The 72,089-nt window shown below is 37.4% G+C and overlaps 1 pseudogene; it reads left to right on the top strand.

The window, feature by feature from the left end:
• The first annotated feature begins 36,781 nt into the window (after positions 1–36,781).
• Positions 36,782–40,040, top strand: LOC111887904 (copper-transporting ATPase PAA1, chloroplastic-like; annotated as a pseudogene).
• Positions 40,041–72,089: the final 32,049 nt, after the last annotated feature.

Below are 72,089 nucleotides of genomic sequence, written 5' to 3'. Positions count from 1 at the left end.
ATGAATCTAATCACAAGGAATGGATCTTGATCGCATGGACTTGAAGATTAGATTTTGAGCTTAGATAGTTATGATAGAGTTGTTAGAAATTTTCCTTTTGAAATACATAGTTTTCAATGGATTTTGCAAGGACAAATGTTTTCCGCTGCTTTATAAATAAAATAAATTTTCGTTTGACTTATTTATTTGTTTGTTTACTTCCTTGCAATGAAATCGTTATGAAAATTGGTGTTTGCATTTTTCTACAACAAATGGATTTGATTCTTATATTTTATTATGGAAAGTCGAGAATTTACCAAATAGGAAGAGTTTCTCATCGCCCAAGTTTCAATTGGACAGAAACTTGGAATCATGCAACGTGGATGCACGATGAATGAGAAATTTCGTATTTGGAAATTAGACAAATTCATTGACAAAGTGTCAAGTGAAGGACTAAGAGATCGAGCACACAATGTTGCGTGTTGATCAAAGACCGCCATAAGAGTAACAATGATATTCGTCATGATTTACTAAAGGTTTAGTAAATATGATTATACTTACAAGATTAAGTATAATTATGAATTGATTAAAGGGTTTAGATCAATAGCAGAACGAATAAGAAGAATCAAGTAGGCAGAAAGATAAAAGTTTCTCCATTCTAAGAAGAAGGGAGAGTACCTTTTATGCTTTATGATAGGTCTTAATGATTAAGAACCATATCTCAATTGATCCTCTAAGTGAGTCTTAGTACAATTGTATGTCTAAGAAGAGGAATCAAGAATTGAAGAAATGGTTAAATCAACAAGTCAATCATACTTCGTTCCAATAACAAGTCTTAAAGTTAAGATTGTGACATTGAGTGAAAGGTATTAAGAAGGTTTGTAACTTTCATTAAATGTGGAAAGTTGTGATGTCTTGGATAAGACAAAGACCAACTAGGACCAATTTATGAAGTGTTTTGATAAAAGCTACACTAACTCTTGAATATTTGTTTGTCAAGAAATGGTTATTGACAAGAGAACCTTATATGTCAAGGAGTCAGTGGGAGTCTTAATTGTCTTGAAAGGTTTCAAGAACAAATCAAATAAACCTTATCGATCATCACTAGCACACGAGTTGAGGTTTACAACCTATCGTGTTGACATTATTTTGATTATGTGCCAATCCAATCGAGTTAATTATGCATGAGAGTTCTTTGAGTTCTCATTTTGAACGCATAAAAGGCAAAGCACCTTAATCAATAAAAGGTACATTGATAAGCAAAGGTGAGCCGCTTAACTACTTGAAAGACATGGTGGGCAGTTGTGCTACCATAAGGCAAGAAATCAAGATTAAGAAAGCTCGGTCCATATGAGTTTGAATTTGTCATAAACTTTGGTTTTAACAAATTCACATGGATAGGAACACATACACCGCTCAAATCTAAGTGTCATAAGATTTCCTCCTTCATGAAAATGATTGTGAAGAAATGCTTTCACTAAGAGAGATTTTAAGAAGATAGTAATTGTAAAATTGCATTCTCAAATTCAATCATGGTTACGGCATCCCTTTCCATAATTTGAATTGTGAGGTTTGGCAATTAGTCTTAATTGTTTAGACACACATATGAACTATCGAAGGCAAAGGTGTATAAGTTCAAGAAGCCTTGATAAAAGATCATCAAAGCACTATGTATTAGAAACATGGACTTAAGAAATTCAATAAGTATTGTCTTTCTGGAAGTTGAGATGTTTATGAATACATGTCGAAGCTAGTGGGAGCATAAGTGTTATGTTTTATAATAATCATCATGATAGTGGGACCATAAAAGTTATGATTGTATGATTATTAAGGAAAGTATTGCAAGGTTAGCAATATTAATTATAGAAAACAAGAGTCATACTTTGCAAAGTTGTAAGAGTTGAAAGGTTGTTTTGCTATAATTAAGGGAGAGAATATTATGCTTCATTTCAAATCTAAAGGATTAGGTTGAGAAATGTTAATAAATTTAGTCAAAGGTACATAGTGTGTTCTTAAAATTTCGATTATGATTACGGCATTCCTCTTCACAATTCGAATTTTGAGAACATAGCAAATAAAACATTATGCGTCGTGTCCTATACGCTTCGGGTATAGGATCGATTGCAAATGCTTAATGTTTGACCATTCTAAAATTTTCCAAATGTCGAGCGCATTTAGAGGGAAAAGGGACTAGAATTGGTTTTGACTAAAATAATTAAACAACTATCAAAGGACAATCCAAAGTTCGACAAGGATTGGTCGCTTGTGAGTAGTTGGAAGTATAGTATTGGAAAATATGGAAATGTTTCCATATTGGATGGACCGTATCGACATCATTACGAATAGATAAGATTCTATTAAGAATGAGTTGTCATATGGAACATATGGAAGTGTGTCCATATTGTGAATTGAATATTGAGAAATCTATGACTAGATTAGAAACTTCTATGCAAAAGGATGTTCAAAGAATGTACTTTGAGTGAGAGACATCACGTCTATGGAAATGTCTTGTAACAATCTCCGATAGAGGACTTTGTAATATCATTGGCAATAGTCTTTGTGACTTTGGTGTAGTGACATTACGAAAGGATAAGTTGCATAGAATGTTAGAATCTAGCATATTCTATAAGTAGCAAGAATTTAAAAATTCTTTAACTTATGGAAAAAGGATTTGGAGTTGAGAAATGAGAAGGATTGGAAATGTGTTCAATGTGATCTATTTCACAAAGTAAGAACCATAGGTAAACATTGTGTGCATGCTAGGAGCATGGGACAAGTGTTGGAATTCAAGTAAGAAGTTGATTACCCGAAACTACAAATAATGAGTAATCAATATGGTGATAAATAAAAGGTGTTTTATTTATGCTCAAAGGGTTGAGGCCGTATGGGATTAGTATTATTCTTGTGTTTCACATTTGCATGTTTTGACTTCCAGAATAATTGAGTTTATTAAGAATAATCGAATTATTCAAACGGGCCACAGTCGTTCATATGTTGGAAGTAGATATGAATGAAGACTGTCGTGAATTGGTGTGTGGATTGTCTAGAAATGTATTAGACATAAGCAAATGTTTGCTGCAACGTTCATGAGTGCTTATGAATGTGATTTGAGCATTGGATTAAACCCACGCTCACTTGGATCACTCCGTGGATTGTATCATGAGTGATTGGTGAGACGATAACATCTTATATTCTTGAAACTGAGATGTGTGAGTTGTATCTTGCGAATCGGTTGCATATTGATAATATGTAAACGCACCAGTAACTTGGTGTTATAAAACATATTGTTGTGTGTGATTTGGTGCGTGAATGCAAGCAAGCATTGTATCAAAGTTTATCCGTTCCTTTTATTCAAAGTAGAATAAAAGCGATATCTTTGGGCCCCTCGATGGTTTAGTGATGACAAACGTAAATGCTCGGCCGGGCTAGGGCTAATTTGATTTGTTCAATTAGTCAGTCGTCATAAATCGGAAATTGAGATATAGAACAAAGAGAATGATTTGAAATCATATCTCATATGATATCTAGAATGGAGGAATATTTGATCCCTTATCTAAGGACACGCGTATTTGATATGATCAGAGTTGACAGCGGCTTTGGAAAGCTACGATTGCAGATCGGGATCTGAAGTCATACGCAAAATAGTTGTTAGACTTATCCAAGTGGGAGACTGTTGGATTAGTGTCTAAGTCCATAACTATTTTGGTATGTACTTGACCCGATGGTGCATGGTCCTTTTGGGTTGCCTTCACCAAAGCAACTTGATTGGAGAAATGAATAAAGAGAGAGAGAATAATATGATTTATTAATATGTTATGAGAATAATATATTAAAGGAGAAATCATATTTGTTTAATTAATATTGGTCAATAATTAATTAAGAATTAATTTTGTGATCAAATGTAATTAATTAAACTAGAGGGGCTGATTTGTAATTATGTGATAGTTACAAAATAAGGTAAGAATTATCTTATAAGTATGGTGGACGAATTTAAGGTTGGAAAGCCTTAGAATTCGAGTATGATAAGGATTCAAGGATTATCTTATTGGTTGCTTAATGGATAATCAATTAGATAAGGATAATGACTGAAACCCTATCTCTACACCTATATAAACACCCCCAAGGTCATGAATTCGGGTATCCCTTCCCAAGAAGTCCCAAATACGAATTCTAACCTCCCTCCTCTCTCTATATGCCTTCTCCACTTGCTTATGGTGTTTGTAAGCCATTAGAGGAGTGACACTTGTGACTCTCAGCTTTCCAAGGTTAATTCAAGGAGGAATTGGATTGTTATTGCTATATAACAATCAAGGTATGTTCTTAAACCTAATTGTATGTTAATATCAATTTACATATGCTAGAATTAGGGTTTATAGTCTTGGATTCAAAGTATATACAATAGAGAAACCTAGATCCGAGCTTTAGGGTTTGTATGAGCACATAGGATGTCTTATGACCAAAACCCATCATTGAGTACCATACATCATAGCAGATTGAGGAGTGATGTTATGGTTTGATTACCATACATCGTAGCAAATTGAGGAGTGATGTTATGGTTCGGATACCATGCATCATAGCGGATTGAGAAGTGACGTCATGGGCTGAGTACCATGGTTCGTAGCAAATGATGCTCATGGTTCTCCGACTATCTGGTCATGATTGATTAGGTGGAGATTGGATGCAATAGGGTTTTAGGCCTGAGGGCCATGATTGAGTCCAAAGAGGCATCCCTTGAGAGAAAGGTCGAGAGCATTTCAAAGTGTTTTTGGTAAGATGTCAGATGTAGTCGCAAGACTCAAGGATGAGTAGAGATGGTGGTTATGGAGGATCATGGCATGAGTTGAGCAATCAACCAATGGTGGAGATGTCATTTCTGTGACCTGAGTAGTGTTATTTCTGTTCCTATGGGAAACAGGAGAGGATTGAGATTTTCGGTTTCCAAGGATGGGGGTGAGCCCTGTGGGATGGCTTTGGTTACAATCTTTCATCAGAGTATTTGGGTAGTATGTCTGCTGAGAGGTAATGTTAGAGCCTGAGTAGGTTGTCAGTGGAGACTGAGATGGTTAAGGACAAGGATACACCCTATTTGAGCATATTAGGGCATGTATTAGATGCAGCGGCAGACGATCAAGAAGAGGATATTGGGGCGGTGGCTCTTATGGTATATGATGAGTATCGAGTGTGGTAACGAGGAATCCACTCTTATTACAACCCACGTGATGGAACGTTGGTTGAAGAGTCGAGGATGAGGAATATGTAGTTCGTTATTTTTAGACTGCGAGTCAGGGTTACGAATGGACAGTTGAGATGTCCGGTAGTGGGATGGTACGAGATTCTGAATGACTAGAGGTAGTCATGATGAGAAGTTTTTGAGGATTTCATCAGAGATTCAGAGAATTTGGAATTACTTGACCTCCATCAGGGAGATCATCGAGCATTGTGTATCACCTTCCCAGAGTAGGTGTGATGTTATTGGTAAAAACAGTCTGTGGGTTAGATTGTTGGTGAACCAATTGGTGATGGATCAAACCCTAAGTGGGGGAGAACCAAGTATTTTTGAGGAGATCATATAATTGTTCAAGAGCGACTAGAGAACTGGATAGAGAGGCCTGCGGTGCGAATTCCTGAGACCAGAGTTATTGGTGGTCAAGGAGAGGTGCAGAGCGAGATAGCACATGTGGTACGTGTTTGAGAAAGGATGAGTGTCTCCACGGCAAGTGGCCATTGGTCGGAGACCTTGTGGTGGTTAGGAATCCTTCAAGGTTAAAATGGTGAAATCGAGGTGGTTGGCTTGCGAAGTTAGTTCGGTGGTTGAGAATTTCTGGTTCAGGGTATGGGCTATTATATGCAGTATGGGAAGGAAAGAAGTTGATTGGGCGACCAACCTCAGGGTCGGTCAGTGTATTCATGTATGTGTTTTCAGCAATAAAGGAGGGATTTTCTGATGGTTGTCATCATGTTCCGAGTTTTTGTCAATTCTTCAGTGTTTTGATTGAGAGTTGGGATACTCCGAAGTTGCGCGTTGTGTGAAATGAAGGATAGTTATGATATCCGGAGGGAATGCATGGAGGTATCCGTGTATGATGTTGTAAGTATGGGATTGGTGGTTAAAGCAGGACATTGCGAAGTTCTGCGATGGTGTTCTGGGGTATCCGAGTATGATGTCCTGAATTCCGAATTATATTAGAGTTGTGAATTTGAGGCGTCAAGTGGTGAATTAAGTATCTACGGTTCCAGTGGGAGCCCTTCGAGTATTTCCATCAAGAGGGATTATTTAAGAATATGGATCTCAGCAGGGGAGGGTATTTTGTTATGGCGGTCACCGTCAGAGTCTGTGATGCATATTTGGGTCAAGTATGTGTAGCTATCTATGATAGTCTGCGGAGCATGAGTTAGTGGACGTAGTGTGGTATTGTAGTGAGAATGAGATTATAGGGTGATGAGAGAGGGTGTTGTGATGCTACGGGAAGTCGTAGTACTCATAAGTCAGGGAGAGAGAGTTGTGATACTACGGGGAGCTGTAGTATTCACGAGTCAGAGGGTGTTGTGATGCTATGGGGAGCCGTAGTACTCAAAAGTCAGGGAGAGAGTTGTGATACTACGGGGAGCTGTAGTATTCACTATTCAGAGGGTGTTGTGATGCTACGGGGAGCCATAGTACTCACAAGTCAGAGAGAGGGAGTTGTGATACTACAGGAAGCCGTAGTACTCACTAGTTAGAGGTTGTTGTAATGCTACGAGGAGCCGTAGTACTCACTAGTTGTCGAGAGGTCATCATGATGCTGCAGGGAGCAATAGTACTCACTAGACGATAAGAGAGTGTGATGATGGAGTGATCTCCAATCAGAGTATGCATAAGAGTTTTAGGCTTGAGTAGCCCTAGTATTGAGTTTTTGGAGCCTGGTGGTTGGACCAGGGGCGAGACTGGGGTCTCCGTCTTTGTCAGAAATCGCTATATTGTGAATTGAGTGGTGGTTTGCCCGTAGGTTGCGAGTCATGAGTTATGAGGTGAGTGTTTTGTTGGGATGAGTAGTTCCAACTTTGGGGCAGACCAAACTCTAAAGTTGAGTTTGGCTCTGGTGATGCGTCAGGTAGGCGGGTTGAGTTTCGGATTTAGAGATGGATTCCGTGTTAAGAGGGGGGTTATTGTTGTCACCAATATCTTAGACCCGAGCAGGGTCAGTTCGAGAGCACGGGAAATACCATGGAGGTTCAACTATTGGGTTGAGGTCAAACCTCGTGTGATGTTAAAAGAGATATGGAATTTGGAGCTGAGGTTTATGAATGTGATGTTTGAGGACACTTTTGAGTGAGCATGGTTATGCTTTTGTGTCTAAGGGCAGAGTGTAGGGATTCTTTGTTCGGATGGTTTCTGATAGCAGTCTAGTAGATGTGCCACGGTGGAGTGTGAGCCCTTTATTTCGTGGGGCGTGATTCGTATGATTTAGCATGATCGGCTTGGAGGAGAGATAGCCGGTTGTTGGGCGTGGTCTTGAGAATCAAAGAGCTAGTGAGGAAACTGGGTTGATATTCAAGGAGCAAATAGCATGGTGATCGCTCAAGTAGGCGGTCTGGCGGCGGGTCAGGCCACTAGAGTTTCCGGTTATTAGGAAGGAGTATTTTAGCGGTGAAAGAGTTGGTTTAGACTCTGGTTTGGAGGTTCTATGTGGTTTTGGGTGTCCATAGAGAAGGACATCAGTGTGGTATGAAGATCATTTCGGTAGTGCCTTTCGGGTTATGATTTAATCTATGTGTGGTTAAGGAATGATTTCGAGGGCAAAATCTAATTCAAGTAGGGGAGAATTATAACATCCGGATTTTCAGGGTTATTATTGTGTAGGTTAATCTTTTGATTAAACGAGAGACTCGAAGAGTTGAGGATCCAACTCGCCGAGTCGAGTCGGGTTTCTCAAGCGGATTTAATGAGTGGACTCGACAAGTCAGAGGAGGGACTCGCCGAGTAGGTGCTGGGCAGAGAAACCATAATTTCTTGGGTTTGGGACCTATTTAAAGGTCCTTATGGCCTTCATTTGTGGCTACCACACCCTGAGAAACCATAGAGAGCAGAGAGGAAGCTTATAGTGCAAGAGGAGGGCTAATTCATCATCCTTTGGAGTGTCTTAGCAAAGGGAAGGATGGATTTCGAGTTGGGATGTCTTGTGGGACTCAAATCTTCCATCATTTCGTTCAGAGCTGCTATGAGAGTTAAGGAGTCATGACCATCTGCGTTTGTTTAGTAGATTTCATGAATCTAGGGTTTCTTCATGCTTTATTTAGCTTGAATATAGAGTATGAGAGGTCCCATGGTGAAATGATTCCTAGATCTGGACCTTAAGAGGTCCAGAGAGTCCTTTCCATTCTGCTTTATGCCTTTTCCTTGGGGTTATGAGCTAGGGTTGTATTAATATGAAGGATTTCACCAAAATATGCATAGAGAGCCTTGCTTGTGTACCAAGATTCGACCTTTACATGGTTATTGTTCGTAAGGAAGCCAGATCTATGGATTAGAGGAACAGATCTGACCTCAAAAGGTCAGATGAGTGTTGTCATGGGAGCAACTCGTCGAGTCCATAAGAAGACTCGACGAGTCTATTCAGGTTGCCCCGCGATTCGAATGCAGTGGAAACCCTTCGAGTGAAAGGTTCACTCGACGAGTCGAGTGAGGCCTTAGAGGAGTCGAGTGACATGCATGGACTCGCTGAGCACTCTTGTGTACTCGACGAGTCTGGTCAGAGTTGACCGTTGACTTGAGTTGACTTCTATTGACTTTGGGGTTTTGGTCAACATAAGTAATAGAGGTCATAGAGAGGTAAAATGGTCTTTTACCCACTACCCGATTAGAGAGGGAAAGAGAAATTGTCGGTTTAATTAGAGATATTTGCCTTACGTGTTAGGCGGTGGCGAGTTCGAGATTCAAGTGTAAGGATATCTGCTTTCTGCTTTTAGGTGAGTCTTCTCACTATACTTTACCTAGAGTGGTAAATAGAGTTATATGACAGAGTATCTTGTATGCAGAGTTATGTGCCAGAGTATCTTGTATGCTATTTATGTGATTGTGATGCACTGCATTATTTCTATGTGATCTATGCTGTGTATGTCCCAGAGTTTACAGAGTTAGAACCGGAAGGTTCACCGAGTTAGGACCAGAGGTTCCACAGAGTTAGGACTAGCAAGGTCCACAGAGTTATTGCCTCGAGTGGCTAGTATGTGTTATATGTGATATTTTGGGGAACTCACTAAGCTTCGTGCTTACAGTGTTTTGTGCTATGTGTTTCAGGTTTTCTCATGATCACGGGACGACACCGGCTCGATTGTACACACCAGAGAAAGAGTTATGTTTTGAGGATCCTAGATTATTAATAAGGGTTGTGTTTTGTAATTTGAATAAACGAGATTTCCATATAAAATGTTATGAAAAGTATGCGATTTTAAAATGAAAAAATTGTTTGAAAAATTACGGTGTTACAGTTGGGGGGGGGGGGGGTTGTTTAATGCGGCAGGGATATCTGCAGCCCCCACCCCGATTTTCTTAAAATAAGAATGGGCTTTACTTTTTTGGCCTTTGTAAACTTTTGCAAGACTCGAATCAATGCTCTGCAACAATTGAGCATGCTCCGGATCTATGTTAACCTTATCCAAATCAAATTTATTCTACAAATACAAAAAGTTAGTTAATTAAATAACAATCACAAATAAACTTAAAATTGTATCCAAGTTACCTTTAGATGCATAACTATTGCGTTCCTTAATGCAGGGGAAACATTGTCCCAACCAGATACGTTGAAAGGGTCATTGTTTCACAAATACCTGCAAATTTCATGTGTGAACCAATTACCACGCTTCCTGACAGGGGAATTTGTGATCTCCCTGTCAAAATCCATATCCACGGGCTTTCCCTTGATTGCCCGTATCAACTTTCCTGGCTCGATATTTTTTGACATGCCCCTTCTGTTTTTGGAAGCTCGGCTGAAAAAATAAAATTAAAAAAATTAGTCACGATAACTTATAATAAAATAATAACAATAGCTAATAAATATATCATAATAAAACTTATCATCCTGTTCGTGTTGACCACGATCAAAGCCTATTGGAGGTAGTGGATCCCCGACTCCATCACCTCCATGTCCAAGCCCCATAACATCGACCATCATGGCAAATAGTATCACCCAAGTAAACCTTATCTGTAGCCTGTAAATTACAAGATGTACAATATAGAATACAATATGAATAAAAGTTAGTTACCCTACGAAATTGTAAGATATACAATAAACAAACAACATAAATAAAAGTTAGACAAACAATATGAATTAAAGGTACACTTCAAATAAAGTTTATATTACAAATTTTTTTTTGATTTTTTTAATCAAAATCTTCATCATATACTTCAATGTCTTCTTCATCAGTATCATAATCAGAATCGTCATCATCATAATCATTCTCTTCGTCGGAAACATTATCGATTCTACCCGTTGGCGGAGGTACTTCAGTCTCGTCCTCATCGTCACAATCAACATTATTTTGAGCTACATCAACATTGTTTTGAAAGTATTGTGAGAAGTAGATAAAAAGTCTAGCTCCAGATGAAGAGTTGTTTTGAACTATGTCAACATTTTCGGCCTCCACATTGTCGACATCTTGGACAGAGTCACTGTAACCATTTTAGACACAAGCATTGTCGGATGGTGGATCCCAAATACTTCGATGATTAACATGCTCGACGACACAAGGTGGGTTGCTATTTTGGTTTCTTCGATGATTAATAGGCTTGCGGATGCAAAACACTTGTTTAGCTTGCGAAGCATATATGAGTTGTTCATCTTGGTACACTTCTTTTTCTGTGTCGATACTGATGAAATTATCATTAGGAATCTCTCCTGTATCGAACCACTAGCACCGAAATATTACAGTCGAATAATCATATGGATATTGCACCTCTATAATCTCTTCTAACTGGCCATAATATTTCTCTCCATTCTCACCAACCGCTAGAACCCCAGAGTTTTGCGTTTTGCATTGTGCATCACAACTAAGTACCATAAACCTAACGCCTTTGACTATACACGCGGTGTAAGTATAAACATCCATTTGTGAGCCAATTGAAAGGGTTGACAACTCATTGTGGAATTTTGGAGAGTTTTATTTTTCCATCTGATAAACCTATTAAACATATGTTGATGTGTTATGTATTCTTGATTTGTTATATTTATCAAAGATATTTGTTTGTTAATTATTATTACCTTCAAGAAACCAGTTGGGAAATTCGGTCTTTTCGTCACTTTCAGGATGTTCAGATTTGAATTTTCTATATTGATGAATATATATATATATATATATATATATATATATATATATATATATATATATAATTGATGAATGGAAAAGTAACAATAAATAATGAAAGATAATTAAAAATAAGAACACTTACTCAATATATTGTCTGACTTCTTGACGGCTATTTAATATAAACCATTCTATATTACCTTTCTCCCTTATATCAAGATGTTTGATTTGCATTGCGCTCGTCATTCGACACTTGGACTTAAACATCCAAAACTTTGTTTTTTCAATGACAACGTGTTTGTTTCTTTCAAGGCGATTGAATTGAGTCTACACATCTCGAAGGTACATCGAACAAAATGACAAAGCTTCTTCAGTAACATAACCTTAAGCTATACAACCTTCTGACCTCGTGTTATTTCTGACATAGTTTTTTGGTTTTTTCATATACCTTTCAAACGGATACATCCATCTCATACATACCAGACCTCCGACAATCGCTTCATCAGGTAAATGCAAAACTAAGGGAATCATAATGTTGAAAAACGTTGGAGGATAAATCAACTCTAACTTGCACAAGATTCTAATAATGTCTTCTTTTGCTTTCCTCATATCCTCCACCTTTAGTGTTCTGGATCAAATTTGCTTGAAAAACTTACAAAGATCTACAATTGGTGTAGAAGTTTCTTTGTCGAATAATGCTCTAACTCCAATCGGTATCAAACGTTGCATAAGAATGTGATAGTCATGAGATTTCAACCCAATAATGTTAGTACCATTATCTACAAGTTTCTTACTATTGTTAGATCCAAACCCATCAGGCAATTTAACATCTCTTATAAATTGGCAAAAGATTTTGCGGTCAGGTTTCTTGAATGAGTAGCTTGCATGTGGTCTAGTGAACTTGTTACCATTTTTTTTGCAACCATTGATTATGCCGGATATTAAGATTTTTCAGGTCTTCACATGTATTTGATGTGTCTTTACTCTTATCATTCATCATAGAAGTACCCAATAAACTCTCACCCACATTTTTCTCGACATGTATCACATCTATGTTGTGCTTCAGTTGTAGAGAAGACCAATACTCGAGCTCGAAAAATATGCTACATTTCGACTAGTTCAACTCAAATCCTTTTCGATCCATGTTTGCCTTGAGAGTGTTAGGATGTTTACCCGCTTCACGAAGTAGTAGACGACCTAGTTTCTCTTGAATGTCTTCATTAGTAAAGTGTCTCGGAGCGGGTCTTGTCTTGGGTTGCCCGTTAAATTTCAAACTCATCCTTAATGGATCATCAGCATCTAAGAATTGAAGATGAACAATATAAATGACTTTATTTATTGCACAGTACGAGGGAGTGTCTTCATTGCAAGTCGGGCATGCTCTATACCCTTGTATGCTCCAACCCGATAAACTACTACGAGCTGGAAAGTCGTTTATTGTCCATAACAACATAGCTTTCATCGTGAAGAATGTGTTTGTCGCTGCGTCTTTAATACGTACGCCTGATTACCACAATAACTTAAGATCTTCTACTAACGGCCTAAGGAAAATATCTATGTCCTTTCCAGGCGCTTTAGGGCCGGGAATCAACAAGGCTAACATAAATGATGACTCATTCATACAAAGCCATGGCGGCATATTATATGTGGTGAGTACAACCGACCACGTATTATGCGGATTACACATGTTACCAAATGGATTAAAGCCATCAGCTTCCAACCCTAGGCATACGTTGCGAGCTTCACCTGAGAAGTCATGGTAACCTGCATCAAATTTTTGCCACACATCCGACCGTTTCCGCCGTTCCTTGTTTGGTTGTGGACCCGGGGCAGAGCCGCACTTCCGACCGTCTTAATAATTTTAATTATATATGAATTGTATACACGAGGTAATGATAGATGGACCAAGTATGAACCCTATCATGAGCATCAAGGCAAAGTTGCCCATATCTACGAGTGAGTATTCTACCATTCAGAGGAGCACAACCCTAGTAGTACTGCTAAGAAAGCTAATTTCAGGACGAAATTCCATCTAACGGGGGGATGATGTGACAACCATAATTTTTTTCCTTGTAAAGCCAAGACAATCAACCTTACGTCAGACTTGCTCCTGCTATCTTTTATCAATGTTTAGAGTCTATTTGAGTGTTCTAAGCCTAGTACATTCAAGGAATGAGTGTTAGGAAGTACCTGCTAGAGTCACTGTACAACATTCAAGCCTTAAACACCACCAAAAGGAGTTCACGGCCACAACTCATGAGTTTACGACTGTAAACTCATGGTTGGTCGTAAACTCCCCCTTTAAGTCTCATTTCCTTCACTTTTCTTTTATTCTTACACTTTCAACTCAAGAAACTTCAAATCTCTCTCAAGTATCATCAAGCCTTTCATCCTAGATCTTCAAAAACGTAAGTATTTCTTCCATCTTGGAGTTGTTATTCTTCTTAATCATGTATCATCCTTTGATTTCATCCACAAAAATCAACACTTTTGTCTAGATCTTCATAATCATCATCTTTCACCAAGAACACCAAGAACACACACTTGTTCTTGGTGGCCGAAAACTCCTCAAATGCCCTCAAAAGTGTGAGTATTCCATCTATCACCTAGTTAGACATGTTAAACACTAGATCATAGTCTTGAAACATCATCAATCTCATAAACTTCAAGAGTTTATGGCCATAAACTCTTGGTTATGGCCGTAAACCCTTGTTTTGATCATATTTTCAACCTTAAACACTTCTAGGTTCTTGCCATCCATTAGAACACTTGAACCTTTGAAACCCCTTTGATTTAAGACCCAAAATGACACCATTTGGAGTGTTTACGACCGTACACACTTGGTATGGTTGTACACACCTCAACACCTTCCAAAAAGGTTAGTTTTGCTCATCCTCTTGTTGAGTAATAGTCCCACAAGCTTCCCTATCATTCAATCACCCTCTTATGCACATTTTACCATGAGTTTACGGTCGTACATTCCATGGCTGTAAACACCAATTGATGTCCATAAACATCCCTTTGATCAATCACATGTGATTCATCACTTCACTTCAAGTGTTCCTTAGACCCTCAGGGTGTTTTCTTTCATGATAGTCGCTTTAAACACTAAATTCATGCCATTATATGTCATTAGGACTCGTTTGTGTCTCGGAAGTTCATTCGTGGAACTTCTCATCCTTACACACAAACCTTCGACTGAATCACCCACATAAGGTGAGTTCATACCCCTATAATTAATCTTTTAAATTTTTTAAATGCTTTTTTGGGGGGGGGGGGGGGGGGGGAATACAAGTTGAACACAATGTTAATTGTGAAAATGTTTTGCTATAAACATCATTTTAACAGATTGTTTATGTATTATAAGTGATCAAAACATTTCAAAAACTCTTTTTAAGTTAGCTTACTTTATAGTTTATAAAACTCCATTTTTAAAGTACAATCATAACTTAGTAGATAAATGAGTCTTTTCTTCAAGTCAGAAACAGATCAAGTAAACATACTAGTAAACTATAATATGTATAGTTTAGGGGTTCAGTTCACACTAGAACATAGAGAACATACTATAAAGAGAAATAGGGAGGTAGATACAATACACGATAACAGAGAGAACATGCTAAATACTATAACAGAAGAACAAATCATGATTAACAACATTATACCAATGATCACTAACTCATTGTTCTAAACAAAAGGTGATTATAAATGTGGTATACAAGAACAAGATAACTTTAATGTGAGACTACTTCACGGCTCTGTAATTTGTTTGCTGAAGTCGCGTTTTGTAACCAGAATCTCTTGGAGGGAGAGTGTTTAGTATGGGTACAACCACATCACATAATGACATTAATAAAACGAGCTAGTTTTATGGTATTCAATAATTCAGTGGTGTCAATTTAAAAGACAACTGCAAACTTACATCAATACAAGCGACAAACAGAACAGTCGAGTGATAGTACATTCAGTAGAAAGTTATCTATAATGCTAACTTTATGATTCCTTAGTGCATACATCAGGGATATATATTAATCGGATCCGACACACAGTAGAATGTGTGCTTTCCGCTTCATTTCCTGTTCCTTATTTGGTTGTGGGCTTAGAGCAGATGCACCCAGTCTACCACCTATTCGATCTTAGTTATATATATATATATATGTATATATATATATATATATATATATATATATATATATATATATATATATATATATATATATATATCGTACACACCAAGTAATCATAAGGAGTACCAGGTATGGGTCAGGTCATAGTATACAAATTCAATACATCGTTTTCTAGTACAAAAACATACTTTTCAGATAGGTCATGAGTAAACTAAACTAGAAACTTACTAGCAATGGGTTTAATCCATTTTATTAAACCAGTATAACTTAAAGGACCTTAGGTAGTTAATTCTATAATATCGCATGGAGCATTTGGACAAAAGTCATCCTTCATTTGCAGCAAAAGTACGTAACGTAAGATTAGGCCTAAGTATAGATGGGTTTGCACCACATGGAGCATTTGGAAAGCAATATTCATCTTGGCCTATTATTATAAACCTTATAATTTGCCACCTTCTATGTGCATGAAAGAGCCTTACATGTTTTTGACCGCACTTGTGCCAGGACCGTCAAACCCTAAGCATCAAATATATGTATTCTTGCAACCAGTTGTTGCAGAGTTGGAGCAATTATGGAAAGAAGGCGTAATAACATATGATATTGTTGGGTTTTGAGCATCCTAACACTCCTAAGTGTACATGCAACCCTAAATACCTTGGATCTATGTTTTCTCTATTATACATGCAAATATGAACTTCCAAGGTATTATCCTAATCTAGCATACAAAACAATGAATATAACAAGATAGAATACATACCTCTTTGATGTAGAAAGTCTTCATGAAGCTTGAGTGCCTAGTGCCCCAAGTGTGACACCTCAAATGGTTCACACAACACCAAATACACTTGGAATAACTTGAGAGAAACTTGAACACTCCTTGAAATCGTCTAGCCCTCACACTCACACATAGTGCATGATTTCTTGAGCCATGGGATTCTTTTATATGGTGGCTATTAGGGTTACACCATGTAACTCATGACTTTACCCATTCCTTATGCTCCATGGAATTTAACCTCCATGGAGAATCCATGGGTCACCCCATGGATTTAGTCCAACATAAGGAATCTTGGATCACAAGCCCACATATATACGAATGAATGATTTACACAATCAACCCATATATTTAATTAGTCTCCTTTTGATCACTTAATTAATTCCAAATTAATTCTTGATCAATACTAATTAAATAACCTTATTAATATATTAGAACTTATAATATATTAACAAACCTTAAGTGTTATTTCTCTCATTTTAGTCTATCTAAATGCATGATGCCATGCAACCCAAATGGACCATGCCGGGTCGGGTCAAGTCTTACCAATTATAGTTATGGACTTAGACATTAATCCAATAGTCTCCCACTTAGATAAGTCTAAAACTATTATTGTGTATGACTTCAAGAACTGACTGGCAATCGTATCTCTCAAAAGCTTCTGTCGAACTCTGACCTTGTAGATGAACTCTGACCTTTGTCAACGACTTGTCCATTAGATAAGGGATCATATATTCCTCCATTCTAGATATCATATGGACTGAGACATGGATTATAATCATTCTCTCTGTCCATTTTTTGTTTCCCGATTTCCAATTTATGACGACTGACTAATTGAACAAATCAAATCAGTCCTGGCCCGGCCGAGCACTTCCATTTGTCATCATCAAATCATCGAGGGGCCCACAAATATCGCTTTTATCCCGAAGGTAAAAGGAATGGATAAAGTTCGACTCATATGGCTTGTTCTACTACTTGTTGAATCATACACAAAGGCATGCTTTATAACACCGAGTTACCGAATGCGTTTTCGTGCAATCAATGTACAACCAACTCATAGTAACAACTCATATCTCTAGGTTTGAAGAATATAAGATATTATCGTCTCATGGTCACTCGTGATAAAATCCATGAAGTGATTCCAATGAGCGCGGGTTGAATCTAATACTCAGAACTTATGAGCACTCATGAGTGTTGTAGCCCTTTGTCCAACATCTTAGACCTCTACAAGCCAACCCATGACAGTCTTGATTCATATCTACTTCCAACATATGACCGACTGTGGATGGTTTGAATAACTTAGTCATTCCGGAAGAATAACCTAGTTTATTCTGGAAGTCAAAACATGCAAAATGAAACACAAGAATAATTGAATCCAATATGGTATCAAAACCTATGAACATAAATAAAACACCTTTTATTTATCACCATATGATTACACATTATTCATTGTATACTGTTTCAGCTATCAACTTTATTCTTGAATTTAAAACAATAATTGTCCCATGCTCCAAGCATGTACACTATGTTTTCTAAACACTAGTCATGTCATACACCAAGTACGCATACTATGTTTGTCTATGATCTTTACTTTGTGAAATAGATCAATTGAACATAACTCCAATGATCCTCTTTTCACAGTCCCAAATCCTTACTGCAAATGCAAAAATTCCAAATTCATGCGATTTACTGAAATCTGTTAGATTCTAAACTTATATGCATTGATCCTCTTGTAATGATTATGAACAAAGTCACAAGGACTTGACAACAAACATTACAAAGTATTCCAAAGGAGATCAACTCCTTGGAAACATCCTTTTTGCATTAAGTTTCCTTAATCTTACATAGATTGCAAATTCTAACTTTGAAACATTTCCAGATTCATTTTGACTATCACTTCTGAACAAGAGTTGCCTCCTTACAGATTATGTCAATATGGTCCTTCCAGAATTATCACTATACTTCCAACTGTCCTTGAGCATCCAATATTTGGTAAACCTTAGATTGTCCTCGACAACTGATTAATCCTTTTAGTCATATCCAATTCTAGACCTTTTCCCTTCTTAATGCCCTAGGCATTTGGAAAATTTTAGAAAGGATGAATATAGCACATGTAATCGATCTTATATCCGAAGCATATGGGACACGATTCATGATGTCTCACATAAAGACTAAACTAGTCTTTTGCTATAACATTTCCATTTCTATTTGCCAAGTTCTCATAATTCAGATTATGAAAAGGGATGCCGTAATCATAATTGAATTTTAGAACGCAAATAATGGACCCATATACAAAATTTTCTTATGTTGAGCCATTCCAACATGAAATTCATATATATATATATATATATATATATATATATATATATATATATATATATATATATATATATCCTTGACTAAATATGATTAAAACCTCAATCTAAGCTTTTATATTTGAGATGAAGTATAATTTCCTCTCCCTTAATTATAGCAAAACAACTCTTTCCCAATTGAAACTTTTGTTTTCTATAATTAACATTGCTAACTTGCAATACTTATCATAATTATCATGCTTCCACTAACATGATGATTATTAGCATGATCATTATGCTCCTACTAGCTTTGACATGTACTCAGAAATCAGCTGACTTTCTTATCGAAGTTCAGATTTCTAATACTAGATTGTTTTGATAAAACTTTATCAAAATCATACACCTTCCCTTAGATAGCTCATAGGTGTGTCTAAACAGTTATGAAGAGGGATGCCGTAATCATAATGGTTAGACCTTTTTTCCACTTCTCACAAGTCCAGGTTAGTGTGCCGGTTAACCACACACGCTCTACTAACGACTTTGAGAATGCAAATATCGCAATTACTATCTAGCTAAAATCTACTTAGTGAAAGTGTTTCCTCACCATCATTTTCATGAATCGGAGAGAAACCTTATGACACTTAGATTTTTATGGTGTATGAGTTCCTACCCATATGAATTTGTCAAAACCATAATCACAAGACAAGGATAATGACAAATCCAAACTCATATGGATTGAACTCAATCTTAATTTCTTGCCACCTGGCAGCTCAAGGGCCTGCCATTGCTTCCAACTTGTTGTGCAACCAATTGAGAACTCTAAAAACTCATATGCAAAGCCAACTTTAATTGGAATGGGCACAGAATATGTCAACATGGTAGGTTATAAACCTCAAGTCGTGTGCTAGTGAAGAACTTCAGGTTTTATTCTTGATTAGTTCTTGAGACTTTCAAGACCTTTAAGACTCCCACTGTCCTCTTGACCTATAAGAATCCCTTGTCAAACATCCAAGAGATAGCGGGGATTCTAATCAAGACAAACACTTCAGATAATTGGCCTTAGTTGGTCTTTGTTTTATCCAAAACATCACAACTTAGCAATTTCAAATGTACAAGAGTAGGAAACTTTTACTCTTACATTTGACAAGTGTTTTAAACCTTCTTTAAGACATGTCACTCAAATTACAATCTTGGAGTATGACTCTAAGACTTGTATTGGAACGAAGTATGACTCATCTTCTTGATTTAACCATTTCAACAATTCAAGATTCCTCGTCTTAGTCATAAGAATGCACTAAGATTTCCTTAGAGAACTAATTATGCTATGGTTTCTTAATCATTAAGGTGATCACAAAACTGATACTAAAGTACTCTCCCATCTTTTCAGATTTGAGAAACTTTTATCCTTCTGCCTAATTTGATTATTCTTATTCGCTCTGCCATACATTGGAACCTTTTCCAATGTCTCAGAGCTACACTTAAGCTTGTAAGTATAATCATATTTACTGAGCTTTAGTAAACCATGACGAATAGTCTTATCGATCTTTTGTGGTGGACTTGACCAGTGCACAAGAATGTGTACTCGATCACTTAGTCCTTCACTTGACTCACACATCCATGTGAACAAGTAGTTAGTCTTAATTTTTTTTCAATGCTTGAAAGTTCTCATTCATCATGCTATACAACTTGCATGATTCCAAGTTTCTATCCAATTGAAACTTGGGTGATGAGAATCGTTCCTTATTTGGTAAATTTTGACACTACCACAAATGAAAGAATCAAATTCACTTTCCAATATTGCTATCAATGGAATCTTATAAGCAACAACTTTTCACAAATGCCATTGTAAGGATACCTAAAATAAATAAAATCAAAACCTTTTTCTTTTATTTTAAAACTTTGCGGAAAACTTATCCTTATAATCCATATGAAAACCTTGTTGTTATCTATTCCTAAGCAATATAAATATCATAACTCTTAAGTAATAGCCCAAAATTCTGATCACCGAACCATGCGATTGAAATCCATCTTCGCGATCAGAATCAGCATGCACTTAATAGAGTTAGACAATGGACTTTACCTGAAGTAGAGCCAAACTTATTGACTTTAACATCCTTAGGTAAATTTGGCAGCTTCGCAACCAATGCCCCTTCCTTTGGCAATGGTTACCTATGGACCCTTGATAATGGGACTATCTCAGACTTAGCCTCATTTGGTCAACCAAGTTGACTATGGCCGATCCCTTTCCATTGGAAAGAGAGAGCTTTACTAGATATCCAATGTCATTATTGTCAATGTCCACAAGTTTTAGGAAGTTGATCTTAGCAAATAGATAACTGATCTTGAAATTCAAAACATGCTCGTCGTATGACTATTAACAATAAGAAGTTGAGATTCTATAAGTGAAGTTTCAGGTTTTTAAAATCTGAAATAAGGGATATCGAACAACAAACAAAAAATTAGGGTAATCTTGGGTGAATTAATTTGATACCGGTGCATTGTTGGTGGGTTTTAGTAAGGCATGCTTTGAGGATTATTTTCTTTCAAATAGAGATTTTGGGCTGATGTTTCAATGGAAGAAGATGAAATTTTAAGAAGCCAATTTTTCTGCCCACCAAGTGTTTGATAAAATGCCTAAACCAGTTTTTCTCGTGCTGCAGCCTTGTTGTTCAAGATAATGTAGTTTGCTTAGTTTGGATGCTTCTAGTGCACACCAACATTGTGTTGGTGTGCCATTTCCTTCCCTTCCTTGTTTAATATTGCTTCATAGTTTTAGCTTCATCTCGAGGCTTGTTCTCTTATATGGCTTCTTCTTCCACAAGTTCGAGTGATATGTGTCTGTGCCCGTTCAGAAGCTTCTATTGTTGCCCAAACGGTGAAGTTGGAAGTAAAGGGATTGGCCGTATGATTTCACACATCAAAAGACATCATTTACATACCGAAGATCGTAAAAGTGTGTTACGTGAAGCTCTTTCTAGGGATGTTGGTCTATTTATAGCAGTGGAAGAAACTTTGAAGGCCTTTGGTCAATGGATGTGTGGGGAGTGTATGACTTTGCAGGCTCTTAGTCGTTATTGTCATCACCCGGGTGGTCGTGTGAGGTTTCTTACGGGGAATGACGGTTCAAGTCGTTATATTGTCGGTATCCCAAAGCCGTCAAATAACGAGTCGGTGACAAATGCTCTTGGAGGTTTGGTTTTTGATGTTGCACTCCTTGATCGTGTTTTTAAAGAGCCTATCACTACTGTCAAGAGTATCCCCCATAGTTGTCGTCTTGCTTTCTATCAGGCTTTGAAGACCGCTCTTTACAAGGTGATTGCCCAACCTGGCTCAGTTGAGGCATGGATGTGTTTTTTACTTCTCCCCCGATGTACACTGCAGGTGTTTAGACCCAAAAATAGACAAGAATGTAGGTCTGGGAATAGAAAATATTTACAGCAAAGCTCCATCTTGAAATCCTACGATACATGGGGGAAAGAGGGTGGTATCACGAAGTTAGTTCAAAATATGTTAGACAATCCTGAGGTTGGAGCTATGAGACGGGGTGGATGCATCCTTCAGAAGGAGGCTATATAAAGTAACACCAACATCAAACAGTGCCTCCGTAGGGTTGCAGATGGTCATTTTACCGCAACAGTGAAAGTGTTATGCTCATCGGGTGTTGAACCATATAATGGTGATACTATTAAAGCTTTGGAGGACAAACACCCTTTCAGACCACCCCCATCCATGCCGAGCCCTATAATTTCTGAACCTCCCCTTGTAGCCGACTTTGATTGTGTATTTAGTTGCATCAAATCCTTCCCTAAAGGAACTTCTTGTGGGAGAGATGGCTTGAGGGCTCAACACTTACTAGACGCCCTTTGTGGAGAAGGGTCTTCTATTGCCACAGATCTCATACATGCTATCACTTCAGTTGTTAATTTATGGTTAGAGGGAAGATGTCCAACCATTTTGGCAGAGTTTGTTGCATCCGCTCCTCTCACGCCTCTACTTAAACCTGACAACGGAATCCGTCCGATTGCAGTAGGCACTATATGGAGACGTTTGGTTTCCAAGGTTGCCATGAAAGGTGTGGGTAAAGAAATGGCCAAGTACCTTAATGATTTTCAGTTTGCGGTTGGTGTATCTGGTGGTGCTGAGGCTGTGTTACACAGTGCCAATAGGGTGTTGAGTGAACACCATGCTGATGGGTCTCTTGTAATGATGACTGTGGATTTTTCGAATGCCTTTAACCTGGTGGATCGTTCAGCATTGCTCCACGAGGTTAAGAAGATGTGCCCTTCCATTTCTTTGTGGGTGAATTTCTCGTACAGGCAAGCAGCGAGACTTTATATCGGAGACCAACATATATGGTCTGCCACTGGGGTGCAGCAAGGTGACCCCTTGGGCCCTCTTCTTTTTGCCCTTGTTTTGCACCCACTTGTGCACAAGATTAGAGATAATTGTAAGCTCCTTCTCCATGCTTGGTACCTAGATGATGGGACTGTCATTAGGGATTCAGAGGAGGTGGCTAGAGTGTTGAACATAATTCGGTTGCATGGTCCTGGTTTGGGTCTCGAGTTGAACATCAAGAAAACGGAGAGTTTTTGGCCCTCATGTGATGGTAGGAAGCTTCGGGCTGATTTATTCCCTATGGAGATAGGGAGACCTTCTTTGGGGGTGGAACTCCTTGGGAGGGCTGTTAGCAGAGACGCAGGGTTTATTAGCGGGCTGGCCATGAAAAGAGCGGTCAATGCTGTTGATTTGATGGGCCTTCTTCCACAACTATGTGACCCACAGAGTGAGCTCCCTTTTCTTCGATCATGTATGGGCATTGCAAAACTTTTCTTTGGTTTAAGAACATGTCAGCCGGTACACATAGAAGAGGCAGCGTTATTCTTTGACAAGGGATTGCGCAGGTCTATCGAGGATATGGTGGTATGTGGAGGCTCCTTCTTTGGAGACATTCAGTGGCGCTTGGCTTCCTTACCTATTCGTTTTGGTGGTTTGGGTTTGTACTCAGCCTACGAGGTTTCCTCCTACGCATTTGTAGCCTCGAGGGCCCAATCTTGGGCATTACAAGACCGCATCTTGCGTGACAGTGGCATAGGTGGTATGGACTCGAATTATCTATGTGCTATGACTTGTCTCTGTGATACGATTCCGGGATTTGACTGTAGCGGTTTCACTAATAAGGACACCGCCCCCCCTAAATCCCAAAAAGTTTTGGCGTGTGCCCTTTTTAGCAAAATCGTCCAAGGTATGGAAGTCAACTTCGAGATGACTGTCAGACAGAAAGCAGTCTTTGAGTGTCTGCGGGCGCCTCATGCTCAAGATTTTCTGCTAACTATCCCTATTGATGGTCTTGGCCAGCATATGTCTCCTGTTGAGTACCGAACTATCCTTCGTTACCGCCTCATGATTCCCATATTCCCAATTGACGAGATATGCCAGTTTGTCGCAAGGCATGTTTGGATACCTTTGGGGAACACGCGGTTCATTGTAGAGAGCTCCCTGGTTTCAAGTATAGGCATGATGTGGTTCGGGATGTTCTCTTTGATGCTTGTCGGCATGCTGGTATATCTGTGAAGAAAGAAGCGCCAGTGAACTTTTTGACGGACCCCCAGGATGGCAAGTCCACACTTAGACCGGCTGACATTTTGGTCTTTGGATGGATAGGAGGGAAGCATGAGTGCGTGGATCTTACTGGTGTATCTCCTCTCGTTGGTTTGGGGAGCGGAGGTTTCGTAGCTGGGCATGCCGCTTTGAAAGCCGCTGCGTGCAAAGTGGTAAAGCACGACAATGCATGTAGAGAAAATCAACATGTGTTTGTTCCTTTTGCATTTGATACATTTGGTTTTCTCGCACCAGAGGCGGTGGAGCTCCTTAACAGAGTCCAATGGCTCATGCATTCTAATGTCATATCTCCTAGATCCACAAATGTTGTTTTCAAAAGAATAGGTTTTGCCATCCAAAAAGGGCTAGCGGCGCAACTTGTTGCCCGTTTGCCTTCAATCGATATGTATTGAATTCAAGTGTTAAGAAAGACCATAAATATGATCATAGTTTCATATAGATCCAAGGTATTATCTATCTACATGTATTTATTAAGGGTCTTGTCATAGTCTGTTTCATAGGAGTCCCAAAGGAACTCACTATGTGACTTAGAAAGTAGTTGAGGCACCAACTTTCTCAACACTTTGACACCCAACTCTCTCGGCTTGTCAATATGTGACTACATCTCCAAGATGTGATCACACATAGACCTTTGCTTGCCAATAGGGCTTGAGTGACCTTAAAGTTTTCAAGAACTTGTGGGTTAGGGAGAATAATTGGAGTAGGTGAAACAAGTATGATTTCCATGGGACATCATCTTCATTTAGGAAATCTTGTTTCAAGAGATTTAGGAAGATCATAAATGTCTAAATGAGACATCTTTTTGGGAGATATTCAAGATAGTTGATTTAAAGTCCTTAATATGACACCCAATATGAAATATTAAGGCCCGGACCCAACAAACTATTTTATAACTTAGAAGAGGGATGCCGTAATCCAAGCTATAAAATATTCGAAGGTAGGTGAATGACGATTCACCAATTTCCACCAAGATAAACAAAATGTATTATTAGGTCTTAATTGGTTTTTGAAACTCCTAGATCTTTGAGATTCATTGAATTTTCAATGACATGTTTCAATCTCGAGTGTGCCCTTCAGGTTTTGTGACTGGGATGCCGAGGATCACAAAGCAAGGTGTGAAGTAACCATGCAAATTACTTGGTACCCTTAAGTGTTTACCCCTCAATCGATGTGCCGGTTAAACACACACGCTCCATCGATACTATGATAAACATTAAGTTACCCTTTGCCTACCTTGTTAAATACGAGTTAGTGTGCCGGTTAACCACACACGCTCCACTAACCGACTTAAACAAAGTGCAAAGTGTAATTTCATGGATTAGCACCTTATTCACATTTTCCTAAGTAACTAAGATTGGGTATTTATAAAAGTTTAGTTACTTAGTATTTATCCTTAATAATTTTAATGAAGGGAGAATTCTAGTCCTTGTTCTACCCGTTCGGCTAACAACCCTCCACCGGTCAAGGAAGTGGTGGGTGAGAGTGGACACCCATTAAACTGCCATTTTATAGGCAGTAACCTTATACCCCCTTATAGACCGGCTTCGTGAATGAGGCCTACTAACGGTAAGACTGACTTTACTCTTATATATATATATATATTATTAACTTATAATATTATAAAGAATAAGGGTTGAATTTTAACTTTTAAAATTCTAAGGGCTAACTTGGAATTAAAGTATTCATGGGGAAAACTTTACAAATTCCAAAACTTGAGGGCAAGTTTTGAAACTATTCAAAACTCTTGGATTTTCATAACTTATGAGTTTAATTAAAGTTTTAAAAACTTTAATGAAGTGACTCTTGAGCATCCATAACTTCAGGACAAGTTATGGAGTCATAAAACAATTTAATGAGGAAAAAGACTCTTCATTTTGTAACCTATGACAACTTTTATGAGTTTTAAGATTCATAAATGTGACTTATAAGTTACGTAAACATATTTTATGAACTTTTTTAGATTAATTTGGATTAAAACCAACTACCACATAATTTTATTCATTAATCTAAATTCACTCATAAAACAAGGTAACACAAAAAACTTTTGCTGATCCATAACTTATTCTTAAGTTATGGAATCCTTTAAAACATTAACACCAAATTTTGTAACTCCATAAAAACTTTGAATCAATTTTTTTTAAAACCTTTTCATATCCATAACTTATGGAGGTTTCAAAACATAAAACTATTTAGATCAAACTTTTAAAACTAATAAAATAATCATATCATTTTATCTTTTATTAAATTTGACCTAATTCAACTCATAAAGTAAATTATTCAAATTTTACAAATAATTAGTTTTTCACAAGAACAAGTAATTATCTTAAAATTTGACAAACTTCATGTTTTTTTTTTTCAACTTTGAAAATAAAATATTTGCATCAATATAACAGAAAACAACCCGTGGCTCTGATACCACTGTTGGGTTTTGAGCATCCTAACACTCCTAAGTGTACATGCAACCCTAAATACCTTGGATCTATGTTTTCTCTATTATACATGCATATATGAACTTCCAAGGTATTATCCTAATCTAGCATACGAAACAATGAATATAACAAGATAGAATACATACCTCTTTGATGTAGAAAGTCTTAATGAAGCTTGAGTGCCTAGTGCCCCAAGTGTGACACCTCAAATGGTTCACACAACACCAAATACACTTGGAATAACTTGAGAGAAACTTGAACACTCCTTGAAATCGTCTAGCCCTCACACTCACACATAGTGCACGATTTCTTGAGCCATGGGATTCTTTTATACGGTGGCTATTAGGGTTACACCATGTAACTCATGACTTTACCCATTCCTTATGCTCCATGGATTTTAACCTCCATGGAGCATCCATGGGTCACCCTATGGACTTAGTCCAACATAAGGAATCTTGGATCACAAGCCCACATATATAAGAACGAATGATTTACACAATCAACCCATATATTTAATTAGTCTCCTTTTGATCACTTAATTAATTCCAAATTAATTCTTGATCAATACTAATTAAATAACCTTATTAATATATTAGAACTTATAATATATTAACAAACCTTAAGTGTTATTTCTCTCATTTTAGTCTATCCAAATGCATGATGCCATGCAACCCAAATGGGCCATGCCGGGTCGGGTCAAGTCTTACCAATTATAGTTATGGACTTAGACATTACTCCAACATATATATCTTTAAAACAAAATTTCCATCTAAGAGCAGCTTTGATGTGGACAATAAACGATTTTCCAGCATATGCAATGTTGTTCGGATGGTCTACAATAGGTAAGCTAGCATGTCCACACTGTGGGAAACATACACAAGCATTTAGACTAGAGAATGGTAATAAGATGTCATGGGTTGACTACCATAGAAGATTTCTACAGGTAAATCACCCATATATGAAGGATAAAAATAAGTTCAAGAAGAATCGTCAAGTGATAGAAGGTCCTCCTCTAAGTAAGAATGGTGAACAAACTTTAAGGGAGATTGAACAATTAGGTTTGGTAAAAGTGACTGAACTAAATGCTGATGATGTAAACAAAAGATGTGGCGATCATGGTTGGAAAAAGAAAATCACATTTTGGGACTTACTATATTGGAAAACAAACCTCATTAGACATAATTTTGATGTTATGCATATTGTTAAAAATGTATTTTAAAACTTTTTTTATAGTGTAATGGATGTCAAGGGGAAGACGAAAAACAATGTAGCAGCCAGAAGAGATCTGAAGTTCTATTGTAGGAAGAGAAAAGGATTCGAAGATAATGAAAGAGCATACTACACTCTAGACAAGAATCAAAAGAAAGTCATATGCCAATGGGTGGAGAAATTGCGTTTCCCCGATGGTTATGTTTCTAATTTGGGGAGGTGTGTTGATTTAACAAGGTGTAGACTGTTCGGAATGACAAGCCACGATTGTCATGTTTTTATGCAAAGATTGACGCCAATTGCATTTCGTGAGATGTTGCCACAACAAATGTGGGAAGCATTAACAAAGTTGAGTATTTTCTTCTAAACATTAACAACAACATCAATCACAACAAAAGACATGGAAAGGATTGAAACCGAGAACCCAATAATATTATGTAAATTAGAAACCATCTTTGTCCCTGGTATTTTTAACTCCATGGAACATTTACTAGTACATTTGCCATACGAAGCGAAGATAGTCGGTCCTGTCTAATATCGGTGGATGTATCCATTTGAAAGGTTTGTATGGTACATCGTAACGTATGTTGCTATTTTTGTAAGCTAGTTTAAATAATCTTCACTATAGGTATCTAAATCAGTTGAAAAAAGATGTGAATAATAAGGCTCGAGTGGAAGGGTCCGCTGTTAACGCGTACTTGCTACGTGAAGCATCAATATTTTGCTCTCATTATTTCGAGACTGGTGTCCCCACTCATAATAGAAAGTTGCCTCGAAATGATGATGAAGGAGGAAATGAGCAAACGGATGCTAAGAACGACATGTTAGATATATTTTTATATCCTGTGCATCATTATGGAAGATTCACAATTAGAATGATGTCTGATGAGGAAGTACATGCTGCCCAAACTTACATACTCCTTAACGAAGATAAGATCAATAATTACATCAGGTTCGTACATAATATATGCATCTTTTTTAATTATAATAATCATTTGGTGTGTAATTGCTATGATCGAATAACATTTACTGTTGGATTAGTGTCTAAGTCCATAACTATTTTGGTATGTACTTGACCCGATGGTGCATGGTCCTTTTGGGTTGCCTTCACCAAAGCAACTTGATAGGACGAATAATGGAGAGAAAGGATTAAATATGATTTATTAATATATTATGAGAATAATATATTAAAGGAGAAATCATATTGTTTAATTAATATTAGTCAAGAATTAATAAGAATTAAGTTTGTGACTAAAAGACATTAATTGAACTTAAGGGACTAGAACTGTCAATTGTATGATAGTTGAATATTGAGCTAATGGACTCCATATTAAAGGGGTGGATGAATTCTATGGGTAAACCCATTAGAAATCGTCCAAAGGCCTTTAAGGAGAAAGCCCATGGGTTGCTTAGGGCTTAAGCATCCAAATTAGGGTTTCCTTGTTAGATAACCCTAATAGCCTCACTATTTAAGGAACCCTTATGCCCCAAAAACGTGGACAAGCTTTCTTCTAGGGTTTCCACAGGTTTTGGGCAGCCTCCTTCTCTTCTCCTCTTCATCCTCTTGCTCTTGGTGTTTGTGAACCATCAGAGGAGTGACATTTGTGACTCTAAGCTTTCTAAAGTCAATACAAGGAGGATTTGGGATTGTTATTGCTACATAACAATCATGTTAATAACTTAAACCCATTCTTATGTTAATATGATTACTTGTATGCTAGAACTAGGGTTTATAGTCTTGGATGAATTGCATGTACAATAGAGAAACCTAGATCCAAGCATTAGGGTTTGTATGAGCACATAGGATGTTCTTATGGCCAAAACCCATCATTTACATGGATGATTTTGTTTATTACATTCATAGTTACTTTAAAATGTTATTGAAATGTTGATATACAGAATATTTGAAGAACATTTGAATAAAATTAGGGGGGATATGGATGAACAGGTCCTTGCAGCTGAAATTGAGAAGAACTTTGCATTATGGTTTCAAAACTATGTGGGTGTTATTTTTATATTTTTTAAAATTTATTATTTTTGGTTATGGTTATAATAAACTCTAATTAAGTGTTTTGCCATTTTTCGTGTAGTCACGTAAGATCCTGATAAACGACAAGTATATATTTGACCTTTCCAAAATACCATTCAAAAAAGTGAAATTATATAGTGTATACTTTGTCAATGGTTAGAAGTTTCACACAGAAGCTCATAGTCTGAACAAATCAACAACCAATAGTGGATTGTGTGTTAGTAGCCAAGGAGGTGATTATTATGGTAAGGTAGAGGAAATTTTAGAAGTTGAGTACCCTGGTTACCCAATTAAAACCATGGTTTTGTTTAAATGTCATTGGTACGATCCAACACCTAACATAGGAGTTAAGGTTCACAACCAATATAACTTGGTCCAGATAAATGTCCAAAGAAAATACAACAAGTTCGAGCCATTTGTTTTAGCCATGCAAGCCACTCAAGTGTGTTACATTTTGTACCCAAGTTCGAAAACAAACAACTCGGACTGGTGGGCTGTATTTAAAGTTAAACCTCGTGGTTTGATCGATGAAAATCATCCTCAGAAAGACGTTTCTTTCCAAGAAGATGAAGTTGAATCAAATGAAATCATTATACCAAGTTAGCCGATACAGACAATCATGATGATGATCATGAAATGTCAAGCAACGATTTAGATAATGAAAATAATATTGATGAAGAAGGTGAAATTCATGAGGAAGACAATGATAGTATTCCTAATAGCGAGGGTAGTTATGAGTATAGTACATTGAGCAATGAAGAAGAAGAGGATGAAGAAGATAATGACTAGATGTTTTTGTGTGTTTAATGTTTTTTGCGATGAAGTTAATTTGTAATTTGGTTTAATATCAATACATAAATCTAAACTAGGAAGAAAGCTCGAGCTTCGACCCGAGATGTTTTTTTGTGTTTACATCATTCTATTAAAAGGACATTTTAGTCATTTTTTCTTCCTATGTTGTTTGAGTAGGATGAAGTATTTGTAAAACCCATGTTATTTTTGTGATGAAGTATAGTTAATGTAATTAAAAATAAGTTTTTAATCAATTCGTTATTAAGGAAAATAATCTACACAGATTATATATACTTTAACATGTTCGGTTAATGTAATTAAAATTAACTTTGTTATGAATTCGTTGTTAATTATTCATTATAATACTGTGTTTTCAATAAATTATGCACAACTTGATTAGCACAACTGGCTTAACCGTGCCATTTTCTAGCATAAGCTTAAGTTAGAGTTTGCTTTCCAACAATATCTATTCATTTTTACATTTTTACCCGTTAGTTTATGCCACATATTACCAATTCAAAAACATTTCATTCAAACCATATCTTACAAACTCCAATGATCATAATAATAATTCAGCCATAGTATAAGAAAATTAATTAAGCATACAACATCCCAATAAATGTCGTCCCAAATTAGCTACGCGTTTTGTTCCATAGCAAAACAAGCAAACAAAATCATATTCCATAGTAGAATTTTCTAGCAAATACCTACGAGTGGTACTTCCATAGCAATTCAACTATGGAATTGGTTTCCGTCACAAACTCCGTTGCATTATAACCACGATGATGAATTCCATAGTAACAGTATAACGGAAAGTGATTTGGTAACAAATGTCGTTGGAAAATTGCTACGAAATTTTGTTCCATAGAACTATTGGTAGCATAATACCAACGGATATGGAGTCGGTAGCATTTTCCCTAGCAACTCCCACTCTCGCTACCAGAAATAAAATTCATAGACAATGTGGTAGCAACATTGCTATGGAACGACATTCCATAGCACGATCCATTGCAGATTAACAACGAAAATACGTTCCATAGCAACCTTCCCTAGCAAAATCACGTTTTTCTTGTAGTGAAGTGAGACTTGTGAGCCTCCTCCATAACCGTCTGTCTGACCCCACCAGACATCAGAACCCATAACCGACTGTCTCGGGTCAATAATCCCTGGTTATCCAGCACAAACCAGGCGTTTTCGCCCCTGATCTCTCCAGTTTCCAGTTCTTTGGTCGCATGTCCTCATCCTGAGCATCTCTAATCAAGCTTATGAGTGGAGAATCGACCAATATCCTCATACATATTGCTGGTATGGAAGACCCAACTGACTTGCGGCTCAGAGTGTCTGCCACCACATTCGCTTTACCTAGGTGGTAAAGGATCTCACAGTCGTAGTCCTTGACTACATCTAGCCACCTGCACTGTCTCATGCTCAAGTTCGACTGATCCATGATGTGTCTTAGGCTCCTGTGATCCGTGTATATGGTGCAGCGGACCCTATAGAGGTAATGTCTCCAAATATTGAGAGTGAATACCACCGCTCCTAACTCCAAATCATGAGTAAGGTATCTCGTCTCATGCGGATTCCGTTGTCGCGATGCATAGGCTATCACCCATCATCTCTGCAAGAGGACCGCTCCCAGTCCTGTGATGGATGCATCACAGAACACCAAAAAATTGTCGACTCCCTCTGGAAGAGTCAATACTGGGGCCTCACACAAACGCTGTCGGAGGGTCTCAAACGCCCTATGCTGCTCAGGGACCCACCAAAAATCCACCCATTTCCTTGTTAGACGAGTCAGGGGTACTGCAATCTTGGAGAAATCCTATATGAATCTCCGGTAGTACCCTGCCAATCCCATAAAACTCCTTATGTCTGAGGGAGATTTCGGAACCTCCCACTGCATGACTGCCTCGGTTTTGGACGGTTCGACCAAAATCCCTTTCTATTTAACGAGATGTCCGAGGAACTGGACCTCTCGTAACCAAACCTCACACTTCGAGAACTTAGCATAAAGCCGTTCCCGCCTCAAAACTCCCAATAACTCCCGCATATGCTCCTCATGTTGCTCTCGGTTCTTGGAATATACCAAGATATCATCTATGAACTCGATGACCGAGCGATCATGCATCGGTTTGCATACACGATTCATCAGGTCCATAAACATTGTTGGCGCGTTAGTGAGCCCAAATGACATCACCACAAACTCGTAATGTCCATAACGAGTCAGAAACGTGATCTTCTCCACGTCCTCCTCTCTGACCCTGACCTGATGATACCCAGATCTCAAGTCTATCTTAGAAAACCAAGATGCACCCTGTAGCTGGTAAAATAAATCATCTATCTTCGGGAGAGGGTATCGGTTCTTCACTGTTAACTTTTTCAACTCCCGGTAGTCGATGCACATTCGATGTGAACCATCCTTCTTCCTGACGAAGAATATTGTCTCTCCCCAGGGAGAACTCCTCGGACGAATGAACTGCTTTCCCAGCAGTTCCTGCAGCTGTGAAGACAGCTCCTGCATCTCTGGTGGTGCCAACCGGTACGGCGCCTTGGTGATGGGAACCATACCTGGAACTAGGTCAATCCTAAACTCGATCTGCCTCTCCTGAGGTATCCCTAGTAACTCCTCCGAGAACACGTCAACATAGTCCCTGGCCACTAGGACCTCCGAGACTGAAATCTGATCCCTGGCTCGCGTATCCACCACATACGCGAGATAACCCGCACACTCGTGCTGAATATACTGTCTAGCCCTGGTGACTGAACAAAACCCTGATCCCACTCTGGTATCCTCACCATAATCAATCAACTCTCCTCTACTTGGGGTTTGAACCACTACCTGTTTACCCTCACAGTCGATCATGGCGCCGAATCGACTAAGCCAGTCCATCCCCAGAATCACACATGCATCCCCCATGGGGATCGAAATCAATATATTGGGAAGGACACCCTGAAGATCTCCAACTCACATCCTTGGTAGACTGAAGAAGCAGAAACCTCATGTTCGTTGGCGATAGAGACTCGTAACGGACACTCTAGATCTCCTAATAGTACTTTGAACTCCCTACTAAATGTATGAGATACAAATGACCGATTCGCCCCTGAGTCAAATAAAACTAATGAAGGTAAGGAGTTCACTAAAAACGTACCTAATCACAGGTAAAAACAGATAAGCATAAATCATATAAAGTCCAATAAGATAAGGGATAGAAACATACCAACAACCACATCTGGTGTTGCCCTGGCCTCCTCTGCGGTGAGCTGGAAGGCACGCCCCTGAGCCTTCGGGGGCTCAACTCTACCTGGCCTCCCGTCCGTAATCCTCAATGTAGCTGGCGCGGGAGCCTGCACCGGCTTAGCGGCAAGAAATAGACAATTGGCTTTCAAGTGGCCATCCTGATCATAGTGATTACATAACCTCATACTCAGAACTGAGGCGGGATGGTGACAATCCTTCGCAGAATTCCTCTCCTTGTCACACCTGTGGCACCCACTACCAGCTCGACAAACCCCAGAATAATCCTTGCCGCTCTTTCCACAAGTGCGGCTCTACTGACCCCCGGTCCTAGAATCAGCAGTCTTATACCGCTTCGGCGCCGGCTGTGACTTTGTCGGGGCCTTTTGCTACTCCCTCAACTGCAACTCAATCTCCAACTCACGCCGCCTAGCAGCTTCCTGTAAATCCAGTAGAGTATCATTTCGCTGGGTGGCAACAAACTGACGAATGTCAGTCTTGAGCATGCTCAGAGAACATGTCATCTAGGCTTGCTCAGAAGCATACTCCGGGCATAACATGTCCCTCTCCGTGAACATGCGGGTGATCTCTGTCACCGACTCCTCATCCTGTCTCAAACTCAAAAACTCCTGAGCCAAACATTCCCACTTGACCCGCAGAATGTAACGAGCGCGGAAGATATCCCTGAACTGCTCCCAAGTAACAGCAGCTCTCTGATCATCAGTGCACAACCCAGTCGTCAATCTCCATAAGTCCATGGCCCCGAGCCTCAGCATGTTCAGGGCACATCTGACCTTCTGGTCAGTAGGACATGAGAATGTGAAGAAATAGCCATCCACGTCAGACAGCCACCTCATGGCTCTAATCAGATCATGGGTACCATCAAATGTCGGGGGCTTCGTGCTATCGAAGTCCCGGTACTAGAAGCCCCGAATGGCTCCTTTTTATCTTGCCGTTGTTACATCCGATGCAGCTACAGTGGCAGCCATCTCTGCAAGGGCTGCATAACGCTCGTTGAAATACTCGACCATGGCGGTCATAATAGACCCAAACATCTTCGTTATTTGTGGCCGGAACATAGAAGCAACCTCATCATGTAGGATCTCTCGAATCCTGACATCTAGCTCATATTTCCTCATCTGCACCACATACTCGGGTGCTGCTGGCCCTCCTGGCCTCCATCTCCTATTCCTGATCCTGACCCAGATCCAGTCACAAAGCATCTCGTAACCACCATTCTGAAAACATACCAAGAAGATATCATATAATCCGCATAATAACAGGGGACCAACTCCCAACTAAACCCTAGGGGTTGTGACTTCCTTGGTATACGTATGGGTCCTGTGCTTTTAGTAGTATAGGCCCATACTACCTTCCACACCTACCCATATCTGTCTCAAGTATCACCACAACACCCTAACAGTATAAATATGCATGGTGGTCACTTATTCCTCACTCTTAGAGGAAAGCTAACTATCCCATAACTGGCCTATTAGCCTCACACAACCCACCCATGAAACTTCCACCAACCCTACAGCACTCATGTATGCTAACCATACATAACGCTGGACCCTATAGACTTTCGAATACCTGATTCTACCCTAATCCATTCATTAAACAATAATAGGAAATAAGGCCAAACCAAACATTCTTAGGCAATAAGATCTTAATTATGTACAACCGTGATGCATACACAAGCAACTACAGTACTGATGTCAATTTCATATAAGGAAACCCTAGGCTATCAGGCATCATGTAATCAGGCAATCTATCATGCAATTCCTTAACATCCCTAGCCTAGTACTAACATGCTATTCTAACATATCATAATATCAAATAACCGTATGGTACTATACTAAAAAATAGCCCTTTAATGAGGCGCAAACAATGACGCGCGCTTATAGAGGACACACATTTGTGCGTGCCGTAAAAAATAATGTCAACTTTGCAAAATGTGAAGGATAGAGGACACACATTTTTGCGTACCCTAAAATTAATTCGTTTTATATTTTTTTAGGAAGGCGTGTTCTCGCTTTTTTTTTTAATCGAAAATGGTGGGAATTGAAATCCCAAAAAATTAAACACCCGCCTCATGCTTCTTCTCCTTTTACAATCCTCTACCAAAGAACCCTAATTCTATTGTTAGGTTGTCAATCCTTTTGAAGCAGCTCATCTTCCTGTACCTTAATCTACACTCTCTTTCCCTTCTCTTTGCAAGCCCTAAGCCACCATCACCAGCATCGAACCCTATCAACTCTAAGCGGCCAAGGATTCTGTAAAGAGTGTTTGTCTCGTATGTTTTCTTCAGCGCCATCAGACACTACTCTTCCCTATCCAGGATGTCGCCAAGTCTCCGTAGGTTTTCATCAGCGCTAGTCGACAAAAAGAACTAGGGCTTTGAACCACATCTCAATAAATTGTTCAGAGAGATCCAGCGGCTCCTCTCACTCAAAACACCTTCGATTGAAGGTTATGTGACTCCTTACTCTCCTCATTCTCTCCTCGTCGTTGGTGTATGTCGCCCTCCCTCGCTGTCTCCTTCTACTTCTCTCGTGAACATTCTTAAAAGTAACAATAAAGGTATTTGGTTTAGTGTTTTGATATTTATTCTTCATGTGAATCTATTCCAATCAAAATCTGATTCATATTTAAGTCCTCAATAAAATAATGAAACTATTGTCAATTCTTCCCTCTTCGAATCTATAATCGATTTCTTTATAAGATGGGGGATATATTGGCCGGTGACGGCGAGTCACCGAAGCTTCCGATTCCTGGAAAATGAAACATACTAATTACCAGTGCCCTTCTTCCGTCAACAACGTTCCTCACCTTGGGAATATCATCGGTTGTAAGTACAGTTGCAGGTGTCGGTTGTTTAACTGTATAATTGTGACCGGTTAATACTTAATTGTCAATTGGATTTCTTGTTAATAGCTAGGTGTGTTGAGTGTCGATGTGTTTGCTCGGTATTGTCGACTGAGGGTGTATAACACTATATACATTTGCGGAACTGATGAATATGGAACGGCAACTGAGACCAAAGCTTTGCAAGAAAATTGCACTCCCAAAGAAATATGCTATAGGTAATTACGTTTCTATATTTCGTGTTATCTGAATTTTGTAATGAATTTTCACGTAACGATCTCAATTTGAATGTAACGTTACAAGGTTTGAACAGTTGATTTTGGATTCTAAAATTATAGTTCCACTATTAAAACATCGATTCTTATTCTTATCGTTTTATTTTTCTTTCTAGATATCATGCGATTAACAGGGATGTCTATAATAGATGGTGTTCTTGCAAGTCTTATTTATGTTGAAGATCAAATAAGAGAAGATGATGCACATGTTATTCAATCTTTTACTAGTCAAGGCATCATCAATGTATACTTACTTTCTGGTGACAAAAAAATTTCAGTTGAATGTCGCATCAGTAGTCGGAATCCCAAAACAATAGGTAATAAGTATTAATAATAACAACAAAATAATGTTATTCAAGTTAAAAAAAAGATTTCATGATGATCAGGTGTTGTATGGAGCTACACCTAATGAGAAAAGTAAGTTTATAAGCCAACTCCAGAAGGACAACCAGAATGTTCTTACAACAGAGACAACAATTGTATGTCATGTATCTGAAGCCAAGGATTCACCAAACTGGCAAAAAGTATTGGGAGAAGAACTTTCAAAACATTTGACAACTTGAGGATTTAAGTCTAACCTTAGAGGTCAATATCTTCTTCACTGTAACTTTTAAATTCATTGTGGTATTACATATTTTGTATCCCTTCAGGAATTAAGAATTAGGAATTCGTTTAAAAGTATATTCTGAATTTTTTGCTTACAATGATGCTTTATACCTTTCTTGCCTTTCCCCCCCTAATTTCTCTTTTGCTTGTTTTATTTTTCCCTTTTTTGTTTTTGGTCAAGTTTGAGGCTACATGATCCATTTGGGCTTGGTTGTCTTAGAAGAATCTTTACATTGTCATTAAAGTGATCACATTAGTTTTAGTGGAAAGAAATGGATTTGTTTTCATAACTAGAACCATTACATTCACACATTTTAACCTCAATTTTCAATTTAATTATATAGTTGAAATTTTTGACAAATGGTGGGTAACTGGTAGGTGAGGCTGAAACTGAAGGAGTGCCATCTTATGTAAGAGAAACAATTTTCCTCTGTGGAATATCCTTGTCACCTAGACTTTTTAATATTTCCAATAAGTTTCCTTCATAAGAAGATTTCAAAAATCTATCTTTGAAAAGGTAGTTGAAATTAAGTTGCGTTTTACTTCCATCAAGCAGACAATTGTATACCTTTTTGGCCTCAACCAAAGCTAAAAGTCTTGTGTAATATGTGATAATGACTATTTTACCCTTGTTATCAATGGATGACATGCAATGGTTCTTTAACCATCCTTTTTTGCCTACTATTTGCAGATTCCAAGAAAGAGAGTGCCTTCCAAGTATTTCAAAAAAAAAGTGGAAGAAAAGCGTATGCAGTTTAAAGAAAGTGGTATGTTCTTAGATAGCACCCTCATTATAATTTTTAATTATTTACAATAAACAATCATCTCTAAATGTTTTTGATTAAATATTTTTTTATTAACAGGTAGAGGACTAGTAGTATCTTGGGCTTTGTGTGCTATATGTCTGTTTAGACATGTCTCCCATTTCATTGGAGCCAAAGCTTGGTGGATCCATGCAATGCATTCCATTGGTTTCCACTTATATTTATCTTTATTCACATTACTAGTTCAAGGATGCCAGCTTATAATTGATGGAATGAAAAGTCTCATGAGGGGCAATCTAAACATGAACACATTAGTTGGTCTAGGGGCAATATCGTCATTTACCGTTATCACATTCGCTGCTTTAATACCCAAACTAGTAATCACTATCACCTGTCGATAAAAAAAATCAAGTCTTGACATTTCTTGAAAGCATGAATCTTGATTTATTTTTTTGTATAGGGTTGGAAAGTGTTCTTTGAATAACCGATTATGTTGATAGCATTTGTTTTATTGGGAAGGAATCTTGAACAAAGAGCTAAGATTAAGGCAACTAGTGATATGACAAGGCTTCTTAGTGTTCTTCCACCAAAAGCTCGTTTTTTAGTGGTAGGTGGTGATGTTGAAAAGTCAACCTTAACTGTCGATTTTCCTTGTGACAGTCTTTCTGTTGGAGATAAAATTGTTGTACTACCTGAAGTAAGTAAAAAGTTATTAATTTTTGTAATATAAAATACTTTTATAAATTTAATTAATTTACAAAATGTTATGTTTATTATTATTCAGGATCATGTTCCTGCTGATGGTATAGTGACAGCTGGCATAAGCATAGTGGACGAGTCAAGTTTCACTTGGGAGCCACTCCCTGTCACTAAGCTTCCAGGGGTAATTATAGTTTCATTCTCAAAGAATATATAATTAGTGTAAATTATTTTTTTTGGTATCTGAGTATAGCTGATTTTTGGTATCTAAATATATAATGTGTGTTGTTTGTAATTATATGTAGGTTGTTGCTTGTCCATGTGCATTGGGTTTAGCAACACCAACTGTTGTACTGGTAAACCCTTTTGTCTGATATATTTCCTTTCTTTTATTTAAAAGACTAAAATACCTCGATATTTATATATATTGTGTAGGTGGGAACTTCACTTGGTGCTATAAGAGGATTACTTTTACGCGGTGGAAGTATTTTAATTAGAAAATTCTCTCAAGTCAACTCAATTATTTTTGACAAAACATGGATATTAACAATCGGTAAACCTATTGTCACAAAAATACTCACAAAAACACCCCAAGAATATTCCGAATTAAAGTTATGTTCTAATCTTTTAGTTTGTGCCTAAATAATAATTTTACAAAGTTTAATATAAACAACTATAATGCAGGCTAAGTTCAATAGAAACATCGTCTGAAAATGATGTTCTGAAGTTAGCTGCTGCTGTTGAATCTAATACAATACATCCAATTGGAAAAGCTATTCGGGAAGCTGCTAAGGTTGCTAAATGTCCCAATGTAAAGGTACCTTATAAAAATTACTGTTTTGCCCTTACTGAAATGAAATCACTACTTTTTTTTTTCTTTTTAAAAATATGATTGATTGATTTATTAATGGTATGCAGGCTGATGATGGAACATATATGGAGGAACCTGGTTCCGGTGCAGTAGCCTCAATTGGGAAGAAGATAGTTTATGGTGGGACATTGGAATGGGTTAGAAGGTATAATAAGAAAAAAATGAAAATATTATGCTGTAAATAATAGGAAGAAATGATGAGTATATATTAGTGGTATGTTCTTTATCTTTTTTATATTTTTTTAGTGGTTTGTATATATTAATATATTATATTTTTATGTTTACACAACAACCATAAGTTGTGAATTCAAGTCATTACTTGTCATCCACGCCCGGAGAGCAGCCCAGTACACCAAGTGGCAAACCAATGATATGGAGGATTTTTTTGACATGATATTTAGAACAAGAAGATGCCCCTTAATAGCAATATAGTATTAGGTTATATAGTTAGGGAAAACCTATTAATAACAATGTACAATCAGATCACTTTAATATCAATGTATTATATCTTTTTGACATGATGTTTTTGGATGAAATTGATTGTTTTATTATATATATTTTTTCGATATTTTTGTATTATGCGTAAAAGAGTATCATAAAGGCACGTCGTATATGCATATTGTAAATAGTTGCTGATGTTTATGACACGCAAATACGTGTCATCTTCATTTATGACAGGGGATTTAATGATACGTAATGTGTGTCCTAAACGTGCGTTGTAAGGTGACGACACGCAAATGCGTGTCATTTTCCTTTATGACAGGGCCTTCTTTGATACGCGTTGCATGTCGTAAATGAGCGTCGTAAATGAGCGTCGTAAATGCGTGTAGTAACTGCGCGACGTAAATGCGCGTCGTCTATAGACGACGCGCAAAAGCGTGTCGTCTCTTGTTATAACAGGGCCTTCCTTGACACGCATTTACGTGTCGTCTGAGCATTTTACGACACGCATTGTGCGTCGTAAAAGGCTGTTTTCCTAGTAGTGGTATTTTGAGGCCTACTTATTGGCTCCGACTGATCGTACACCTTGCATCCTCCTTTGATATTTTGAAAACTTTTTTAAAAAATAATTTTGAAAATCTTTTCCTTGCTTTGAGACTAGATTCACACAAGTGTTCCTCGAATTCACTCAAACCAAGGCTATGATACCAACTTGTAACACCCATAAAAAAATCATGCCAAATTTAAACTTTTTCAAAACATTTCAAACCATTCATTATTAAACTTGTTTTCAAAATAGTATAACATCAGAGTATCATAAAAACAAGTCATAAACATGAGAAGATGTAAGATCATGCATTTGCCTTCCCGTGATCATTTGATGTACCTGAAACCAAAATTGAGACTATAAGCCCGAAGCTTAGTGAGTTCCCCCAAAATACCGATACACTGCACATAACACATATACAACTAACAACATGTACTGGTTTCACAGCTTTACAGACTGGATTACCCCTAGGCCCACAATGTGAGTCTGCATTGCCTTTTAGACCCACAACTAACATCTGGATTGCCACCGAGCCCACAGTACAAGTCTGGTATGCCCTATCCGGCCCTCAGCTCGTAATCTGGAATGCTCTCGAGCCCATAGTACAAGTTTGGCATGCCTCGCCCGGCCCTCAGCTCGTATCTAGAATGCTCCCGAATCCTCAGTATGAGTCTGGCATGCCCCACCCGACCCTCAGCTCATATCTGGAATACTCTAGGGTTTGTTGGTTACCGCACGGAGCAGTATAACCTCAACCCATCCCACACAATATGTCGACATATAACACAACTAATGCGCATACAGATAATCACATAACAATACAAGTAGTCCTACAGATCTACCTAACTGGCATAGCAACTAACATGCAACACTAACTCATACTCAACATACTACCAACTGCTAGGATAACATATCCAATGGGCCGACATTGGTTCCTTTGACGCCTTAGTATAGTGAGGATAACTCACCTCTCAACTATCAAATCGAAGCGATAACTCAAACTCTCGAACCACGGCCATAAACTCCACTACCTATATTTACCTTAAGACCTTTTCCATAAATTTCCAATTTACCAAAATTCCCCAGAAGTCAACTAGTCAACACTTGGTCAAAGTCGAAGTCAATGGTCAAGGTCAATAGTCCATGTTGACCTGACTCGTCGAGTGCCATTCACTGACTCGTCGAGTCCTTCCTGAACTCGAGAAGTCGTGAAATCCCCAGGTGACTCGTCGAGTTTCCCTAAAACTCGTTGAGTTCATGCATGCCCAAATGTAGTTGAAACACTTGCTGACTCGTCGAGTCATCCTTCTGACTCGCAGAGTCGATGCAAAAGTCCTTGCACGACAATCTTCATTGGACTCTCCGAGTTCGCCATGCAACTCGTCGATTCCCTTCAGTCCTTTCTCAATACAGATGCTTTCTAAGCAATTCCAAGGCTCCATATTGCAGATCAAGCTTCCCAAGGCATGTTTATAACGTAAAGTTGCAAACCTTATGTGCATACAAGGCTTTAAAGACTTCGAATGTCAAACCTAAGCTTGAAATGGGGTTTAACTCATAAAAAAGGGTTCATACTTGCTAAAGCTGGTAACTTTATAGACTTAGAGACCAAGGGAAGTTCATATCTGAAGTTGCAACTTCAGATCCTAGACCATACCTAAGAATGGCTACATAGACATGCTAGAAAAGCCCTAATCTTCAACAAAATGAGATCTAGAAGGAAAGAAGGTCAAGGTAACGACTTCTTACCTTCAAACTGATGTCAAGAAGCAGAAGAGTCAGATCCAGTAGCTCCTCTTGCACTAATCCTCTTAAACTTCAAGTCTTCTCCTAGCAAAACACCTTCCAAGCTTGAAAATCACACAAGAATGGGGCACACACACAAATTAGGGTTTTTGGACTCACAAGAGGCTGTAAGGGAGGCTAATGACCCTTTAAATAGGGTGCAAAACCCTGCAAATTTGGGTTTCATCCTTCAGATCCAATTCGTCGAGTCATGACTCCGACTCGGTGAGTTGGTCATTTAAAACATGTGGCCTCAAAATTCCTACTCGATGAGTCAGGGCATCAACTCGTTGAGTAGACCTTCCAATAAATAAAGTTGTAAAGATTAATACCTGAGAGTCGGGGCATTACAACCATGAAAACGAAATTTAAAAGAATTAACTTTTGAATGAAACTACTACATCTTTTGAGATTCATTGAACTTTTTAATGGCATGTTTAATCTCGATTATACCCTTCAAGTTTTTGACTGGGATACCAAGGATCACAAACAAGGTGTGAATAACGATGCAAATTAGCTTGGTACTCTCGCAGTCATTTATCACCTAATCAATGTACCGGTTAACCACTCACACTCAATTGATTTATGACAAACTACGAGCTACCCATTGCTATCCTTTATTAGTCCCATATTAGTGTGTCGGTTAACCATACACGCTCCATTAACGTCCAACAAGGTGCACTGTGCAATTTTATGGATTAGCACCAAATTCACATTTTTCCTAGGTAAATAAGATTGGAAATTTATAAAAGTATTTACTTACTTTATTTCATTATACTTTTAATGGAAGTTGTGTCCTATCCTACCCGTTCGGCTAACGACCCTCCACTAGTCAAGAGTGCGGTGGGTGAGAGTGGACACCAATTCAATCACCAATTTATAGGCAATTTCCTTAAACACCCCTTATAGACCAACTTCGTGAATGAGGCATACTAACGTTAAGACTGACTTTCAACTTATACATATATAATATATTAAACTGTTAATTTTATATAATATTAGGGTGTATTTTATACATTTAAAATACTAAGTGGTTTAATGTATTAACAAATTATACTCTTAATTTAATTAAACTTAAACCATGTTATTATGGATTTAATAATACTCTCTTAATTAATCTTTTAATTAATTATTAATAAAACCATAATTATTCCTTCTAGTTGTGTCCATTTAAATTTTTACGAATTATAATTTTTAATTCTAAATTTAAATTATGAAGCCAAAAGGATGTGTTTTAGACATTTAAAATTCTAGGGTTTTAGAATTCAATGTTTCACAAATGAGACTTTTCAAATTCAAAACTTGAGGCATGTTTTGTAACCTATCAAAATCTTTTGAATTCCAAAACTTGATGGCAAGTTTTGTAACTCTTCAAATCCATTTTGATCAAATTTTAACTTATAAAATAATCATTTTATGTTTTACCAATTTGACCTAATACACCTCATATATCAAGATAATTTCAAATCAAAAATAACAAATAATTAGCTTTATCATACAAACTAGTAATTATCTTAAAATTTGACAATTATCTTTTGATTGGATGAGGATAATCACTACCATATCAGAAAAATCGGAATTTATAATACAAAACAGTTCATGACAATGATCCTAATCCAATTCAGGCAAAAAAAAAAAAAAAACCAAAAATCTGCCAACAGACTTTCCAACTCGTTGAGCCAACCAATGGACTCGTGGAGTTCATCATGAACTCATCGAGTTCCAAAGTGGACTTGTTGAGTTTATCATGTGTAACGTCCGTAGATCCGGGCTAGTCAATTTAGAGATAATAGGGGTCAAAAACGACTTTGACAAAAGATTATTTAGAATAAATAATCTTAACCAAGTTCTAGAATACGTCTCAAGGGTTCCATACATATAAAGAACGTTGAAATCTGTGTTATAACTAAGAAGTTATAGTCCGTCAAAGTTTTACGGCAAAACCGGTACGACACCGGGAGGCATAAATAGTGAATTTACGGTAGATGAATTTTTAGCCTTAGTAATCTAAACAAAAGTAGTAGAATATGATAATCTGAGAGCGTCCATAAAAAGAACGCCCAATTCTGACTTCGTATGACGAAGTTATGATTTTTCTAAGATTTAGCATAGCAGTGCACGACCCGAAACTCGAATTTTAGTTCGACCGGTTTTTGGTCAACGCAACCTAAATGAAAATTTAAGATATCATTAATAGGAACTCAACGGTAAAAAGATAGACGAAAACGGAGTGCGTATGTAGAAGTTATGAATTTTACGCGGACATTTAACAGTATAATCTCATCGTACTATTAAATTTAAATCGGTCGAGAATTAGCCGACGGAGTCAAAATGAAAGTTGTAGATCTTATTTTTACCTATGCGTGCATATAAAGAACGTCAAAAACGGAGGTCGTATGTCAGAGTTACGGATTTTAGAAGTCGGAAGTGTGTTGTGCGAAAATGGGTGATGTGGCACAATCTTGGTCATTGCTTTCTCCTAAAGTCTTGCCACTAGATGGTGACATGTGGCACCAAGTTCAACCATTTTTCTCCCTATAAATAGAACCTCTCCCACCCTCAATTTCTTCACACCTTTCCCATTCTTTCTTCTATTTACTCCCTCCCTCTCTCTCTCTAGAACCTCTCTCTAGCCCCGAAACCCCCCGAAAAGCCTAGGGAACCTCCCTAGCACGAGGCGGAAGCCCTGGAGTGCTCGACAGCTCCGAGAAGAAGAGCTTTTCATCTCGGGAACGCTGCTCCAAGCAAAGCCCGATTTTCTATAAAACCCACTGTAAGTGAGTTATGCCTACGGTCACTACTAGAAAAAAGGCCTTTTACGACGCTCATTACGCGTCATAAAACGCTCAGACGACGCGCAAATGCGCGTCAAGGAAGGCCCTGTCATAACGAGAGACGACACACTTTTGCGCGTCGTCTATAGACGACACGCATTTACGACGCGCATTTATGACACGCAATGCGTATCATTAAAACCGTTGTCAAGAAAGGCCATGTCATAAACGAATGTGACACACATTTTTGCGTATCGTAAATTTAAATGTTAAAAAAAATATTTATATATTTATTAATTTTTAAATTAAATTTGCATTTAATGACTCATAATAGAAATAAAATACCATATGCAAAAAATACAATCCATTGCATAAAATTTAATTTCATACAATTCTATTTCTTACAATATATAAATTTTCATTCATCTAATCTACTCTGTGTTTCATACAAAAAATCTATTTCATGCGGCTTCTTCCATTTCCTTTATTTAGCAGCTTCCATCATTAGTAGTACAACTAACAATTCAAATGAAGAATGCAACACTTGCATTTGCAGCATGTTATCTCTTTTAGCTTGAGCTTTCTTTTCCTCTTCTAACTCCATAAGACAAGAAATATTCCCTCATCTCATCAACAAATCAAATTTACAACACAATATCAACACAATATTCCCCTGCATCCATTTATCTCACTTATATTATTCCATTTTAAAATAAGAGATTAATAATAAATTTAAAATAATGTACAAAAGAAAAATATGAATATTGGTTATTATATTTAAACCTTCTATACTTTGAAATATATTAATTATGTTGATGGCAATGCACTTGTTGTTTGTTGTGTGAGACAAACATTAGTTGTATTGTATTTCACACCACCAGTTTGCATGAAATAGATAAAAAAAAATGACACACCTGCAAAAAGAATGAAATTTGTCAATTAATTTGTAATTTTTAAGTTACTTTGTTTCTAATAACATTAGTAAGGGTATAATTATGGAAGAGATGCATAAAAATCCCTTTAATTAAGCAAAAAAAAAAGTACATATATGTGTATATGAATGTAGATATATGTATACTTATATGTATGTATGTATAGATAGATGAAACATGTACTCACGAACAATTAGAATAGACAGAGAAGCGTGAATACAAGATAGCATCAGTAACCTCAGGGCTAAGATCACCAACAAATATGTTATAATGACCTGAAAAGGAAGAAAGTAATAATGTCATGAGGAAATTAAGAAGGTAGAAAAGAATATGGGTATATAAATTATTCCAAAAAGGGTATTAAGTCCTATACCTGATATGTCCTCCCTTTGTACAGTGACATATGCCCAATTAACTTTGATAGGTTGTCCAAATCCTAAGCGAAGCATTATGCTAAAAGAACCTGCTGGGTTTGATCCAAAATTATATCTCAGCAACATGACTATTTGTTGCTCCTATTCACATTCATATTCATATCATATTATCAGATTAAACATATCATTTCTTTACTCAAATCCCAATGATTGATTACCATACCTTAAGTTGCTTCGCCACATCTCTAGCACATGATCCCGAAACTTCAATCCAAGTTTTTGAGAATAGAGATAGAGCACAAGCTGTCAGCATGAACACCAAGTACAAAAGAGCATGAAATGGGTTTGCTGCCATATCTGCCAAACTGATCCATCAAACAACACAACACATTATTTATTAATTATACCACTCAAAACTCAAAACAAACAAAAACAATAACACGACTAAATTATATGCTTTACACAAAATCACAACTTCATTCCAAATCTTCAAATTGTCCCAATGTTATTATTTCATTTGGTGCTTTACTCAAAAAATTGCTAGTTTAGCCCAAATTTTCAAGTCATTTTATATGGTTGGTATCCGCAACAAAATGAAAACATAAAGATAACATTAAAATTTTGGACCAAGCACAATGATCATATTTCTAATTTAGTCTTAATTATAAATAATATCACATTTACCTTGAAGGTGCAGTGACATAGTAAGCGATGCCACCAACAGGGACAGATTGTCCAAAGTATTCAGACTCCTTCCACTTTCCCAATAGATCAACCAAGAAATTTCCACTATATTTTCTGTGTAATAACTGCCAATCAAGCAAATAATATAAGCAACACAGATAAAGAAAATAATTCAAATATAAATATAATTATATGGGTGCCTGAGAGATGAAATAGAGGTTGGAAACAAGTGCATAATGAAGAATGAAGGCTACTCCATCAAGATTCTCCATCCTGAAGATTGAAAAAGTTGTTAAACTTTTCATCTGATATCTAAAAGATAAGAAGATAGATGTATCCTGGCATTCGGGTCTGCACCAGCAGCTACCAGTGAAACGCCAGGTCATCATGGGGACATGACAATGATGACTCAGACTGTTCCAGTGTCCCAGGAAGTGAGACACCAGGTCAGCAGTGGCGGTTCTTCTGGGACTGGGACTACGTCGAATTTAAGAGATTCCATTCCAAAGCTGTTTGCATCTTTCAAGTCTCAGAATCATGTCCTTTCCTTTGTTGTTATGCTCATGGCTGTAATCATCCTTCTCATGCATGTTTGTTACTGTTAAGGGTAGTTTGGTCTTTTTCATATGTGTCTTAATGAGGGGCAATAAGGTCCTTTTGCAATTATGATTCATTTTGTTTTTGTTTTTGGTTTTCTACAGATACGCATTGTGGTGTTGCTGCTAAGACCACAAACTGTCCAAGTAGTTTCCAACACAAGTTGGATGAGCAACATCAACACACGCATAGACATGAGGGGCGGAACAGTCAATTTACTAAACAAACAGATCGACCGTCTAAAAGAGGAGACACTAATCGTTGAAACATTGCTACAAAAAATGAGACATGAACAAGATATGTGTACCCAACCTATAATCCCCATCCAAAGTCCCTGCACCAGAGAAAGGAATTACACTAAAAAGAGGGGTTCATTAAATCCTGAAATGCCATTGGAATGGAAAATATGATTACACGATAAATAAAGTTCTTTATTTTGAATCATATTATTTGATGAATCCATTCTCATTTGTTGAAGCAATTGTAACAGAACCTTAAATCACATAGAAAGGACAAAAAGAAAAAGAAAAAATATTATGTTTACTACAGCCCCTGTACGTGAAATCAAAAGAAAAGAAGGAAATAAATAGAAATAAGTGTGTGTGTGTGTGTAACGGATTGGAAAACTTCTAGCTTATCAAAATTACCAGTTTTTGTTTCAATTACAGGCCATGGTTCAGTCGTTTGGGCATCCCCTGTTCGTTGATGACTTAGGCAGTTAAACATGTCTTTGACAACTAGAAGTAATTGGGCGAATAATGGGGATAGATTCAAGAGTTATAAATCAAATTAAATAAAATTAAAAAGAAACGAAAAAAGAAGCAGAACAATGTTCATGTGTTTGTTATTGAGCAATTGGGTCTCTAAACTTACAAGATATCAATAGCTGATTAATGATGAAGAAGGAGCCAATATTTCTCTCGATGAAGAAGTCGTGGCGTACAACGATGAAGATTTCAGACCATATTTGAGCTGGTTGACCATATTTCTTCTGACATTTGTGTGCATAATACTCGAAACTCAGAAACCCTAGATGTATAAAGCACGCTTCGTGAACCCCATAGGAACAGATAAGAAACTAATAATCCATGTGTGTTTGTGAAGGAAAAGTAGGGGGGACGAACTAGGGTTAGAATCGAAGGAAAGGAAATGTATATGGAATGTAATAAACCGGGACACACCGTCAGAATTGAACTACAGTTCCGACTTATTCCAGGGCCAGCCACTCCGGCGATGCTAACGAGAGAAAATCTCTAGGAATAAAAGAAGGTGAATCGTTGTTTGTAAACAACATACTCCATTTGCATACGTATGTGAAGGAGAGAAGAGGTTACCTAAAGATGATACTTCAGGCGATCAAGAAGTTAGGGACGACGCTGCCAACGGTGGCGGAGCAAGACGCCAACCACAACGGGCCGTTTTTTCTCGGGACGATTTCTTGAATCTTAACATTATTTTTCGGCGATATTTGATTCATTAAAAGCAAGAATGGGGAGAAACAGTATGGAGAGGATGAAGATTGAGAGGAATCACTGTGTGGAGGCTTGTCAGCCAAGAAATCGACCTTTCCTTTTCTTCTTGGCCCAATTTATTACATTCCATATACAACAAAGTGGTGGTATGTACCAAGGAGGAGAGAGAGAGAGAGAGAGAGAGAGAGAGAGAGAGGGATGGTGGTGATTCTGATCGAGGTGAGCGTTCCTGTGGAAGGAGGAGACGCAACAGGCGGGGTTTTTAATTTTTTCGATTTCATTTCCCCCTGCTATTAAAAAACGAAAATGCGCGCTCAGACTAAAATTATAAAGCGACAAGGTAACACGACACGCTCTTTAGGATAGGTGCCCTCCGTGTTTTTAATTTCTTTTTGTTGGACATTAATTTTAGGGCGCCACAAAATGCATGTCTTCTATCCTTCAAAATTTGCAAAACTGACATTATTTTTTAGGGCACGCGGAAATGCGTGTCCACTATCAGCGCGTGTCATTGTTTGCGCGTCGTAAAAGGCCTTTTTTCTAGTAGTGGATATTTTTAATATAGCTTTTATTTAATTATAGTAACGTTATTAGGAACTTATAATAAGTACTTGGGCTATTATTATGGGTTATATAAGTATTGTTTAACGCTTATATAATAGTAATAATAGCTAGACTATTAATTAGTCTCGGCGAATAATATACTAAACTCTAGTGGTAATAATAGTAGGTTTCGTGGAAGGAAATTATTTTTAAGAAGCGGAGTGCTGTCTGAGTTCGGAATCGCCACCTTTTCAAGTGAGTGTATAGTTACTTTCATCTTACACATAGATAAGAAGTATTTTATATAAATTGCGTGCTGTGTGTGCATATTATATGTATACTTGCTATCTATGTTGGATGAACGATTTTATACATGTTTTAAATGATTTAATGTGTATATGTATTTTATATATACAAAATGTGTTGGGTAAAACATGGGTAGATGTAATAGTTGCTGTGTGACCAAATAAAATAATGAGAGGCCTCGTTATAGATGTTATTGATGATCTAGTCATCTAGCAGAGTATAGATGACGACCACAGACTATTCTAGACAGTCTAGTGGAACGCTAGCAGGCTCGCAACCTGTAGGTGTTTATTTGAACTGTGTGTTTATTTGAACTGTGTGCTCACCAGCAGTACTCCATCCCCCACATGGTTGCCTTATTTGACATGAATTGCCAAGGAACCCCCGAAGCATGTGTTGTCACACCGATGAAAGTCCCTTAGACTAGGTCCCTTGTGTTAGATGTTTTAGGGACGTAAAGTGAGGATAACGGGAACGGGTAATCGGGTTTGTTTGGTTTGATAAAGTTAATAAACTTATTTATTGTAGGTTGAAAACCCTATGTACTCACCAGGTTTCCCAACCTGACCCTCTCAGTTTGTTTATATCATAGGTATTGACATGAAGTCACATTACACTGAGAGATTAACGAGATATAAATCACTAGTGATAATGAATGTAAGTTCTGTTTATGCTTATGTTTCTGTATTGACGATGACATCCCAAATGTTTTAAAATGAATAAAAATACTTTTCTTCCGAAATGCTTTGATAACGTATTTATCATATTTTACTGGGAACAAATTCTGCAACATTTTTATTAAAAGAGGTACTCTGATTTTTATAAAGCATAAACAAAATCGGTCTTTTCTGGCCGCAACAATGGGGATGTCACAGTTGGTATCAGAGCATTAGTATAAGCAAACAAGGAATATGGATTTATTTCTAGACTTAAACTTAGAATGCTAAGCAAGGATTGTGTGGAGTGTGTCTAATAAAATTTAGGTAAAGCACCTGAATAGACACAAGCACTAGCTAATTTAGGGAAAATGCCTAACATGCTTTTATGTGCTAAATGATTTATGATATGCATTATGATCGGATCTATCGTCTGTTGCGGACCGGATCTAGAAACTCTATGTGTTCAGATTTCTAAACGTTTAATTATGGTATTAGAGCTGAAATATAACTTTTCGGATGAATAAGGAAAATTACACATCGATCGTAAATAAAATCTTTCCTATCTTAATTCTCGTCATTGCACACCGAACGTTTGATTTGGTATATAGATCGAAATGGCAAGAACCCTTAGTGGAGCCGGGAATGCAAATGGGAACAGGAATCAACCACCAGTGATTAAACAAATACCTGTTGTAGCAGATGCTCCTAAGCCAATTACAATGGCCGGAGTACAAGCCAAGATACGGGCTATGTTGGCTGATCAACGGGAAGAGATGCGGCAAATGTGGCATGAAAATAGGGATGAACCTACAATGCTAATTGAACAGCCCGAATTGAACGATGGGCAATCAGAAGGAGGGAACTAAAGTGGGACCGTTGGTCAATCCAACCCACCAATAGTTCGGCAAAACAACCAGTATGACGGAGTCGAGAGGAATGGATGCAAGTACAAGGATTTTCTGACTTGCAAGCCATCGACTTTCACTAGAAAGGAAGATCCGATCGGAGTCATGGATTGGATCTCGGAGATGTAGTTAGCTTTCATGACGTGTGGTTGCAGAGGCAAGTTACAGACCACCTTTGCAGTATGTCAATTCCGAGGAGGAGCTATGCACTGGTGGAATACCCTGGGGAAGACTCTGAGCCCCAATGAGCCCCTGCAACTGACATGGGCATAGTTTTTGGTGCAGTTCAAATGCAAATACTGCTCAGCCCAAAACCTGCTCGAGCTAGAGAACAAGTTCCTGACCTTGAAGAAAGGAAGCATGTCAATTGATGAATACACCACCAACTTCACAGAGAAGATGGAGTTTGCCTTACGTCTTGTTCCGGATGAGCTGACAAAAATCGACAAGTACGCAAAGGGACTTCCATGGGAGTACGCGGTGCCAGTGCGCAGGCACCTACTCTGGAGGCAGCTATCTGGGCTACCAAGTCTGTAGAGGATATGATTAAGGGAAGAGCTGCCAACAAGATTGAGGTTGGCAAAAAGAGGAAGTTTGAGAGGTCTACGAGGCCCAATAAGAAGATCAAGTCTGGTTCAAATGAGTTCAGCGGAGGAGGAAACAAAGTGAAATGGTGCGAGAAGTGCAAGAAGAAGCACTTCGGGAAATGTAGCGAGGAAGTGATTTGCTACAAGTGTGGGAAGACCGGACATTACGTTAACGAGTGCACCACCAACAAAAGGGTGTGTTATGAATGCCGTGAAGAAGGGCACGTTGCTAAGGACCACCCAACGAAAAAAGAGGCGGCATGACCAAACATTCCACCGAAACCGAAGGCAAGAGCGTTCCATATGATCCTTGATGAAGAATATGGAAATGAAAGGGATCAGGAATGAGGATTATGAAGTAGTCGTGTAAATAGTACCACGTGGTGTAGCCTATTAGAGGCATAGTATAGGTTGAACTTGAACACCTATGTAATCGTTTCAAGGAATAATATCAAACCTTCGTTTTGTTATCTAATGTGTCAAGTTGTTATGTGATCTTATTGTATGTGATGGGTTTTGAGCATTCTAACACTTCCTAAGTGTACATGCAACCCTAATAAACCTTGGATCTACGTTTGTCTAAAATACATGCAAAATATGATTTCCAAGGTTCATAATCCTATCTAGCATACATGGGGAACTTTTATCCTAAAAGGATAGCTAGAATTACATACCTTGTAGTTGATTTGATTCCTTGAAAACCTTGTGAGCCTAGCACCCCAAGAGTGATGCCTCAAATGTTTCACACAACACCAAATGCTTTTGGAATGACTTTTGAGAGAATGCACACACTTGTAAAATCGGCGTATCCCTCTTATGATCTTGGTGTAGCCTATTTCGGTAGATAACATGATCCTAACATAGTGTGAAACATCTAGGGTTACACCATGTAAACCCTAATGTGTCATGACTCTTCATTTCCATGACCCATGGGTTTGTAACTCCCATGGAGCATCCTATGGGTTTAACCCAACTTGATAATCCATGGAGCCTTTTAGCCCACTATACAGGTTATGGATGATTTACATAATCAACCCATATATTTAATTAGTCATCTTTTGATCACTTAATTAATTCCAAATTAATTCTTGATCAATACTAATTAAATGATACTATTAATATATTAGAACTTATAATATATTAATAAACCACAAATGTTATTTCTCTCATTTAGTCTATCCAAATGCATAATGCCATGCAACCCAAATGGACCATGCCGGGTTGGGTCATGTACATACCAGAAATAGTTATGGACTTAGACACCTTATCCAACAGTCTCCCACTTGGATAAGTCTAATAACTATAATTGCAAGTATGACTTCAAGAACCGATCGGCAATCGTAGCTCTTTCAAGGTCTCTCAGAACTGAGAAGATGTTGATACACCATTTAAGATAAGTGATCATATAATCCTCTGTTCTAGATATCAGCCGGACAAATACATGGAACAATGTCTTACTTATTGTCCAACAGTTTGTTTCCCAATTTCCGATTTGTTTGAAATAGAACTAGATTGAACACATCAATTCGGTTCTGACCGGGCCCAATACATAGGTCAAAACAAAATCATCGAGGGGCCCAAATATCAGCTTCTAATCCAAGAAGGAACAGATAAACTTCGACTCATATGTTTGCTCTACTACTTGTTGAATTATACACAAAATCACGTTTTATAACATCGAGTTACAAATGCGTTTTCATACAATCAATGCATAACCAATTCATAGGCAACAAATCATATCTCTAGGTTTGAAGACTTATATGATGTTACCATCTCACGATCACTCGAGATAAATTCCATGAAGTGATTACAGTGAGCATGGGTTGATTCCAATGCTCAAAACTTATGAACACTCATGAGTCTTGTAGCTATGTCAAACAACTTAGAACTCTGCAACCAACTCGTAACAGTCTCGATTCATACCTTCTTCCAACATATGACCGGCTGTGGAAATTCGAATAATATGATATACCAAACATAATTATTCTGGAAGTCAAAACATGCAAAATAAATATAGTAAACGATTGACAAGAGATAGCAACACTTCACTCATAAATAAATACAACTTTTATTCATCATCCAATGTCAATTACACTTTACAAATTTCAAATTATCTAACTACTAAAACTAATATCATCCTTCAGGCCTATGCACCGATCATGTTGGAGATGCTTAACCCGAGTCAGTCCCTTCGTGAGGGGATCTGCTGGATTCTTATCCGATGATACCCTCTTTTCCACGAGGATTCCTTCTTCTATTCGATGTCTGATGAAATGGTATTTTTTTCGATGTGTCTGGATCTCCCGTGATCCCTTGGTTCTTTGGCTAAGGCAATTGCACTTTCAGTATCACAAAAAATTTCCATTGTCTCCTTTATAGCTGGTACAACTCCAAGGTCTCCAATGAAGTTCTTAAGCCATATCGCCTATTTTGATGCCTCGCTTGCTGCTATATACTCTGATTCGCAAGTTGAATCAGCCACTGTCTCTTGCTTGGAACTCTTCCAAGAAATTGCTCCTTTGTTTAAGTTAAAGACCCATCCTAACTGAGAGCGGAAATTATCCCTATCAGTCTGAAAGCTAACATCACTATACCCTATAACTCTCAAGTCATCACTCCCACCGAGGGTAAGGACCCAGTCCTTAGTCCTCCGTAGGTACTTGAGGATATTCTTTACCACAGTCAAGTGTGCCTTGCCAGGGTTCCCTTGATATCTGCTAACCATGCTTAAAGCAAAGGCTCAACATGAGTTTCCTCCTCAGGTTGAGTGCTAGGGTTTGAAGTTGCTTCACCACTTGAATCTTGAATTTCTTCAAGGTCAAATTGCCTCCCACTGTTTCCTTGGCTTATAAACTCTCTCTCTCGAAAGACAACCCTCCTAGCTACAAAGACCACATTTTCACTAGGTCTGTAGAAGAGGTAACCAAAGGATTTATGTGGGTAGCCGATGAAAATACATCTCTCACTTTGAGGTTCGAGCTTATCATGAGTCTCGCGTCTCACGAAAGCCTCGCAACCCCAAATCTTGATGTGGTATAGTTTGGGTACTTTTCCAGTCCACATCTCATGAGGAGTTTTGGCAACTTTCTTTGTAGGGACCAAATTAAGGATATGGGCGGCAGTCTCTAAGGCATACCCCCAAAATGAGATTGGTAGCGAAGCTCGACTCATCATGGAACGAAACATGTCCAATAAGCTTCGATTACGCCTCTCAGCCACACCATTCAACTACGGTGTCCTGGGAGGTGTCAATTGTGAGACAATCCCACATTCCCTAAGATAGTCGAGGAACTCTGAACTAAGATACTCACCACCTTGATCGGATCGAAGCATCTTAATGTTCCTGCCCAATTGGTTCTCGACTTCCTGTTTAAACTCTTTAAACCTTTCAAAAGTCTATGACTTATGCTTGATTAAGTAGACATATCCATATCTACTGTAATCATCAGTGAAATTCAAATAATAACGATTAACATCCCTTATGGCATGTTTGAAGGGTCCACACACATCCGTGTGTAAAAGATCCAACAAACCTTCACCCCTCTCACAAGAACCTGTGAACGTTGACTTTGTCATTTTTCCAAGTAAGCATGATTGGAAACTATCATCTGACTTTAGGACAAATGACTCCAAGACTCCATCCCTTTGGAGTTGGCTTATGCGTTTCTTGCTTATATGTCCAAGACGACAATGCCATAATGATGCTTTATCCATGTTATTATCATTAACAGAATCAATACACAATACATTATTTCCTAAGTTATCAACCACATATACAGTTTCATACACACCATCACAAGGTAGAGCATTATTAAAGAAAGCATTAATCGAACCAACTTCATTATCAAATGAAAAGGTAAAACCTTGTTTGTACAATGCATGAAAGGAAATAACATTTTTTGCCATTTCTGGCGAATAACAACATTTATTCAAATCTAAACTAAACCCACTACTTAGCGATAAAGTATAAACTCCAATCTTGGTGACAGGTGAAACTTTCCTATTCCCCATGATCAAGTTTATTCTTCCTTGCTCCACATTCTCACATCTTCTTAGTCCCTGCAAATCAGAACAGATATGAATACCGCAACCGGTATCATGGACTCAAGAGTTTGAATTGGGTGAGTTATTAGATAAGATAGTGTAAATATCTGCATGGTTGGGTTTAACTTTCCCATCCTTCACATCTTGCTGGTACTTTGGGCAGTTCTGCTTCCAATGTGCCTTTTCATGGCAATAGAAGCATTCAGCCTCTTTTGGGTCAGCAGAAGGAGTGACGAAACCTTTCTTGGTTCCACTAGAAGAGGAGCCTTCAAGGGTCTTACCCTTGGTACCCGTCGAGGGACTTTTCCTCTTCTTACCCTTCCATTTCCCGATTGCCATGACAGGGACGGAGTTGGTAAGAGTAGGAGTAACACCCGACTTACCCTTAAGACCACTTTCCACGGTCTTTAGGAGTCCTTGAAGTTTGCTGAGTGTGACCTCTTCCTTATTCATGTCATATGTCATGTGGAATTGATCATAGCACAAGGGTAAAGAGTGCAAAATGATATCTATTGCAAGCTCCTCGGGGAAGTTTACATTAAGCTTCAGCAAACGGTCCACAAATGTTTGTATTTTCTGCATGTGGCCCGTGATGGCTTCACCATCCTTCATTCGGGTTGTTATCATGGAGGAGATGATTTCATACCTCTCTTGTCGTGCACTTTGATGGTATCTTTGATGGGTTTTGAGCATTCTAACACTTCCTAAGTGTACATGCAACCCTAATAACCTTGGATCTATGTTTGTCTAATAATCATGCAAAGTTGAATTCCAAGGTTATATTTGAAGGGTTTTGGCTATAAGAACATCCTATGTGCTCATACAAACCCTAATGCTTGGATCTAGGTTTCTCTATTGTACATGCAAGTTATCCAAGACTATAAACCCTAATTCTAGCATATGGAAATCGATATTAACATATAAATCGGTTTATGATATTACCTTGATTGTTATGTAGCAATAACAATCCCAATTCCTCCTTGAATTGACTTTGGAAGGCTTAGAGTCACAAGTGTCACTCCTTTAATGGCTTACAAACACCATAAGCAAGTGGAGAAGGTATAAAGAGAGAGGAGAGAAGTAGAAATTCGTCCTTAGATGCTCTAGGGATCAAGTGTACGAAATCCTAAGGCCTTAGGGGTCTTTATATAGGGTTGGGATTAGGGTTTCAGTCATTATCCATATCTAGTTACTTGCCCATCAAGCAACCATAAGATAAGCCTTGAAAACCCCTATCTCTTGGACCTTGGACGATTTTAAGGATATCCTTATCCTTGAATTCGTCCATCCTTTAACAAGGATAACCATTGCCCTATTTTGCAACTATCACATTGTTGGATTAATGTCTAAGTCCATAACTATAATTGGTAAGACTTGACCCGACCCGGCATGGTCCATTTGGGTTGCATACCATCTTGCACTTGGATAGACTATAATGAGAGAAATAAGACACTTATGGTTATTAATATATTATAAGTTCTAGTATATTAATAATAAGAATAATAAGATTATTTAATTAGTATTGATCAAGAATTAATCTAGGATTAATTAAGTGATCAAAAGAAGACTAATTAAATATATGGGTTGATTGTGTAAATCATCCATACTTGTATAGTGGGCTAATGCTCCATGGATAATCAAGTTGGGCTAAAACCCATAGGATGGTCCATGGATGCTCCATGGTGTATTTGTACCCATGGATCATGGAAATGAAAGGCCATGTCAATTAGGGTTTACATGGTGTAACCCTAACTATATAAGCATCTTATTATTGACCAAAATCGGCCACTAAAGAGACTAGTGTGTGAAAAGAAAGGGCTAGCCGATTTCATGAAGTGTAGAATTCTCTCAAGCTATTCCAAGTGTTTTGATGATTGTGATTCCATTTGAGGTGTCACACTTGGGGCACTAGGCACTCAAGCTTCATGAAGACTTTCTACATCAAGAGGTATGTATTCTATCTTGTTACATTCATTGTTTTGTATGCTAGATTAGGATAATACCTTGGAAGTTCTTATTTGCATGTATAATAGAGAAAACATAGATCCAAGGTATTTAGGGTTGCATGTACACTTAGGAGTGTTAGAATGCTCAAAACCCAATAGTGGTATTAGAGCCTAGGCTTGTTTTCTTGTTATACCTGCAATAGAAGCTAAAAAATCGAGTTTTGTTGCTGTCTGCCCAGCAGACTCGCCGAGTCCATGAATGGACTCGCCGAGTCCAAGGCAAAATGCATCCAACTCGCCGAGTTGGTTGATGCCACTCGTCGAGTAGGAGCCCCAGACATCATATATTCGAGGTTTTTGGCTAGAAATGGACTAGGAACATTACCCTAAGTTGTTTTTGAACTTATAAACTTGTTTTTGATGTGGTAATGTTCATGCTAATCCATTTTCAAAGATAATTGTCAATAGATTCATGTTTTGTATTAGTTTAAGGTTTAGACTAATTACATGAAAAAGTTTGATTTGAATTATCTTGTTCTTATGAGTTGCTTAGATTAATAGAAATGTTGAGTGAAATAGTTGTTTTCAATCCATTTTAATCTAAGAGTTGAGTATAAAATGTGTTTGTGTAACTTGTCCTCAAGTTACATGAAAAGTCACATTAAAGACTCATAAAAATTCATAAGAGTTGGCAATGGTTACAAAAGATGAAGAGTCTTGTCCTTAAGTTATGGAGGTTCAAGAGTCACTTCATTAATAAATAAAAATAAATAAAGTGTAACCTTAATTAATTTCATAAGTTATAAAATAAAGAAAAGTTAATTCTTTTGTTAGTTTAAAGTCTTCCATAACTTGTCCTCAAGTTATGGAACTTGAAGAGTTTTTGGATTAAAACTACTTTAAACACATAAGTTATGGAATTAATTAGTTTTGAATAGTTTCAAAACTTGCCCTCAAGTTTTGGAATTTGAAAAGTTTTCCTTATGAATACTTTAATTCCAAGTTAGCCCTTAGAATTTTAAAAGTTAAAATTCAACCCTTATACTTTATAATATTATAAGTTAATAATATATATATGTATATGAGTAAAGTCAGTCTTACCGCTAGTACGCCTCATTCACGAAGCCGGTCTATAAGGTGGGTATAAGGTTGTTGCCTATAAAATGGAAACTTAATGGGTGTCCACTCTCACCCACCGCTTGCTTGACCGGTGGAGGGTCGTTAGCCGAACGGGTTTGACAAGACTATAATTCTCCTTCATTAAAAGTATTAATGATAATACTAAGTAACTAAACTCTTAATAATACCCAATCTTAGTTACTTAGGAAAAATGTGAATAAGGTGCTAACCCATGAAATTACACTTTACACTTTGTCTAAGTCGTTAGTGGAGCGTGTGTGGTTAACCGGCACACTAACTTGGACTTAACAAGGTAGGTAAAGGGTGACTTAATATTTATCATAGTATCGATGGAGCGTGTGTGGTTAACCGGCACATCGATTGAGGGGTAATTTATTAAGGGTACCAAGTGATTTGCATGGTTACTTCACACCTTGTTTTGTGATCCTCGGCATCCCAGTCACAAAACCTGAAGGGCACACTCGAGATTGAAACATGCCTTTGAACAGTTCAATGAATCTCAAAGATCTACGAGTTTCAAAAACCAATTAAAACCTAATAATACATTTCGTTTATCTTGGTGGAAATTGGTGAATCGTCATTCACCTACCTTCAAATATTTTATAGCTTGGATTACGGCATACCTCTTCTAAGTTATAAAATAGTTTGTTGGGTCCTAGCCTTAATATTTCATATTGGGTGTCATATTAAGGACTTTAAATCAACTATCTTGAATATCTCCCAAAAGTTGTCTGGTTTAGACACCTATGATCTTCCCAAATCTCTTGAAACAAGGTTTCCTAAATGAAGATGATGTCCCTTGGAAATCATACTTCTTTCACCTCCTCCAATTATTCTCCCTAACCCACAAGTTCTTGAAAAGTTTAAGGTCACTCAAGCCCTATTGGCAAGGCAAGGTCTAGGTGTGATCACATCTTGGAGATGTAGTCACATATTGACAAGCCGGGAGAGTTGGGTGTCAAAGTCTTGAGAAAGTTGGTGGTTCAATCACTTTCTAAGTCACATAGTGAGTTCCTTTGGGACACCTATGAAACAGACTATGACAAGACCCTTACTGATCTTATCTATTTGCTAAGATCAACTTCCTAAAACTTTATGGACATTGACAATGATGACATTGGACATCCAGAAAAGCATTCTCTTCCCAATGGAAAGGGATCGGCCATAGTCAACTCGGTTGACCAAATGGTAAAGAGAAAAGCTAAGTCTGTGATAGTCTCGTGTACCTTTATCAAAGGGTCCATATGTTTATATTGCCAAAGGAAGGGGCATTGGTTGCGAAGCTGCCAGATTTACCTAAGGATGTTAAAGTCAATAAGTTTGACTCTAATTCAGGTAAAGTCCACTATCTAACTCTGTTAAGTTTCTATTCTGAGATTCTTGATACATGATGTGACTGGGTCACATGGTGATGTTTAAGAATCAAAGAAAAGTAAAGGAACTTAAAGAAAGAATATGCTGAATCTGATCGTGTAGATGGATATCTATCGCGTAGCTTGAAGATCGGATTCTTGAGCTATTTCTTAGGAGTTATGAGATATTGCTTAGGAATCGATAACAACAAGTTTTCATATGAATTGTAAGGACAAGTTTTTTTCCGCAAAGTTTTAAAATAAAGGAAAATTTTTGATTTTATTTATTTTAAGATATCCTTACAATGGCATTTGAGGAAAAATTGTTGCTTATATGATTCCTTTAATAGCAAAAGTGGAAGTATGAAATTGATTCTTTCATTTGTGGTAATGTCAAAATTTACCAAATAAGGAAAGATTCTCATCACCCAAGTTTCAATTGGACCGAAACTTGGAATCATGCAAGTTGTATAGCATGATGAATGAGAACTTTCAAGTATTGGAAAAATTAAGACTAATTACTTGTTCACATAGATGTGTGAGTCAAGTAAAGGACTAAGGGATCGAGTACACATTCTTGTGCACTGGTCAAGTCCACCACAAAAGATCGATAAGACTATTCGTCATAGTTTACTAAAGCTTAGTAAATATGATTATACTTACAAGCTTAAGTGTAACTCTAAGACATTGGAAAAGGTTCCAATGTATGGCAGAGCGAATAAGAAGAATCAAAATGGCAGAAGGATAAAATTTTCTCAAATCTGAAAAGATGGGAGAGTACTTTAGTATCAGTTTTGTGATCATCTTAATGATTAAGAAACCATATCAAAATTATTTCTCAAAGGAAATCTTAGTGCATTCTTATGACTAAGAAGAGGAACTTGAATTGTTGAAATGGTTAAATCAAGAAGATGAGTCATACTTCGTTCCAATACAAGTCTTAGAGTCATACTCCAAGATTGTAACTTGAGTGACATGTCTTAAAGAAGGTTAAAACACTTGTCAAATGTAAGAGTAAAAGTTTTCTACTCTTGTACATTTGATATTGGTAAGTTGTGATGTTTTGGATAAAACAAAGACCAACTAAGACCAATTGTGTGAAGTGTTTGTCTTGATTAGAATCCGCACTATCTCTTGGATGTTTGACAAGGGAGTCTTATATGTCAAGAGGACAGTGGGAGTCTGAAAGGTCTTGAAAGTCTCAAGAACTAATCAAGAATGGAACCTGAAATTTTTCACTAGCACACGACTTGAGGTTTACAACCTATCGTGTTGACATATCGGTGCCCATTCCAGTTAAAGTTGGCTATGCATATGAGTTCTTAGAGTTCTCAATTTGTTGCACAACAACTTGGAAGCAATGGCAGGCCCTTGAGCTGCCAGGTGGCAAGAAATTAAGATTGAGTTCAGTCCATATGAGTTTGGATTTGTCATTATCCTTGTCTTGTGATTATGGTTTTGACAAATTCACATGGATAAGAACACATACACCATTAAATCTAAGTGTCATAAGGTTTCTCTCCGATTCATGAAAATGATGGTGAGGAAACACTTTCACTAAGTAGATTTTAGCTAGATAGCAATTGTGATATTTGCATTCTCAAAGTCGTTAGTGGAGCGTGTGTGGTTTACCGGCACACTAACCTGGACTTATGAGAAGTAGCAAAAAGGTCTAACCATTATGATTACGGCATACCTCTTCATAATTGTTTAGACACACAAGTGTGCTATCTAAGAGAAGGTGTATGTTTTTGATAAGGTCTTATCAAAACAATGTAGCATCAGAAATCTGAACTTCGGTAAGAAAGTCAATGAAGTATTGATTTCTAGAAGTCCAGCTGATTTCTGGGTGCATGTCAAAGCTAGTGGGAGCATAAGTGTTATGCTAATAATCATCATGTTAGTGGGAGCATGATAATTATGATAAGTATTGCAAGTTAGCAATGTTAATTATAGAAAACAAAAGTTTCAATTTGGAAAGAGTTGTTATGCTATAATTAAGGGAGAGGAAATTATACTTCATCTCAAATCGACAAGCTTAGATCATGAGGTTTTAATCATTTAGTCAAGGATATATATATGAATTTCATGTTGGAATGGCTCAACATAAGGAAATTCTGTATATGGGTCCATTATTTGCGTTCTAAAATTTGATTATGATTACGGCATCCCTTTTCATAATCTGAATTATGAGAACTTGGCAAATAAAAATGGAAATGTTATAGCAAAAGACTAGTTTAGTCTTTATGTGAGACATCATGAATCGTGTCCCATATGCTTCGGATATAGGATCGATTACATGTGCTATAATCATCCGTTCTAAAATTTTACAAATGCCTGGGGCATTAAGAAGGGAAAAGGTTTAGAACTGGATATGACTAAAAGGATTAAACAATTGTCGAGGACAATCTAAGGTTTACCAAAGATTGGTTGCTCAAGGACAGTTGGGAGTATAGTGATAATTCTGGAAGGACCATATTGACATAATCTGTAAGGAGGCAACTCTTGTTCAGAAGTGATAGTCAAAATGGAATCTGGAAATGTTTCAAAGTTAGAATTTTCAATCTGTGTAAGATTAAGGAAACTTAATGCAAGAAGGATGTTTCCAAGGAGTTGATCTCCTTTGGAATGCTCTGTAATGTTTGTTGTCAAGTCTTTATGACTTTGTGCATAATCATTACAAGAGTATCAATGCATATAAGTTTAGAATCTAACAGATTTCAGTAAATGGCATGAATTTGGAATTCTTGCATTTGCAGTAAGGATTTGGGAGAGTGAAAAGAGAATCATTGAAGTTATGTTCAATTGATCTAGTTCACAAAGTAAAGGTCATAGACAAACATAGTATGCATAGTTGGTGTATGGCATGACTAGTGTTTAGAAAACATAGTGTACATGCTTGGAGCATGGGACAACTATTGTTTTAAATTCAAGAATAAAGTTGATAGCTGAAACAGTATACAATGAATAATGTGTAATCATATGGTGATAAATAAAAGGTGTTTTATTTATGTTCATAGGTTTTGATACCATATTGGATTCAATTATTATTGTGTTTCATTTTGCATGTTTTGACTTCCCGAATAAACTAGGTTGTTCTTTCAGAATGACTAAGTTATTCAAACCATCCACAGTCGGTCATATGTTGGAAGTAGATATGAATTAAGACTGTCATGATGGGTTGTAGAGGTCTAAGGTGTTGGACAAGGCTACAACGATCATGAGTGCTCATAAGTTTTGAGTATTGGATTCAACCCGCGCTCATTGGAATCACTTCATGGATTTTATCACGAGTGATCATGAGACGATAATATCTTATATTCTTCAAACCTAGAGATATGAGTTGTTACTATGAGTTGATAGTACATTGATTGCACGAAAATGCATACGGTAACTCGGTGCTATAAAACGTGCTTTTGTGTATGATTCAACAAGTAGTAGAACAAGCCATATGAGTCGAAGTTTATCCGTTCCTTTTACCTTCGGGATAAAAGCGATATCTGTGGGCCCCTCGATGATTTGATGATGACAAATGGAAGTGCTCGGCCGGGCCAGGACTGATTTGATTTGTTCAATTAGTCAGTCGTCATAAATCGGAAATCGGGAAACAACAAATGGACAGAGAGAATGATTATAATCCATGTCTCAGTCCATATGATATCTAGAATGGAGGAATATATAATCCCTTATCTAATGGACAAGTCATTGACAAAGGTCAGAGTTCATCTACAAGGTCAGAGTTCGACAGAAGCTTTTGAGAGCTACGATTGCCAGTGGGAGACTGTTGGATTAATGTCTAAGTCCATAACTATAATTGGTAAGACTTGACCCGACTCGACATGGTCCATTTGGGTTGCATGGCATCATGCATTTGGATAGACTATAATGAGAGAAATAAGATACTTATGGTTATTAATATATTATAAGTTCTAGTATATTAATAATAAGAATAATAAGATTATTTAATTAGTATTGATCAAGAATTAATCTAGGATTAATTAAGTGATCAAAAGAAGACTAATTAAATATATGGGTTGATTGTGTAAATCATCCATACTTGTATAGTGGGCTAATGCTCCATGGATAATCAAGTTGGGCTAAAACCCATAGGATGGTCCATGGATGCTCCATGGTGTATTTGTACCCATGGATCATGGAAATGAAAGGCCATGTCAATTAGGGTTTACATGGTGTAACCCTAACTATATAAGCATCTTATTCTTGACCAAAATCGGCCACTAAAGAGACTAGTGTGTGAAAAGAAAGGGCTAGCCGATTTCATGAAGTGTAGAATTCTCTCAAGCTATTCCAAGTGTTTTGATGATTGTGATTCCATTTGAGGTGTCACACTTGGGGCACTAGGCACTCAAGCTTCGTGAAGACTTTCTACATCAAGAGGTATGTATTCTATCTTGTTACATTCATTGTTTTGTATGCTAGATTAGGATAATACCTTGGAAGTTCTTATTTGCATGTATAATAGAGAAAACATAGATCCAAGGTATTTAGGGTTGCATGTACACTTAGGAGTGTTAGAATGCTCAAAACCCAACACACATAATTACAATTCAGCCCCTCTAGTTTAATTAATTACATTTGATCACAAAATTAATTCTTAATTAATTATTGACCAATATTAATTAAACAAATATGATTTCTCCTTTAATATATTATTCTTATAACATATTAATAAATCATAATAACCTCTATCTCTTTATTTATTTCTCCAATCAAGTTGCTTTGGTGAAGGCAACCCAAAAGGACCATGCACCATCGGGTCAAGTACATACCAAAATAGTTATGGACTTAGACACTAATCCAACAGTCTCCCACTTGGATAAGTCTAACAACTATTATGCGTATGACTTCAGATCCTGATTTGCAATCGTAGCTTTCCAAAGCCGCTGTCAACTCTGATCCTATCAGATACGCGTGTCCTTAGATAAGGGATCATATATTCCTCCATTCTAGATATCATGTGAGATATGATTTCAAATCATTCTCTTTGTACTATATCTCGATTTTCGATTTATGACGACTGACTAATTGAACAAATAAAATTAGCCCTAGCCTGGCCGAGCATTTACGTTTGTCATCACTAAACCATCGAGGGGCCCAAAGATATCGCTTTTATCCTTCTTTGGATAAAAGGAACGGATAAACTTTGATACAATGCTTGCTTGCACTCACTCACCGAATTACACACATCAATATGTTTTATAACACCAAGTTACTGGTGCGTTTTCATATTATCACTGTGCAACCGATTCGCAAGATACAACTCACACATCTCGGTTTCAAGAATATAAGATGTTATCGTCTTACCAATCACTCGTAATACAATTCATGGAGTGATCCAAGTGAGCGTGGGTTTAATCCAATGCTTAAATTCATATTCATAAACACTCATGAACGTTGCAGCAAACATTTGCTTATGTCCAATGCTCTTTAGACAATCCACACATCAATTCATGACAGTCTTCATTCATATCTACTTCCAACACATGAACGACTGTGGCTCGTTTGAATAATTCGATTATTCTTAATAAACTCAATTATTCTGGAAGTCAAAACATGCAAAGTGAAACACAAGAATAATACTAATCCCATATGGCCTCAAACCTTTGAGTATAAATAAAACACCTTTTATTTATCACCATATCGATTACTCATTATTTGTCGTTTCGGTTAATCAACTTCTTACTTGAATTACAACACTTGTCCCATGCTCCTAGCATGCACACAATGTTTACTCATGGTTCTTACTTTGTGAAATAGATCACATTGAACACATTTCCAATCATTCTCATTTCACAACTCCGAATCCTTTTTCCATAAGTGAAAGAATATCAAATTCTTGCTACTTATAGAATATGCTAGATTCTAACGTTCTATGCAACTTATCCTTTCGTAATGTCACTGCACCAAAGTCAAAAAGACTATTGCCAATGATATTACAAAGTCTTCTATCAGAGATTGTTGCAAGACAATTCCTTAGATATGATGTTTCTCACTCAAAGTACATTCCTTCGAACATCCTTTTGCATAAAGGTTTCTAATCTAGTCATAGATTTTTCAATATTCAATTCCCAATATGGACACGCTTCCATATTTTCCATATGACAACTCATTCTTAATAGAATCTTATGTATTCGTAATGATGTCGATATGGTCCATCCAATATGGAAACATTTCCATATTTTCCAATACTATACTTCCAACTACTCACAAGCGACCAATCCTCGTCGAACTTTGGATTATCCTTTGATAGTTGTTTAATCATTTTAGTCAAAACCGATTCTAGTCCTTTTTCCCTCTAAATGCGCTAGACATTTGGAAATTTTAGAATGGTCAAACATTAAAGCATTTTCAATTGATCCTATACCCGAAGCGTATGGGACACGACGCATAATGTTTTATTTGCTATGTTCTCAAAATTTGAATTGTGAAGAGGAATGCCGTAATCATAATCGAAATTTTAAGAACACACTATGTACCTTTGACTAAATTTATTAACATTTCTCAACCTAAGCCTTTAGATTTGAAATGAAGCATAATATTCTCTCCCTTAATTATAGCAAAACAACTTTATAACCCTTACTACTTTGCAAGGTATAACTTTTGTTTTCTATAATTAATATTGTCAACTTTGCAATACGTGCCTTAATCATCATAACATTTATGCTCCCACTATCATGATGATTATTATAAAACATAACACTTATGCTCCCACTAGCTTCGACATGTATTCATAAACATCTTAACTTTCAAAAAAATCAATACTTATTGAATTTCTTAAGTTCATGTTTCTAATACTTAATGCTTTGATAATCTTTTATCAAGGCTTCTTGAACTTATACACCTCTGCCTTCGATAGTTCATATGTGTGTCTAAACACTTAAGACTAATTGCCAAACCTCACAATTCAAATTATGGAAAGGGATACCGTAATCATAATTGAATTCGAGAATGCAATTTTACAATCACTATCTTCTTAAAATCTTTCTTAGTGAAAGCATTTCCTCACAATCATTTTCATGAAGGAGGAAATCTTATGACACTTAGATTTTAAACGGTGTATGTGTTCCTATCCATGTGAATTTGTTGAAACCAAAGTTTATGACAAATTCAAACTCATATGGACCGAACTTTCTTAATCTTGATTTCTTGCCTTATGGTAGCACAACTGCCCACCATGTCTTCCAAGTAGTTAAGCAGCTCACCCTTTCCTATCAATGTACCTTTCATTGATTAAGGTGCTTTGCCTTTTATGCGTTCATAATGAGAACTCATATAACTCACATGCATAATTAACTCGATTGGATTGGCACAGAAACAAAATAATGTCATCACGATAGGTTGTAAACCTCAACTCGTGTGCTAGTGATGATCGATAAGGTTTATTTGATTTGTTCTTGAAACTTTTCAAGACTATTAAGACTCCCACTGACTCCTTCACATATAAGATTCTCTTGTCAATAACCATTTCTTGACAAACAAATATTCAAGAGTTAGTGTAGCTTTTATCAAAACACTTCATAAATTGGTCCTAGTTGGTCTTTGTCTTATCCAAGACATCACAACTTACCACATTTAATGAATGTTATAAACCTTCTTAATACTTTTTCACTCAATGTCACAATCTTATCTTTAAGACTTGTTTTGGAACGAAGTATGATTGACTTTTTGATTTAACCATTTCTTCAATTCTTGATTTCTCTTCTTTAAACATACAATTGTACTTAGAGGATCAGTTGAAATATGGTTCTTAATCATTAAGACCTATCATAAAGCATAAAAGTTACTCTCCCTTCTTCTTAGAATGGAGAAACTTTTATCTTTCTGCCTACTTGATTCTTCTTATTCGTTCTGCTATTGATTTAAACCTTTTCAATCAACTAAGAATTACACTTAATCTTATAAGTATAATCATATTTACTAATCCTTTAGTAAATCATGACGAATATCTTTGTTATCCTAGTGGTGGACTTGATCAACACACAACTTTGTGTACTCGATCTCTTAGTCCTTCACTTGACACTTTGTCAACGAATTAGTAAAATTTCCAAATATGAAATTTCTCATTCATCGTGCAACCAAGTTGCATGATTCCAAGTTTCTGTCCAATTGAAACTTGGGCGATGAGAAACTCTCCCTATTTGGCAATTCTTGACTTTTCCACTATTAACATAATTAAGAATCTTATCCATTCGTTGTAAACATCAATTTTCATAATGATTTCATTGCAATGAAATAAACAAATAAATAAATAAGTCAAAATTTATTTTATTTTATAAAAGCAGCGGAAAACATTTGTCCTTACAATGCAAAATCCATTGAAAACTATGTATTTCAAATGGAAAATTTCTAACAACTCTATCATAACTATCTAAGCTCAAAATCTAATCTTCAAGTCCATGCGACCAAGATCCATTCCTTGTGATTAGATTCATCTTGCTCTTTCACTAAGCTCCTTTCTTTTCACCGATCCTACAAAACATTCAAATGCAATCTTATTACATCATGTATTAAGAATCATCGAATAGGAACTTAACGGAGTTAGATAGTGGATTTTACCTGAAGCGTAGCCATACTCTTTGACTCTCCCATCTTCTAGACTCTTCAGGCTCTTTGGGCAGACTTGTATCCAACGCCCTTTCTTTTGGCAGCAAACGTAGGTCGGTTCTCCTAGAACGTCCTCGGAAGCATGGTCGGTTGACTTTCCCAACAAATATGCTCCATTGCTCCGCCAAATCATTTCTGATTCAGCAGCAATGAGCATGTAAGTTAGGTTAATGAGGTTGTCGTCATGAGCCATCATATAATACTTTCTTTTGAACTCATTATATGATTCAGGAAGTGACTGCAAAACCCAATTCACAGCCAACTCATCTGGGAATGACGCAACCAACATTATCAACCTATCAATGTGTGATTTCATTCCTAGAACGTGTGCACACACGGGTTTACCATCTTCATGTTTCATTTCCAATAGGGCTTTAGTGAGATTGAACCTTTCAATTCTTCGATCTTGTGGGTTGGGGAGAACAATAGGAGGAGGAGGAGGAAGTGAAGCATGATTTCTCGTTCCTCGATTGAATCGTGGAATACCATCTTCATGTGGAATGCTTGTTCCATGGGATTTGGGAAGACCATAGTTGTCGAACTTTGACATCTACAAAACGGGAGAAAAACAAATTCAAGTTAGTTGATAGATTGAGTCCTTAGTAAATCACCCAAATGAAATACTAAGGCTAGGACCCAACACAATATTCCACAACTCGGGAGAGGGATGCCGTAACCCTAATTGCAGAATATTTGAAGGTAAGTGAATGACGATTCACTATTTTCCACCAGGCAAAACGAAAAAAAATTTAAGTTTTAAATCTATGAAAACTCCTAGATCCTTTGAGATTCATTGAACATTTCAATGGCATGTTTAAATCTCGATATGCCCCTCTTGTTTGTGACTGGGATGCCGAGGATCACAAAGCGGGTGTGAATAACCATGCAAACTTACATGGTGCCCTCACATGTTACAGTCATCTATTCGATGTGCCGATAAACCACACACGCTCCACCGAACTATGACAAACATTGAGTCTGTAACAACCCGATATTTCAACTCTTTGTATTGACCTAAAAAGTCAAGTATTGTAACCATCTTGGGGTAATAAAATTTACTTTGGGAATAAAATGCCCCAAAAAGTATCTATTTAAATTCCTATTATGTGTAATATCATTAAACCGGGATCATACTTAAAGAGAATGCTCAAATCCGGCTTCGTATATTGAAATTAAGATTTTTCCAAGTTTGGCTTAGCAGCAGACAGCTAAAAACTCGAATCGGAGATCGAACGACTTTTGGCCGGAATGACCTAAATGAGAATCGAAGGTCTCGACAATGGTATTTCAGCGGTAAAAAGTCTGGCAAAAACCGACGTCAGATAAAGAAGTTATGAATTTTTAAAGAAATTCCTTAAACACGATGAGTTATAAAATAAATAATAAAAATAATTTCGGAATTTGCCAACGGAGTCTAAACGAAAGTTGTAGAGTGTAGTCTCACCTACGCGTGGATATAAAGCCCATCGAAAACGGAGTTCGTATGAAGAAGATACGAATTTTTGAAGTTTATTAAATAAATTATATATTTATTTAATTCAAAATTCGAGTATTATCCGAAGAGGAGTCAGCGTCCTCATCCGAGGTACGCGCCGCGTACCCCTGTACGCCCTGCGTACCCGAGGGCCTTGGCCTCGGATCGTCCACATCGCCCTATGCGAGGCTACCGACCCGTCCGACCCCCCCGTCCGACCCGCCGTCCCATCCGACCCGCCATCCCATCCGAAGCCGAGGCAGTCGAGGCGTCGGTAATGCATGACGTACGCGTACGCGCTGCGTACGAGCGTACGCCCCGCGTACGAGGCTTCTCAGACCCCCCTATAAATAGAATGCGAGGCTTTCCGAAAAAAATGCTCAATTCTCTCCTTTCTCTCACGATCTTGCCTCGATTTCCGTGCCCGTTCAAACCCGAAGCCCTGGTCATTTTTGCTCAAGTCCCGAGGGTCGATTTTACTCCCGAGATTCCCAAGAATCCCGAGAAAAGACCGTTTCCCGAGGAGAAACTCTGTCCGGTTTTCCATCTCGCTATCTTCAAACTATCAAGTGAGTTCATATCCCCCTTCGAACACTCTTTAAATACATTTTAAATGCTTTTATACTCTTTTAGGGGAGGAATACAAGTAAACATACCGTTATTATCGTGTATTTCGTAAAAATCTCATTTACTCGTTTCTATCAAATGAATCACTTGTGATTTAGTTCTATTATGCGAAAACTCTTGTTATACTTTGCATGTAATAGATTTATACAAAGTATTTAGTAACACCAAAGTATCTATCGATGTTAAACCGTTTCATATATTCTAAAAACTTGTGATTTATGTTGGTCAAACATTGTGAAAAAGGATAAACTTTGCATACAAGACTATCACTTTAATACAGACTTAGTTGAGAATCCATGAGACGTGTATATCTTCAAACACTGCCTTTTAGATAAAAGGTATCGCTACAAGTCCTGTCTATAACCAGAGTCTCCCGTTCGGAGAACGTGTCAAATGTGTATAGATCTATACGGGAAGTCATGATCCCGCACCC

This window comes from Lactuca sativa, chromosome 3 (genome assembly GCF_002870075.4).
Source record: "Lactuca sativa cultivar Salinas chromosome 3, Lsat_Salinas_v11, whole genome shotgun sequence".
NCBI lineage: Eukaryota > Viridiplantae > Streptophyta > Magnoliopsida > Asterales > Asteraceae > Lactuca > Lactuca sativa.
The sequence above is the reverse complement of the archived record's forward strand: the minus strand, read 5'-3'. Positions and strand labels throughout refer to the sequence as shown.